The 69,038-nt window shown below is 55.8% G+C and overlaps 2 protein-coding genes across 15 annotated transcripts in view; both read left to right on the forward strand.

Moving 5' to 3' along the window:
• The first annotated feature begins 4,460 nt into the window (after positions 1-4,460).
• Positions 4,461-43,854, forward strand: NCS1 (neuronal calcium sensor 1). Of its 5 annotated transcripts, XR_006890673.1 has the most exons (10): positions 4,461-4,642; positions 16,639-16,663; positions 27,535-27,673; positions 28,936-29,014; positions 30,732-30,820; positions 31,193-31,270; positions 31,368-31,468; positions 31,685-32,318; positions 33,121-33,238; positions 39,550-39,569. XR_006890673.1 is itself a non-coding variant. In XM_046676279.1 (8 exons), the coding sequence occupies exons 1-7, from the start codon at positions 4,609-4,611 to the stop codon at positions 33,217-33,219; spliced, it is 543 nt and encodes a 180-aa protein (XP_046532235.1). In that variant the 5' UTR covers positions 4,535-4,608; the 3' UTR covers positions 33,220-33,238; positions 33,441-34,509. The 5 variants fall into 5 exon arrangements, 2 of the variants coding, with proteins under 2 accessions (XP_046532235.1, XP_046532229.1); XR_006890672.1 differs by lacking the exons at positions 31,685-32,318; positions 39,550-39,569 and adding an exon at positions 33,441-34,509 and having other exon boundaries at positions 4,463-4,642; XR_006890671.1 differs by lacking the exon at positions 31,685-32,318 and having other exon boundaries at positions 4,469-4,642; positions 39,550-43,854.
• A 25,133-nt stretch (positions 43,855-68,987) lies between these two features.
• The window catches only part of HMCN2 (hemicentin 2), a 155,427-nt gene continuing 155,376 nt past the window's right edge, over positions 68,988-69,038 (forward strand). For 9 of the 10 annotated variants that reach the window (XM_046674527.1, XM_046674536.1, XM_046674561.1 and 6 more), the window contains exon 1: positions 68,992-69,038. This exon is cut by the window's right edge and continues 282 nt beyond it. The gene's annotated coding sequence lies outside the window, so the exon portion shown is untranslated. The other variant, XM_046674598.1, reaches the window with a different exon arrangement.

Genomic DNA, 69,038 nt, shown 5'->3' on the forward strand with positions numbered 1-69,038 from the left:
TGCCAGATTTTAGGGTCCTGTACAGATGAGGCCTCGGAGGGCCATAGAGGCACCTGCCTGGGCTTCAGTCCAGAACATGGTGGCCTGGACAGTGACTTTGGTGTCACCAGTCCCCTCCGGGACTCAGGTTCCCTTTCTGTGCTGTGTTCAGACTGCCAGATGGTGAGACTTCCGTGGGGAGCCTGCCCCTGGGCCCAGGGAGGGAGCGTGCTTGGGCCCTGGTGTCTGACGACCTGGGCTCTTGGGCTCTCCGCCACAGACACAGTTCTTCGTCTCTCGATGCCTCGGTCTTCCCGTCTGCGAGTTGGGGACGATGGTGCGTCCATGGCACGGGGCTGTGTGGGCGAGGTCAGAAACAGTAGAGACACTGAGTCAGGCGCTCCCTCCAGCTCACCACTGGTGACGGAGAACCCGTGATCAACAACGCGCGGGGATCAGAGGCTGTGGCCGTGACGAGAGCCTGGCATCAGGCACGTTTGTGTGATCCGGGCCCGGCTCAGTACTCACACGTGCTCATCACCCTCTCCTCCCAGGAGCCCTGTGTGGTCCCTGTTTCACAGATGAGGAATCTGAGGCTCAGAGGGGACCCCAGCTGGCCCAAGGCCACACATCGGATGAGTGGCACAGCTGGAGTTTGACCCTGGGCCGTGGGGCGGGGCCCTGTGCCGGTGGGCAGTGGTGGTGTGTGGGTGAGCGCCAGTGAGTGTGGGTGTGCAGGTGGGGGGGCTGCTGCAGATCACGTGTGTGAGCCCTGGTTCGCGTGGGTGTGCTCCAGGTGTGAGTGACGGGGTCATGGCGTGTGTCAGGAGTGGGTGAGCCGGCACGTCTGTGCATGCGCGTGCGCACGTCGGTGTGTGTGAGGGCAGGTCTGTGCGGGTTGTAAGTGTAGATGTGCACGGGGGGCGGGGCATTTGGTGGGAGACACACGCAGGCCAGGAATCTGAGTCAGAAGCTGGTTGCTCAGGTGTCTGCTCTGGGACCAGACGACATGGCTGCCACTTCTCGGTCCGCTTCTGCCCTGGCTACGGTGGCGTCTGGGAACCCATCTGCCTTGGGCAGTGGGGGACTATCCTGGGGAGGAGTGACGGTAATGATAACTCCTGTTTGCCAAGTGGGTACTCGGTGCCAGGAGTCCTGAGTACAGGCTGTACCCCCTGCAGTCTCACCACAGCCCTGGGAGTGGGGACTATTATGCCCATTTTACACATGAAGGAACGGAAGCCCAGGCAGGTTCAGGGACATGCCCACGGCCTCCCAACCAGTCAGTGGCCAGGTGGGCTCAGGCTCAGATTTTTGTTTTGCCAAAGCCATGCCTTTCCCACCCTGTGCCTGCCTCCCATGATCTCCATGAGCCTTGTAGCCTTAGAGCTGCTGCAGAGGGTAGTGAGCACCCCATCCCTAGAGGCATTCAAGCCACTGCTGGAGCGTCAGACTCTGGCCAGGCGTCCTGGATTCCTGGGTTGGATCCTTCCAGCCACAGCTTCCAGCACACAGCCTTACTAGTTCCAGATGTCCTGATTCCTGCAAGGGGTTTGGGGCGGCCTCGGCTTGGCTCCCTCTGGGGAGGAGGCAGAACCAAGGCCCGTGGGAAGGCGGCAGGAAGGGTTGCGAGAAGTTTGGGGAGCGTTGTAGGAGGGGGCAGTGGGCAGCTGCCCTGTAACCAGGCTCTGGGTCTTTCTCGGCCTCCGCCCCATCCTGGCAGAGGCTCGGGTGCCCACCGTGTGCAGGCACTGTGCCGACCTCATGGCGTCCTCCCAGCCTTGAGCTCAGGAGCAGTATGGCCCGTCCTGCAGGGTTGGCACTGTCCCTGCCCTCGGGGAGCCCGCGACTGGGGCTGGAAAGCAGGGGCAGCCCGAAGCTGAGGCCACGGAGCCCGGGAGCTCCCTGGCCCTCCCGCCCTGCGCGTGTCTGACGAAGGAAGAGGCCGAGTCCTCACAGAGCAGCGTGGGGCTCAGGGGCACGGTGACGGAGGGGACCTCGGGCCCTGGGAGCAGCGCCCAGGATGACTCTAAGCTCCTTGAGGGTTAGAACACATGTGGTGGGTTTTGGTTTTGTGCAGTGCCCGGCCTGGAGCTGCGCACGGGGCAGGCCTGTGACGCCTCTGTGGAAGGTTCTGGGCTTTCCAAGGTCCTGTCCACGTGCTGCTTTGCTTTGCTCCTCTGCAGACCAACTCGGGACCCACCTGTGCCCCCGAGCCCCAATCTGATGGGGGCGGGTGATGGCAAGGGGTCTGAGGCTGGGTCCTGGTTCCAGCCCAACTTGCTGTGGCCTCTGATTGCCCCCCTCAGAGCCTTAGTTTCCTGTCTGTCCTGCTCTCCATGAGATGGGACGTCACCTTTTCTCAGCCCCAGGGAGCCCGGCAGTGCCTCCTGGGAGGTGGTGAGCCTGGTGGGGGGCCTGGCGCCCTGGTCTCACGAGGGAGCCCCAGGAAGCTGGCGGGGCGGCCAGGCCACCACTCCAGGCCACCGCGCTCCACTCGATTCCCGACTGGAGAAGGGGGAGGGCGGGAGGAATGTGGCTGTGAGCAATGTCGACCCGAGGCAGAAATAGCCAGCTGCTTTTTTTGCTCCAGGCTGGGGTTTTCAGCCGGGAGGTGGGCTCTGAGTGCCATCCTCTCTGTCTCTCCAGCTTCCCCCGGCTCCCCCACTGCTCTGGCCTTTTGGGGACAGAAAGTGGCCTTTTGTTTTTTGGGTTGGGAGGCAGATGGAGCTGGGTTCAAATCCCCCGTCCTCCGCTTCCCAGCCCTGTGACCACGTCCTGCCTGGAACCTCTGCTTTCTCTTCTGCGGAATTGGTGGCGGGGACATGGCTGAGACCGCTTGGCAGGTGGTGCAGTGTCAGAAGCTCCTGCTCAGGGACACGCCTGGCCAGGGCACAAACCCCAGCTCCTCTCGCTGGCTCTGGGCCAAGCCCTGTCCCATCTGGTCTCCTTACTCCATCTGTGAAATGGGCGGATGATGGGCATCCCGCCTGCCAGGGTTGTGGGTGGCGTGCCGTGAAGATGCTGGCACAGGGCCTGGCGCCTCCCAGGCTCTCCCGTCCTGGTGGCGTCACACAGAGAGTGGGAGACGCCCCCTGCGGGCTCGCTGCCGGCTTGAATGAAGATCCGTGCCCTGGGCAACGGGCAGCTTTTCCTCTGACCCTCCTACCTCGCGGCCGCACTCAGCTTGCGCCAGTGCCCGACGGCCCCTTCCACGGGAGGCGCCCAGGGCCCCTCCGGACGCTGGCCTCCCCGGGCCTGGGGGTGAGAACGTGTTTAATGCGCCCTCTTTCCATTCGGCTGTGAGCACCGTGGGGACGGGCCACACGCCGTGCAGTTCACCGTGGTGTCCCATCTCCTAGAAGGGAGCCTGGTGCACATTGGGTGGGATAAAAGAAGAAATAAATGCATAAATGAGCAAGTTGACGGATGAACGAGGCTTCTTCTCATCCATCTTGGGTCTGCGCTTTCTGTTCCTGCCGGGCCCCTTCCTACCCCCAGGCCGGCGATGGAGGGTTTCCCGGGTCTGCGGGTCCTGAGAAGTCAGGCCTGGGCCCCTCTTCCCCGGGGCTGGGGGACAGGAGGAGGCTGCCAGCCAGCACGCTCCAGGCCCCACCCGCTCCCGTCTCTTTGTAGGAACCGAAAGATCCCGTTGAAAGGCGGGAGATGGGGCTATTTTTGGCCCTGTCGGGGAAAGGCGAATGCTTCCCTTCTGTTCAGAAACGCGGCGTCTGTGCCGGGCCGCCCAGGAGCCACGCAGAGTGCAAAGCCGGTGCTGGCCAGGCTCGTGCCCCTCGGCCCGGGGCCCACCTCCCCCCAGGCTCATTGGCCCACCCGGCCTCACTGGGCCATCGTTTCTTGACTGCCTGCGAGGAGGCCCTTGCTGGGCCTGAGTGGAGCACGATTTTAATTAAAACTAACAGCAGCCATCGAGGTGGAGGAGGGGAGCCTGCCGGCTGCGGCTGGCCTGGCCGCCCTGGTCAGGCCCCCTGCGCTCTGGCTCTGGGAGGGAGCTGCGGCGGCCGGGGGAAGCGTTCTGGGCACATCCCGGGGAGGGAGGCCCAGCCAGCCGTCCGAGGACGGTGGGAGGCTTGGGTGCCCATGTGAGGCGAGTCTGGCCGAGGGCATCCCTGGGCTGCCTTGCCACCCTCACTCCCTGATGAGAAAGTGAGGAACAGCTGTCTGCTGCCAGGTGCTGTGGGCACGGGGCAGATTGGACCGATGGGTTTCCCTCTCTCCTGGCATTCACAGTTGGGTGGGGAAGGAGATATTAGGCTCGGATAAGCATCAAGACAGGGCATTGCATGATGCTATGGGAGTTCACTGGGTCTGGGGTGCATCTGGGATGACTTCCTGGAGGAGGCAATGTTTCTCTTGAGCCCCGAGGGTAGGATTGCCAGACATACTAAACAGTTATTCATTGCTTATCTGAAATTCAGATTTAACTGGGCATCCTGTATTTTTATTTGCTAAACTTGGCAGCCCTACCTGAGGGAGGAGTAGGAGTTGAGAAGGCACGAAGAGGTTTGGGGGATGGTTTATGGGGGATGTTGAGAGTGTTTCAGGCAGAAGGAACAGCATGTTCTGGATCTGGAGGCCTCAAGGGTGGCGTCTCCGAGGACCTGGAAGATGTGCGGTGGCCGGAGTGCAGAGGAGGTGCACGGTGAGCTGGGGGTGCCGCGGGTTAGCCGCTCGGGGGGGCGGGCGGGCCAGCAGGGCAGGGCCCCACCTGAGGGGCAGCACTGCGGGCGCCAGTCTCAGGGGACAGGTGAGCCACCTGAGGCCACAGGGCACACTAAGGGAGGTGGGGCCACCTTGGCAGAAGGAGGCCCCGCAGGCGTCGTGGTCAAGGTCACGGTCCGGGCTCCGTGGGATCTGGCCAGGCTGTGCCTGCCTGAGCCCTGTTACCGCTCGGAGTCCCAGCGCGGGTCCTCCCGCTGCCCAGGACCAGGACGAGGACCTGGGATGAGTCACGTCTGTTGGTGCCTCCCCACGCAGGGCAGGTCAGGGCCGGCCTCCGCCCTCAGCTCTTAAAGGGCCAGAGCCGGAGCCCGAGCCCGCAGTGCCGCTGGCCCAGGGCGCCTGGGACGCCAGCCCCCGCTCTGCCCTCCTGGGCCGGACGCCCCTGGATTCCCGCTGGGGTTCCTCCTCCCCGCTCAGCTGAGGTGTGGCCTCGCTATCTGGGGAGGGCATTCACCGCATGGGGGGGGCAGGGAGGGGAAGCTGGGATATTGGCGGGGAGCTGGGACTGGGTCCTGGTGACCGCGTGGCTGTGTGGTTCCCACTCCAGGTGCAGCCCCTGCTTCGTCCCTGTGTCCCTGTCAGTGTTGTCTCCGTCCCTCCTTGTGGGGGACTTTGCGCCCTCCCCCCGTCCCTCAGTGCCCCACCCCCGCTCCCATTGCCATTCTGAGGTTTCCTTGCTCCAGTGGTTGTGACGTTAGGGACTGTGACTGATCTGGCTCATGCCCGGGCTGTGACGGAGACCAGCCAGCGTGTCCCACCTGTCCCAGGGCTGGGGACCAAGCGGGGGTGTGGGGGCCATGGGGGAGGATGCAGATGCCGCATGCCCCAGGACAGGGTGGACAGGAGGGGGTGACCGTCCACGGCTTCTTGCAGCTCCCTCCCCTCCCGGGTGCCCAGGTCATGGGCCCTGGTCATCGCCTTGTTTTTGACTGCCGTGACACCTTTATTAATAATAGTAGCAACTGTTGACGTCGCGGGGCCCCCGTTGTGCTCCGTCTGCCTGGACCTCGCCGTGCTTCCTCTGGCTAATGCTCGGTTCCAGCGAGACGTGGCTTCTTGTGGTCCCTGGCCTACCAGGCTCTCTGTCTCGTCCTTTATACCCTTGATTCCTCAGCCTGAGCGCCCTTTCCAGGGAGCGGGCTCTGCCCCCTGACGGGCTTGGGCTCCCGTTTTACATTGTCCTCACCCCTGCACTCTCCCTTCCCGCCACCACAGATAATCAGACAGCTGTGTGGTGTGTGCTCTAGGTCCCTCCCCTGTCACATCAGGGACTCGGAGGACAAGGACCTGTGTCCGGGTCATTACTGGGTTCCCAGGGCCCAGCTCAGGGCCTGGCCTGTGTGAGTGTTCAGTGATTATTTGTGGGATGAATGAAGGGATGAAAAATCTCGTTTGTTCCTTCTGACCACCTTGTGAGGAAGGTGTTGTCACCACCACAATCCCCACTTTACAGATGAGGAAACTGAGGCTCAGGGGTTGAACTCAGTTTCCCCAGCTCACACCGGCCTGAAGAATGACTCAGTTCAGGGGCCGGCCCGGTGGCACAGGGGTTAAGTGTGCATGTTCCACTTCTCGGGGGCCCGGGGTTCACCAGTTCGGATCCCGGGTGCGGACATGGCACCACTTGGCAAAGCCATGCTGTGGTGGGGCATCCCACGTATAAAGTAGAGGAAGATGGGCACAGATGTTAGCTCAGGGCCAGTCTTCCTCAGCAAAAAGAGGAGGATTGGCAGCAGTTAGCTCAGGGCTAATCTTCCTCAAAAAAAAAAAAAAGAATGACTCAGTTCAGAGAAAGACCCTGTTGACCAGGTGCCTCAGGGCCTCCGACAGCCTCTGACCTTGGCAGGTCCTGGGAAAGTGTTCCTGGAATTGGGCTGAACCCTGAGCACGTAGCTTGGCGCGGCTCTGGAATGTTTGCGGGGTTCCCCACCAGAAGTCCTGAGAAGGCCCCGTGTGTCAGCCTTTCCCAAGGTCTCAAAGGACAGGCACCTCCCTCTGCAGCCGCTCTTCTGGAAGATTCGGAGTCTGGCAGGAGAGGGAGCTTGAACCAGGGAGTGGTTCTTGGGGTCTTACCTTGGGAGGTGTAAGTGTGTGTGTGTGCGCGTGCGTGTGTGACAGAGAGACAGCGAGAGAGCAGGCGCGTGTCACTGTGGGGGCAAATCTACCTGTTAGCCGGGAATAACTGAGTTTTAGAGACGTCTCTACTTTGCAACTCATTCACCTAAAACACACACCACACGCTCTGCGAGAACAAACGCACACTGAGCACCTGCTGTCTGCCAGAGGCTGCAACGTGGCTGCAACTTAGGCAGACACAGATCCTGCCCCACAGAGCCCCCAGCCATTGGGGAAGGACAGAATTGGAAAATACAGGCAGTCACAAAGACGAAAACAAAACCGGTCTCTGAGGTCACTGTTGTTAACATTTTTACCCAGTTCCTTCCAGTCTTTTTCACTATGTATGTAGCTAGTGAGTTTTATCATCCTCAGTTTTCTAATGAGGAAACTAAGGCTCAGAGAGGTTAACTGACTTGTCCAACGTCACACAGCTGGAACGTGGAATAGCCAGGATTTGAATTTATGTCACTGTGCCTCGGTCTGGGTCACTCAGTCAAAGCAAGTTGTTAATAGATCAGCAGATCTCGAGGCCCTTTATTAGGGAGTCAGAGAAGCCAAAGAGGGGACCAGATGACGTGGTTCAGGAGTCAAGCAGGACATAAAGAGGGTAACTCCCAGAATGCATTTGTGTGATGTTTTAAACCCTGCACTTCTCCAGCAAGTTCTGGAGTCACACAGACCCTGGTTCTGGTCCCAGCTCCAGTGCAGACTGACTTTGGTCCTTGGGCAAGTGGCTTCATCTCCCGGAGCCTCAGTTTCCTGATCCGTATAATGGGGATAATTGGAGTCCTTGCCTCCCAGCATCGTTCGGGGACTGAACGAGGTTGTGCTTGCAGAGCGCCTAGCCCAGGACGGGCACACAGTCAATGCCCATGGCATGGCATCTGGCTCTGCCTGGAGACCACCGGACAAGTATACCTTCCTGCAGCTTTACTGAGAAGTTTTTGGGAAAAGGTACTTATATAGAAATTAAAATCAGTATATTTTATAACTTTATTGTTAGAGCAAAATACCACTGCACCTGGTTTTCGGTGGTGGCCTGGGACTCTCCTCCTGCGCCCGCCCCGGGCCCCAGCCCTCTGCTGTCAGGGGCTCTGGGGAGGGCACCTTTGGGAGCCGGTCGCCTCCTCTCCGCATGGCCCTGCTCCAGGGACGGAGCACTGTCACCTCCCTGAGAGCTGCTGGAGTGAACATGCCTACCCCGTTTGTCAGATGGGAAGACTGAGGCTTGGAGTGAAAAGAATCACGAATCGAGCTTTCTTTGGTGAGTCTGAAAGTGAGAAGGGTCACAGCGTCCAGGAGAAAGCTGGAGCCCGGGCCTCTCCGGGGAGGCACTGCCAAGGGCGCTTTGATGGGCAGGAGCCGGCTGCTCCCTGGGGGACCAAGCACCCCAAGCCTCGTGCACCCCAGTCCCTGGCACTCAGCGGTGCTGGGCGAGTGCCTGCCATGGCCTGGGGGGCTCAGTGGGCGGCCCCTTCTTGGGGATGACCGTTTCTGGGCTAAAGCCTTCTTGACCTGGGCTCGCACCTCCACACCTCCATGTGACCTCCACGTGACCACCACTGACCACCTCCATGCCTCCTCTGACCACGTGGCCTCGGGCGAGTGCCTTTGTCTGTCTGTGAAGCCTCAGCGTCTTCATCAGTGAAGTGGGCTGTTGGGGACCCCCTCTCAGCACAGGGTCTGGCGGAGCAAAGGAGCTCAGCTGGGCGCCACCTGGGGCTCGGGAGGATGCTGAGGGGCCAAGAGGGATGCAGGGGAATTCGAACTGGGATTCGAGCGGCTCCGAGCATCCTCCCACACCTGCGTTCCCTCGATGGCTCGGCTCCTCTCTGCATCCCAGGGAGTTTCCCGTCTTAGCATCAGCCGTCCAGCCTGCCGGCCGCATCTCCTGCTGCCCCAATGGCAGTGAGACCTTGTCATCTTATTCTCAAACCATGACTGGCATCGTGATGGTCCACGTTTCCCTGTAGATAACTCATCACAGGCTGGCCTCAGAGCTTTCAAGCTCAGAGCTTTCGCCCTGCGTCCTTTTGTTGTCTCTGATGGCAGCTCCGTGATGGAGGAGGAAACCAAGGCTCAGAGAGGGGAGTACGTTGACTCAGGTCACACAGTGACCAGATTGGGGGTGGACCCGTCGGTGCAAAGGCCTGCAGTGGGAGAGAGCCCAGGTTCTTCGGGTCAGGTCAGCCAGGCCTGAGCTCAGGGGGGTGAAGAGCAGGTCCCAGGAGTCGGGCTCAGCTGGCCAAGCCCTGTCCCGGGCCTGCCCTCTGTGGTCAGGGAGCCACCATCCACTCCGAGTTCCTGAAGTCAGGCCTTGTGGGCCTGAACTCCTCCCGTGCCCCAAATGGGCTCTTGTGCAGCTGAAGTAGCCCCAGGGCGGCTCAGCCCTCCTGTAACCCCGTGCTCTGCCCCTCTTAGCCTGGAGGGGGCTGCTGTGAGGATGTAAGGGGAGGCGGGGGCCAGGAGCAGGGCCCAGGCAGCGGTCAGAGACTGGTCAGCTGGGTGACCGGGGGCGTGCCTCCCCCTGAACCCTGGTGCCTCCTTGTGACCTTGACCCCTGGAGCTTTGTGGGGTTCTCTGAAATCCTGTGTGTGAAGGACCGGTGCAGGGCCAGCAGTGGCAGTGGCTCACGGGTCTCGCGGGTACCTATCTGTGGCTGGCGCTCTGACGTCCTCGGTCCCAGCACACAGGATGGTGTGAGCCGAGTGGGCGGGGCCCTGCGGTTCTCCCGGGGACTGCGGTGGGCCCGGCTGGCCCGCAGCCCACGTGGGTGGACACAGGGAGCTCCAAGGAGGCTGGGCCGCCGCCCCCGTGCTGGGCAGGGTTCTGGAGCCCAGAGGGGAGGCTGAGGGCACGGCGGGGACCGGGGCTGCTCCGAGCCCAGCTCAGCCAGAGGGCCTGGGAATTCCGGACGGGAGGCCAGCTTTCTTCCTGATGAAACCCAGGCCGGCCCGGCTCCCGTCCAGCTGGGCATTTATGGAAAACGGGAGTGGGGCGGGCAGAGGGACCGCCTCTCCCTCCCACCCTGGCACAGGCATTGACTACGAATTGCAGTAGCAGCGACATTGAGACTCGCGGCTCCTGTGCGTGTCCTCACGTCGTATCTGACCTTCCAGCGGCAGCTCTACCCGATGAGCCTGCCATGCCCGCCCAAGGCCACCCGGTTCAGTAGTGCAGCTGGGACCCGGCCAGGTGTCCGGCCCGGGGCGTGTGCCCACCCTCCTGTTGCCATGCTGCCCCTCGTGTGTGTCCGTGGGCTGTCCCCGGAGAAGCGATTTGGGGCTGGGGAGCTTGTGGCACCTGGAGGGTTAGAGAGCGCAGGTGTCTGCGCACCCAGCCCTCGGGGGTGGCGGACGTGTGGGTGGGAAACCCCGCAGGCAGTTAACTCTCTTTCCTGTCCTCCGCCCCCTCCGGCGTGCAGCGCCTCACAGTTGGCACAGCCAGGTCATGTCTGCTGTGAGCAGGAGGAGGGACCACCAGCCTTTCACAGACAGGGAAACTGAGGCCCCGACAGGGGCAGTGACAGTTCATGCAGCAAGGGAGTGGCAGACCCCTGGAATCCAAGTCCCACAGGACCAGCATGCTTCGCCTCCTTCACCACAGGGAGCTGCCCCTCCCGGGGGGTGCGGGTCACTGTCCCTGGGGTGGAGGGGGGTCAGGCTTCCGTGGGGCAGGAGGGTGCCTCCTGGTGAGCAGAACCCACCAGCAAGTGCCCTCCCTTCTCTGAGGAAGCTTTGCTAAGAGGAGAGGGACATGACCAAATTAGGGATGTTGGCAGCTGCTGGGCGGGAAATCAATGGGAGGGAAGGGGGAGGCTGGGAAGCAGCTGGCACAGCACTGGGGTGGGGGTGGGGGTGGGGGGACTCTGGGCTGGCCCTGGACAGTGGGGCTGTTCTCGTGTTTTCCAGGTGGCCAGGGTGAGTGGGACTCCTGGTAGGGTAGGACAAGGGGTGTTCACAGTATGGGGACCCAGGAGGGGGAGGTCTGGTCTGGGGGCTGTCCCTTTGGGCCATGTGGAGTGTGAGGGGCCCCTGGGCCGTCCAAGAGGAGCTAGAAGGGGGCCCGACTGGCGAGGAGCCTGGGAGTGAGGCCTGCAAGGGCGCCCACGCCGCCCCCGGAGACCACGTGAGGAGGGTGCCGAGAAGGGGGCTCGGAGACCCCCGTAGTCGGAGCTGGAGCCAGGAGAGTCCTGGGCCCGGAGGAGAGCTGTCCAAGGGAAGCTGCCCTTCTGGAAGCCGAGGCAGTCAGTGGTCAGAGGTGTCTGCATTAATGGGAGCGAGCGTCGGATTCAGTGACGGGGGGTTGCTGGTGGCCAGGCCCCCAGTTTGTGCTGATCCCACGGGTGGCCCCTTGCTGACGGTTTCCCTTCAGCTGCGGTGGGGGTGGGGCAGCACAGGCGACATGCACGCAGCCTCCTCCCTGGAGATGGAAGCAGGCCTGGGTGAGCCACGGGACGGGACGCTCAAGAGGCCGGCGAGAGCTCACCGGCTGCCCTCGCTCCCTCCTGCTGCCCCCCACGCCTCCGTGGGGGCCGCCAGCCCCCACTTTCTGTTCCCGCCGTGTTGGAGCTGAGCCTTCATCGGCAGAGAGGCATTCTGCTTTAGGGAAATCAGATCAGACTCAGCATCCGTCCCGGGCTGCAGGGACCGGCAGACGAGAGCTGGTGGCAGGGAGCGGGAGCGGGGAGCGGCCTCGGAGCGCTGCAGGCACCCCCACCATCCCCGGGGGACCGGCCTGGTGCTAGGGAGCCAGCTGGGGCGAAGGCTGGGCAGCCGCAGGGCCTGGGCCCCTCCTCCCCCTGCCCTCCCCGGCTCTCAGGGGGGTCAGTGGGAGAGGAGTAGAGTGGACGCCCAGCCCCTCTCTCTCCTCGTGGCTCTGTGCACACTCTAAGCTGGGAATTTCCTACCCACCTCAAGAACCCCTCCTGATGACTCTGCCTGGTAGGAGTTTATACCCCATCCTTCAGATGAGGACTCTGAGGCTCAGAGAGGTTAAGTAACTTGTTGGAAGTAACCCAGTCTACAAGTGGCCAAGATAGGATGCTGACCCCGAGCCTCCCACCGTTTCGGCCCTGTGGTTTTAAACACTGGTCTCCTGACGAGCCTGGGCCCCCTGGCCTGGAGGCGGGAGTGTGCTGGGGGATGGAGCTCCTTTTTAAAATTGGCCAAAGCTGGTCATACCTGTGAAGGTAAAGGCGTTGTGAGAACCGTGTTTCAGGATGTGTTCCAAACGGAGCCAAGTGGCACTGTGACGATGGGGGCATCAACAAGGGTTAGTTCTCGGCTTCCTGTGCGCAGGACGCCGGGCCGGGCTCCGCGGGTGAGGCTAGGACAGGCCAGGAGATGTCCCTCGGCCTCTGGGGGCTGAGGGTCCAGCTGGGAAGATAAGACGAAAAAAATGCTCCTCCCACATGACCTTGAGTGCTTGCTGGGTACCAGACATCATCGGAGCTCTTTCACTGCATCCCCCTGCTGTACGACAGAGGCTGTTCGTCCCGTTCTGCCGATGAGCAGACCGAGGCTCGGAGGCATGGGGCTCTTTGCTCAAGGCCACGCAACCAGCGCCTCCGCCAGAGCCCTGGCTGGGCTGACCGCGGAGCCCTTTCTGCGGACCACTCTCCTTTGCCACCGCCCCCTCCCCGCCTGACCCTCCGTTGTGAAGCTGATGGAAAGATAGACTCCTTGTAGAGCGGTGATTCCCACGTGAGGGGGCTTCGGAGGGGGCTGTGGCAGGGTCAGGAGGGCTTCCGAGAAACGGGGCATCCCAGCTGGGATTGGAAAGGTGTGTAGGGGTCGCCAGGCTGAAAGGTGAGGGGGAGTGTTCTGGGTGGAGGGAATGGCAGGTACAAAGGCCTGGAGGCAGAACTGGTGAGAGGAGCTTAAGAGGGGGGGGTCACAAGGGGTGGGGGTGTTGGGGGTGGGCAGGGGCCTGGGGCTAGAGGCACTGAGCACCGCCTGCCTTCCTGCTGGGCTCTGAGCCCTGAGCCCTGAGCAGGGATCCGCCAAGTGCAAGGGCGGTGTGGGTGGACGCCTGTTAATTTCACGCTTGGATGGTGGCCCGGGAGAAGCGGGGATGGTGCTGAGCCTGGGAGCCTGAGCCTGGGACCGTCACTCTGAGGTCTGGGTGGAGGCAGAGGGACCCCAGAATTGTCCCCATCCCCCGCCTCCCTCCCATTGCGTGAGGGGGTTGGAGCTGCTGGGGGCAGGACCCCAGGCCCTTCTGGCGCTGTGCGGGGACAGCACACAGAATGGGCTGATGAGGACAGACGTGTCCTCCCCACTTTTCATTTTGAAAAATCGAGGGAAGCATTGAGATAAGAGCGCGGGAGCAGCTTTGTGGCCTCCCCCCAGATCCGCCCGCAGTCAGCATCTCCCACGTTTCCTTTCTCTCTTCCCAAGTATCTGTGCGTATTTCTGACCCTCACCCCTGATACAGCTCCAAGGAGAAAGGACCTTCTCCCACGTGACCTCTCAGTGTTAGCACTCCTAAGAAAATCAGCAGCGAGTCCATCAATGTCCCTTATCGCCGGTGTTTAACTCTGATCCAGGACCCAACCCAGGTGTCACGAATCGCATTGGGTGGCCTTGTCTCTTTAGTCTTTTTCCGGAACAATCCCTTCCTTGTTTTACCTTTCATGGCGTGGACTTATTGACATGTCCTGGCCACTTGTTTTGTAGAATGTCCCACCACTGGGTATGTCTGATTATGTCCCCGTGGTTAGACTCAGCGCAAAGGTTTTTGGCAGGAGAACTCCGCAGGTGCCGTGTCCTTCGGCCGCCTCACGTCACGGGACGCAGGAGGTCAGGGTGTCTCACGACTGGGGAGGCCAGGTTTGATCAAGGATGCTCATCTTTTAATAGTTATCTTTTTATTGTGTATTAGAAAAGATGCGACTGGCCCACGTCGCTGGTCATTGTGTGGGTATTACTGCTTAGACTGAAGTGAGATTAGGCAAGAAGGTGAAAAGAGTGAGCCGGTTTAGAGAAACACCCCGAGGGGTAATCGGCAGGTGGATGGGGAGAATTGCCAAGGTGGTGTGGGCATGGCTGAGCTTCTGGAAACCCAGGTGGAGCGGTGAGTCCGCAGGTCCCTGTGTCGAGCACAGGTCCTGCTGTTCCTCTTCCGGCTGTGGCCCCGGGCCCCTTCCTCAGGCCGCCTCCCCCGCTCAGCTTCCTCCCCTGCACAGAGGCTCACACCGGTCATGTCCAGGCTGGGGTGGTAGCACAGATCTGCCTGACCCTTGTCGAGGGGCTCGGGGCAGGTGGCCAGGCTCCCAGAGGGCTGCCTGCTGCCCACTCCCCCTCCAAGACCCTCCAAGGCTCCAGGCAGAGAAGCAGTGACAAGCCACTGGCCCTGGCAAGGTGCCTGGGGAAACCTGATGGCCTTGTCTGTTTCCTAAAGGTTAATTAGCTGCTTATGGGATCGGGCAGGGCTTCTCTCCCTCACCCCGGCTCACATCCCCTGGGGCTTGGCTGCCTAGCCTGCTGGCTGCCCAGTGTTCTGTGTTGGGGACCGTTCTAATGGGGGAGGGGACGGCCAACTATGTTCCCTCTGCCCAGCGCCCATGGCACCTGCATCCTGGGGGCTCGTCGGGGGTGGGGGGTGGTGAGGGTGTACCGGGGAGGCTGGAGGCTGAGAGCCTGGGGCAGGCTGGAGGCTGGGGCTGGGCCGGGGCCGGGGGAGGGTTGGGGCTTCTGAGCTGGGGGATTCTGGGGAGGCTCTCTGGCCCTGTGAGGCCATGCCTGAGGTCAGCAGTGGATGTGCCCATGAGCCCTTGCCACCCAGCTCCTGCAGTTTATGTCACGTGATGCCAAGGTCACACAAGGTCATGAAGCTCATTGGCTGACTCGAGGTGGGTAGAGGGTACCCAATGGGCTGTCCATCCTGGGCTCTGGAAACACAGTCCCAGAGCTGCCATATCCTGGCAGGGTGACCCCGGGTGCCTTCAGGCAAGTAAGCGGACCTGTCTGAACCTCGGTCTCTTCATTGGGAAAACGGGATCACACCTGACTATGGGATTCTTGTGCAGGTGGAGAGCACCAAGCCCTTTAATCTTCACAACAAGCACATTTTACAGATGAGGAAACTGAGGCTCAGAGAGGGGCAGTACTTTGCCCAAGGACACACAGCTAGGAAACTGTGGAGCTGGATTTGAGCCCAGCTGGTGCAGTCTGGCTCCAGAGTCCACACCCTGAGCTCCCGGCCCTGCACCGCCAGCCTGAGTGGCAGGTCCAGGGCTGCCCAGCCTGGGTTAGGCCTGCCTGACCCCTCTCTCACCCCCTACCCTGTACCAGAACTCTCTTGGAAAATTGCATTCTTTTCCCCTGGGTCTGGCTCTCCTGGGTCACCGGCACCTCTCTCCGCGGCCTCTCGTTGACACGTCCCTTCCTCAGGCCCTCGTTTGGGCTTGTGGGAGGAGAGCGCTGACGAGGAGGGCCAGGCGGCGGAAGCTTCCAGCCTGCTCCAGGAGTCTGACCACCGCGTTCCAGGCTGTGGGTCTCGTGGCTGAGTTCAGACCCTCGCCCTGCCACTTCATGTCCTGGCCCCTTCGTGCCTCAGTTTCCCCATTTGGAGCCAGGGCAGAGGAATGCTGTCTTCCCTCAGAGCTGCTGTCGGCGTAGCTGAGCCAGAGCGCAGAGGCCCGCCCTGGCTCAGACCCGCGGGGGGCTCGAGGGACTCCCGCGGGCTTTGAGCTGTGTTTGAGGGGTGGCCTCCCAGGTCTGATGAGGCACAGACAATGCAGGGCCTCCCTTCCCAGTTCCCTGGGAAGAGATTCCAGTTCTGCAACTCGGTGGCCCTCCGCCTAGCACCCGCCTTCCTGTCCATTCGTGCATTCGTTCATTCATTTGTTCGTTCATTCATTCATTCATTCCACAGCCTGTATTGAGCACGTTTGAGTGCCGGCTCCGAGCTGGGGTCAGGAGCTTCCGCACCTGTTACCATTGAGTCCCTGGCACGGCTCACGTGGCAGGTACTGTTACTATTATTCCCTCTTTACAAACGAGGAAACTGAGGCACGGGGAGCTGGAGGTGCTCTCCTGAGGCCCCCCACACCCCCCCGCCCCCTGCAGAGAGCGAATGTGCCCTTGGCGGTGCTGTGATGTTCCCGTTCAGTGATTTTGGAGAGAACATTGTTTGATTCGACTTGAACTGATTCAGTACTTTTCAGAAAAAACATTTTTTGTTTCACGGTTCAGTAAAGAGTGGCTATTTGGGCTCGGCGGGAGGTTCAGCTGCTTTACACGGCTCGTTCCAGCCTTTGGTCCTCCGCCCCGCTCTCGTCTCGCCTGTGAAAGACCCAGGACTGTTCCCTGCGAGGGGCTGGAGGGACGGGCCCGGGAGGGGGCTCAGCCTGTCTGCTGGCCCCACGTGCCCGCAGGCGGCTGCGGGCCTGGCACCAGTGCCTCCCCGGCCCACTCTCCCCGGGGCTGAGCGATGGGGAGAGGGTGTCTGAAAGCTGGGCTGGGCGGGACCGTCCTGCCTGCCCACCCCAGGACAGGGGAGAGGTCCACCCCTGCGCCTGACAGGCTGTTCTTTTGGTCCCCCGGCAGCACGGGGGGTTTGGGAGGGGATGGGCCAGGGCTGTCCCCTGCTGGGGTGGCCCGACACACAGCTCCTGACTGGGGCTGTTCACCTGGGGGCTGTGGTCTTGTTCAGAGCCGGCCAGTGTCCCACTGTGGGCAGGCAGGCCGTGGGCCGGGTGGGGAGGGTGGGAGGATGTCCCCCAGTGTCCATGCCCCCACCCCCAGGACACCTCCCGGAGCTAAAAGGCTGCTTTTCTGTTTTCTCTTGCAGTTACCGAGAAGGAGGTCCAGCAGTGGTGAGTAGCTGCTTTTTCCTAAACTGTGGGTGGGGGTTGGGGTGGGGGGGTGTTGGCTTCATGCTGAGGGGACAGCAGTCCGGCTGCCCGGGACAGGGGCACGTGGAGGGGCCTCTGAGAGCAGCTCATCCGCAAACCAGGCCAGGCCGCCTTGCTCTGATTCCCTTGTTCACGAGGGAGTGACGAAGATCCGACCGAACCGGGGTGGGATGGGCGGGGTCTGGCAACGCCTTGCCTCATGTGGCGTCTCTAAGGACCACCAGCCCTGAAGTGTTCACTCCAGGTCCTGCTCACCCGAGGGAGGGGTTTGGACCAGAAAAGAGTCAGGAGACTGGGTCCCAGGCCCAGCTTCGTCACTAAAGCATCTTCTCTCTGGGGTTCAGCTGCCCCTTCTACAACGTGATGGATTAGACTGGATCAGGGATGGAAAATAAGCTCCCTCATGGGTGCAGCTCTGATCAATCCTTAGTGGCTGCCTGGAGTACCGTGTTAAGAAGGATTCTGAGGCTGTATGTCAGGGAACAAATGGAAAGTATAGCAGTGAGGGATTAATGAGGTCTGTAATGGATTAGTGATGTCTGCCCTGAGCTGGGGAGAGGAGAGCAGCATATTGTCTGTCGCTGCCCATGGGATGTGGAGCAGACAGGAGGGGCCCTCATTTTAAGACGAACCCGAGTTGGGTTGGGGGAGTGCGGAGGGGAGCTTGGAGACCTCACTGAGGTTTGGTGGTTTAGAAATGGGCTTTACAGTCCTGGCCATCTGTCCTATACGAGTGACCTCAAGTGGTCCAACCCCTCTGAGCCTCAGTTTCCCCACGTGTGTGACAGGAGTGATGACGCACTGGGGACACATCCCCCGTAAAGGTCGGGGCGTAGTGCCCAAGAGACGACGGCTGTTGCCAGTGGTCTTCCGTCCGCCCGCTGCTCAGCTGGGGTGCTGAGGCCTAGCAACATGCCCTCTGTCACACAGCCAGGCTGCGGTGGGCGGGGCCCGGCTCCTCTGGGGGCCACTCCCTGTGCCTCCGTGTCCCTGGGCCAGGCTGCGAGGGCGCCCTGCCCGGCTCTGCTGACCCCTGGCTGGACACCCGGCCAGCTGGGCAGAACCGGCTGACGGGCTGGCTGCGCCGGGCGGAGGGGAACGCACGTGGAGGGAGCAGCCACTGCCCCCTGCCTCCCCCACATCCTGGGACCCAGCTGTGGGCCTGACCTGCCTCCAACCTCATTTCCACTTCTCCACGTCCCCGGGCGAGCGTTCCAGAAACATCCCTGCTTCTAGGTCTTTATCCCCGAGCCTCTCCCTCCTGGAACGCCCCACCCTTCCTTCCTGGGCTGTCTGAGTTCTACTCTCCCAAAGCTCACCTGAGTCACCTCCTCCGTGAAGCCTTCCTGGATTCCCCATCTGTACAGAATCTCCCTCCTTCCTACACACCAGCCAGAGGAATCTTTGTCGAACATAAACCTGGTGATGCCAGGCTTCTGCCTAAACCCTCCCCGGACCTCAGGTGAAGTCCACGCCCTGTCGTGGTTTCGTGGTTCTGAGACCCCACTCGGCCCGGCCCTGCTGACCCCTCCAGCCTGACTGCTGTCTCCCTCTGCCCGCCGTTCCGGACTCACCTTGCTCTCGGGGGCTTCCTGACCTTGGCCCGGGCTGGTCCCCCTGCTGGGAATGCCCCTCCTCCACTCTGCTTGGCCGCCCCCTCCTCACCCTTGGCCTCCTCCCCTGAGCCCCCAACCTCAGGCCCCCAGGTTGGGTGAGGGCCCCGTCACTGTCACAGCCTGGGACTCACCGGGCAGCAGTTACACGTCTCCATCCCTCCCTGCCTGCACCCCTGGCCCTGAGGCCAGCACTGCCCTGTCCACCACTGCATCCCCAGGGCCCAGCCAGAGCGGGCCTCAGCACCCAGAGGGCCCGGCCCAGGTGCCTCACACGCGCTGCCGTCACCTGGGAGCCGTCCTGGCATCGTCGGGGGTCTCAGCTCCAGGCTGATGAGGCTCGGAGAGGGCAGGCAGAGGGGGGGTCTGTCCTGGAGAGATGGAGACGCTTCTGGCCGCTGTGGGCCAGGCCACTCAGACGGGGCCTCATTCATTCCATCCTCACAGTCACCCGGAGGAGGGTCCCCTTTCCTGGACGAGGCCCCTGGGCCTTCTCCTGGAGAGGCGGGAGGCAAGGTGACCGGGGGGCTCTGGAGCCGGGTGCTGGGCTCGCATCCCCACTTTCCACATCCTGGTTGAGCAACCTGGGACAACTTACTGGACTTCTCGGTGCCTCTGTTTCCCCATCTGGAAAGTGAGGGTAAAAATAGTCAAATTATAGGAATATTGTGAAGAATAAATGAGCTAATTCATACAAAACGTTTGGAGCAGAGCCTGGGAATCCTCTCTCTGATGGTGTTATTAACAATAGTAATAATACTGATCTCTTCATCAGCACAACCCAGGGAGCGATCCTGAGATTGAGGGTGCCCTCCTCGTTACATAGATGGGGAAACTGAGGCGCAGACAGGTGGAGTGGCTTTGATTCATTGATCAAGCTGACATTTGAGCTACGATCTGGACAACAAGGACTCAGCCTGGAGGAGAGTGTTCCAGGCACAGGGAACAGCAAGGACAGAGGCTCAGTGGTAGGAATAGACTTGGCGTGTTTGAGAAACAGCAGGGAGGCCAGAGAAGCTGGCCCACAGAGAGCAGTTGCCGAGGCTCCCATGAGAAAACCGGGCCCCCGGGCTGTGGGACGCCCAGTCCTTGCTGTAGGAAAACTCTCTAAAGAGCTTATGAAAAAAAGAAATGGTCTTTTCTCTGTCAGGAAGTTCTGTAGACAAGTAAATGTCCTTTGGTGCATTTTGGTGTGCCTTCAAGGTTGGAAATAGTTGACCCAATGCCTTTCTCTGGCCCTCCTGGGTCAGCTCACCACCCACCTCACTGTTGCATTCTAGAATGGCTATGTTCCACATCCCTACCTCACACGGGTCAAAGCTAGATGAGGGATGATTAAACAGTGACACTCACACCACCACTGTCCCTGCCTGTGCCCACAGCAGACATTGGTAGTGGATCACAGATTATGGCGCTTTGGATCAGTCTCCTCCAGTGCTCTGGGCAGCCGGTGCAGTTGTTTCTAATACACAGAGTGAACCCGTTTGTCATCCCTTGATTGGCCTGAACCTCACTGGTTCACTGGGATGGTATGAGGCCCACCGTGCCCCTGGTCCTTTGCACAGGAGACGGATAGGATGAGCACCTGTGTCCCAAATGCCCAGGCCCATTTTCAGAGGCCCTTTCTCACCACAGCCTCCAGCCTGTGCCTCTTCATGTTCTAAACAGCTCTCAGGCGCCCAGGAGCTGGGGATGCACCGGTGCCTGCCCTCCCCTGGAACACTCAGGGCTCCTGAGCCCAGCAGCTCAGGGCGAAAACGTCTGGGGAGGGAGTGGGGAGACAGGAGGACAGGGCACAGGGGACAGCTCTCCTCTCCTGCCTGCGAGCACCTGGGGAGATGCAGCCAGGGGCGGGGCAGGGTGCACCTGCAGCTTCCTCCTGCGGCTTCCCACGGAGGCGCTAAAATGAAACCTGAAGCCCTTGCCTGGCCCTCAGGGATCCCCGCATCCCCAACCTCACCCTCTCCCGCTCACTGGGCACCAGCCGCACTGGTGGCCCCTTACCCCTCCCAAGCTCATTCCTTCCTCAGAGCCTCCGTCCTTACTGTTCCCTCTGCTCCCAGATCTTGGCGTCTCTGCTGCAGCGTCACCTCCTGGGAGAGGTCTGCACTGACCGCGGGCCCCGGTTTCTCTGGGTCCGTACAGGATCGTCTTGTTTTGTGCTGACGTTTAGTGGCTGCTCCAGAGAGGGGAACCAAGGCCCTGGGCTGTTAAGAGATTCTGCAATTTTCCCAGGCTGCCTAGTGGGCCTAGAACTCAGGCCTCCGTGCTGGTGGGGTCCCAGGTCCTCCAGGAGAACCCAGACCCCAGGTGGTCAGGAGCATAGGTCAGGTCACAGCCATGCAATGCCTGTGCCAGCGCCACCTGGGTGCCCCGCGGCGTCCTCCCGGCTGCTCCCAGCTCAGGGTGGCTGGCGCAGCTGCCTGCGTTTGGCAGCAGGACGAGGCTGGAAGCTTAGGGAGGTGAGGCCCGTGCCGGGGTCTGCAGCCAGCCTGGCACCCCCGCCCGTCTCAGTTCCCCCTTTGAGCTGACTCGTCACAGTGGAAGGTCAGGAACCCTACGGGGGGCTGATAAGGGAGTGGCAGCCCCTGAAAGATGAGTGAAAACTGTGGTCACCTGGAGAACGAAGAGGCCACGACCCTGGGTGGAAGCAGCACGTCACAAGTGGGACCCCCAACACGGTTCCACGGTGAGGAACATGCAGAGGGAAAGACGGGAGGCCAGCCGGGGGCTGGCGGTGGGTGCGCTGGGGAGGCAGCGTCAGGGGTATGGGTCCTTTTTTCCTCTTATGTTTTCTGGAGAAACTGAGGCTCGGGGTGGGTGGCAGAGACCCTTGCCCAATTTGCACAGCTCTGTGTGTGTTGGGGGTGGGTGGGTGGGTGGGTGTGTCTGGGTCCAGCTCACTGCACCCCCTGGCCCAGGCTCTCGGGCTCAGGGCTGCTGGCTCCTGCTCCGGGAACCCACAGAGCTGAGGGCGGCGGGCTGGGAGGACGAGCAGGGAGAGGTAGGGGCGTCATCCTCAGGGATGTTTGGGACCCTCCTCCGGGACCGTGTGAAGTCAGGTGTCCAGGGAGCCCCGGGAGGGCGGTGCCAGGAAGGGGTCTGTTGGAGAAGACGCTGGGCACGCGGTTGGCGAGGCCGCTCGGCTGCCTGCAGCTGGGGTTACACCTTGTTCCTCATTCGTCTCTCTCTGTGTCCTGCGTTCACACTGCAGACAGGGGCCCTTGGCGGGGAGGGAGATGGGCATGCAGGGCGATGCGGGCCTGGCTGCCAGCTGCGTCCCAGAGGGCGAAGTTCCATGGGAACTGGGAGCAGTGGATTCCAGAAACTTCTAGCAGGCTGGGGCCTTTGGGGAACCAAGGCCTTGGCAGCGCTGGGGCTTGCTCTGGGCCCCCGGAAAACGAGAAGCTCGGCTGGAATTGGACTCGTGTGTCGTGCGTGGCGAGCGTGCCCTCGCTCATTCACTCATTGGTTGGTTGGTTGGTTCAGTAAATCTTCCCCAGGCACCTACTATGTGCCAGGCCAGTGCTGGGGGCTGGGGACGGCAGGGACTGAAGGAGACAGGTGCCTGGAGTCTCCTGGGAGCAGGGGCTGGTGCAGCCGAGGGGGTGGTGGGAGGAGGGCTCAGAGGGAGCCCAGCGTGTCTTGTAAGTGGCGTTCAGCCTTCAGTGTTTTTATGACATGACAGCTTTCTTTTTTCCTTTTCCCTTTTAAAGAAGGGTAAGAGTGCAGTTGTCAAATGCAGGCTTTTCTCTTCTCATCTCCAGTGTGTCTCAAAGAGGCAGCTCCCAAACACAGTCAACAAACACAGGTTTCTCAAAAACTTGTGTGTGCCCTGCTCTGCTTTGGCGGCCCGGGTTCGGTTCCTGGGCAGGGACCTGTACCACTCGTCTGTCTGTCAGTGCTGTGGTGGCGGCTCACGGACAAAAAGAGGAAGATTGGCACAGATGTTAGCTCAGGGACAATCCTTCTCACCAAAAAAAAAAAAAAAAAATTCAACTCCTTTTTCATATTGCAGAATTCCTGCATGCTCAGTGCAGCCAGTGAAACAATAAGCACGGGGATTAATAATAATAATAATAACAAAGAGCTCTCTCCCCCACTCCTTTCTGCTGCGCTCTTGAAGTGCTGTCTGAAGTGGGTGCCCCCCGGGGGATGCGTCACGGTGGGGTCTGCGTGGTGGACCCCAGGGCCGTCCGTCCATCCCCTGTGGTGGCTGGAGACTCTGGGCCCGGGCCCCAAGAGCCTGTCCTGACCAGACGGGTCCCCCCAAGTTGCCAGTTTTCGGTGAGAACTGTGGTAACAGGATGCCTTCTTGTGTCTCTCCGCCTCTCCCCGGCCCGCCCGGTGCCTGCGACGATGCTAGGACCACTGTCGCGTCCGCTCTGGGTCCGGAATGAAGCGGAAGGGGCTGGGGAGAGCAGGCCCACCAAGGGCTTCGGGCCTCGGCTGCGACTCTGAGATGGGCAGGATGCCGGAGCCCGGCCGTCACCCCGTCCGACAAGAGCACAGAGGCGGCGGCACAGGGCCCCCGTTCTGGCCACCCCATCTGCTGGCCGCGGGACTCTGTTTGACATTCCCCAAGCACCGACTGTGTACCAGGCTCAGTGGTGGACCCTGCAGATTCGGGGGAACTGGAAGACATGGTCCTGCCTTGGTGGACCGTGTGGTGCACGCGCTGGTCCGTCATCTCGCGGTTGCACAGCTCATTTGCCTTGTGCACAGCTGCGTGAGGCAGCACGAGGCCCAGCCGGGGACAGGGTGCTGTGGGTGTCTGCACTGGAGCATCACTCAGTCTGGGGTGGCCAGAGGGGGCTTCTAGAAGGGAGGTGCCCGGAACAAAGTGGTGAGCAGGAGTCAGGCGAGTAAGGAGGAGGGAAAGAGTGAGCCGAGCAGAAGTAGCAGCCAGGTGAAGGCCCTGAGCCAGGAGAGGACTTACCTTCCCCAGCCTCAGTTTCCCCGTCTGTGAAATGGGCATAACAGTCCTCGCCTCCTGGGCTTGTTGGGTTGATTCGGTGAAATCGGGCCTGGAAAGTGAGCAGCCCAGCGCCCGGCGATCAGGAGGTCCCTGATGGCAACTGTGGTTCAGAAGCAGAGACCCCTGGAAAGACAGACGCTGTGGTAGACCCCTCCCAAGCTTGTGGGGGTCCTCAGAGGCCATCTCATCCAGTGGCTCTCACCTGGAGTGGTTCTGTCCCCATCTGGAGATGCCTTCGGGTGGCATCACTTGGGGGAGGGGTGCCACTGGCGTCCAGTGGGTGGAGACCAGGGATGCTGCTCAGCCCCCTGCAGAGCACGGGACAGCCCCTGTCACCAAGGATTGTCCAGCCCCAAGAGTCGGTGGTACCGGGGTGGAGAAACCCCGTCTAGTCTGAGCCACTTCTTTTCCGGGCAGGGAAACTGAGGGGCGTTGCAGGAAAAGGTCAGCTTGGGGTCCCTCTCACAGCGAGACAGGACGGGGCCAGGGCATGCAGGCACGGGTGCAGGTTTCCAGGCGGCAGCCTGTCGGAGGAGAGCGGGAGGACGGCGGGGGGAGAGGGAGGGGCCGGCCTGCTGGGACCTGAGGCCTGAGGCCTGGGCCCCGGTGGGGGAGGAGTCACGGCTCAGTCATTCTGGGGACAGAATTCATAGGCAGGAGCTTCACTGAGAGGCAGCAGCGCCTTGGGGTGTGTGCCTGGTGCAGGGGTGGGGGACGGACCGTGGCGTGGAGTCCTGGCCTTGGAGCTGTGATGACTTGCAGGGCGAATTCGGGGCCCGGGCGCAACTTGAGTGTGTGGTGCAGCTCAGACGTCCCCTTCTCTCTGCTCTAGCCAGGCAGGGTGCCCCCCATCTGACGATGAACAATGGGGTTATGTAATGTTTGGGTAGCAGGCGCCTTACCGTGCGTTTACACGGGGGTGGTGCCGCCTGGCTTGCTGGAAGGGCGGGCGAGGCAGGAACGTGGGAGGCAGGAACTCTGGGTCTGAGCCCTGTTTCTGCTGCTAACTTGATGTGTGACCTTGGGCCAGTCTCTCTCCCTCTCTGGGCTGCCAGTTCCCCAACAATCCACAGAGGAGTGAGAGCACGTCAGTGGCTCTCTAACCATCCCCAGGGAGCTCTCGGGTTCTGGTCCCCGGGGCTCAGGAGAAAGACACCAGACACCTGGGCTCTCACTCTGTCCCTGCCTGGCAGTTCTGTGTGTTCATTCATTCATTTAGCTCACTCACTGAGCTCACTGGACATTTACTGAGGCCCCATCTGTGTGCCAGGCCCTGGGCTGGGCATCGGGATGCCATGGTGTCAGGGAGCTAACAGTCGGGTGGGGGGCACAGCCTGGAGGCAAATGCGACACAGCGTGGTGCATGCTGTGCTCGGGACCTGCAAGGGGTTTGGGGGCAGAGGAGCAGGGCAGCCTCTGGGGACCTGGCGGACTTCTTGGAGGAAGTGATGCCTAGACGGGGAGCTGGTAAATGAGTGGATTAGCCAGATAAAGAGGAGGAGGATGCGCTTGGCAGGCAGAGGGACCTGCAGGTACACAGGCCTGGAGGCTGGAGATGCAGGACAAGCTCTAGAACGTGTGGCTGGGTGTGGAATGCGGGTGGGGGAGGGTGGCAAGGGGAGGCTGGGCCATCGGGCTGGGGCCACCCTTAATCGGTTGGGTGTTGCCCCCTGGGGGAGCTTCTTGGGGCCCTGCTAACGGCCCCAAAGGGGGCTGCAGCCCCCCAGTGACCTGACAGCCTCTGCAGGGGTAATGGGATAGGCCCCCAAAGGTTCCCCACTGAGGCTGCCTCCCTGTACCTGCCTGCCCCCCATTAACGCCAAGGGGCCCCCCTGCCAGCCCCCCCGTGGCTTGCTGCTGTTCCACGGGGCCAATGCTGTCCCCTCGGGGAGCCGGCCCCCTGTGAGCCACCACAGGAGCAGGAGCCCGTCCCTGAGAGGCCCTTGGGCGCCATTTGTTTCCCCTTTATTGTTTTTTATAACCTTTTAGAATCACTCAAGTGACACAAATCCATTGTGGAGAACTGGGAATTTCGGGGGGAGACCGATGGGAAGTCATGGCCCCTTTCCCAGCCTCCAGAGCCGGCTGGTGACAGTGGGAGGCCCCCCCAACGTGGATCGTCAAGTCCTGGTGCAGGCCCACCCCCTTCTCCTGCCCGGGTACCGTCCTGGCCGGGGGCCTGGGATCACAGCCCAGGTCTCGTCTCCGAAGCGCCCCTTCCCCGTGTCTCTGCCTCCTGGCCCGGGCGTGGAGAGTTGGGCCCGAGCGCCCGCTCAGAGGGAGGCCTTAAGAGGAGGAGCTGGAGGGCCGAGTCCCTGCCTGGTCCCTGCTGTGGGAGGGGTGCCCGAGCTCGGTGCCTCAGTGCCTCCCTCTGTGAAATGGGCGTCCCTGAATCCACTGTGAAGGGTGAGGGGGCGGCTGCGTGAGGTCCCATCCACAAAGGCCGAGCTCAGTGCCAGCAGGGGGCTGTTGCAAAGATCCAGGTGGAGGGTGGGACCCCCCTGGGTCCACCTCGAGTTCCCCCAGGGGGAGGGGGCAAGGGGCGCGGAGGCCTGGCCTCTTTTGCGACCTCACGCTTGCTGTGGGCCCTGTAGGGACGGTGGTGCCCGCTCCAGCCCGACCCCAGGAGGGACGTCCCACACCCCACTCCATCTTCTCTGCTCTCCTCCCAGCCTCCCCCTCACCCCTAAGGAGCATCTGATGTGTTAGCCAGAGTCCTGTCTTGTTATCTCTTTGACATCTGACCTCGGTCGTTCAGGGTGCAGAATTCCCAAGGTTCCCTCTTTCGGGGGCCCTGCATGTCCCTTCAGGTCCCTGTGCATCCGGCACCCCCTCCCGGCCCTAGATTGTTCTCTCATGGGTGGGGGACAGTGGCTTCTCCACGTGCTCCCTCTGTGTATGGACCCCAGCTGTAGCGCCACCAGTGACCTCAAGTGCGGTTCTCTCAGAATCCTCTCCTTGACCGCAGAAGGAGAGTGGGCTCTTCACGTGGGTCTCGGTTAGAGCAGAGCACAGCGGGGCACCTGAGCCCTTCAGCGGTGACCCCGGTTCCCCACCTCAGGTCCAGTCTGGGCTGGGCTGCAAGGACTTGCAAGTCTTGCCCTCTCTGAGCCTCCGGTTCCCGTCCTTAGAGCGGGCTTCATCACAGTGCCGTACTCATGGCGCTGTTATGGGCAGTCCAGGAGCCTGGGGTTTGCTGAGTTCCCAGCAGAGAGGGGCCCAGCGGAGGTCTCAGCTGGAGCGGATGACAGCCGATCGCTCCCCCTAGCTTCCCTCTGTGCTGGGAATCCTCCGTGGAAATGTACGTCCCCGTTGGAGTTGCTAAACTACCCGTAGGGGCCAACGCGTAAATTGGTTTAAAACAGCACATTTGAGTCCATAATACTAAAGATGATGCTACTGATTATTTTTTATGTCCAGCCCTGTGCCAAGTATGCTACACCATCATCTCCTCCAATCTTGCCAAGATGGGCAATAACCGTCCCCTTTTATAAATCAGGAGACTGAGGCTCAGAGAGGTGAAGGCACTTGTCTGAGGTTGCACAGCTAGCAAATGGTAGAAGCGGGATTTGGATCGCAAAGCTGTGCTGCCGTCAGCTGGCCGGGTATCTGGAGGGTCCTGTGCTGGGCACTGGGGATACAGGGTGGTCAAGTCTGCTTGGAACAAAGCAGGGCGCCCTCCAAGCTTGCTGCGCTGCTCCTGCGTCTGTTTACACAGTACCCTGGGAACAGAGCTGGGGCGGGGCGTTGTGCATAATGGGGGGTGCAGGCGTGTGGGAGGAGCCAGCTGCTGGCCCCATATGGTGGCTCTGCCCACCAGCACTGCCAGCATCACCAGCCTTCCTGGCTCTGTGGTGCCAGGAGGGGCTCAGTGGAGAAGGTGGGGGAGGCGGGAGTGCCACGTGCAAGAGCGTGGCTTCAGCCGGGTTGTTGGTGTGAGTTTTGTTTTAGCCCCATTGTGGGGAGCGCGGGGCTCAGTGGCCGAGGGCTCTATGCACGGTGTCTGGGTTGATCTCATGGCAACTCTTATCCCCCTTGTACAGATGAGGCTCAGAGAGGTACAGTCACCTGTCCCAGGTCACACAGCTAGTGAGAGGCAGAGGGGGATGAGCCCACAACCCCTGTGTGGCCCTGTCTCTTTGCACAGGGAGTCACAGCCTCCGGGGCGCCGGGCCGGAGCTCCCGGCAGGTGGGCGATATTGGCATCTCTTTCACTCTCTCGCCTGGTCTGCCACCTCCAGGTACAAGGGCTTCATCAAGGACTGCCCCAGCGGGCAGCTGGATGCGGCGGGCTTCCAGAAGATCTATAAGCAGTTCTTCCCGTTTGGAGACCCCACCAAGTTCGCCACGTTTGTTTTCAACGTTTTTGATGAAAACAAGGTGAGCCTGGGACCGCTGGGGAGTCCTGTGCTGCCTGGACCCCCCTCCCTCCTGCAGCATGCTCAGCTCCCGCGGGCGCCCGCAGCGTCTGCACACCCCCCGTCTCCTGCTGACGTTCCCTTCTCGAGAAGGAACACACACGTGTGCACTCTCGCATGCACACCAATGCGTACACATGTACACATGCATGACCCCACAATGCATATACACATGTACACACATGCATGCACACACGTGAACACACATGCACTCTTGGTGCACACAAGTGCACGCACATACACAAACCCACACATGCACCACAGAGATGTGTGCGCACACATATAGCATGCACACAGGTACATACATACACGCATGCACACCTATGTAAACCTTGACCTTTTTCTTACAAGCACAAAAATGGAAATGCCTCCAGAGGTCATAGGATTTATAGTCATCACCAACATTTACTGACCATTTACTGTGTGCTGAGCTCTTTCCGTGGATGCCTTTTAGTGAAGCTTGACAAACAGCCACCTGTGGGGTATGTCCTTTTAATATCCCCCATTTTGCAGACGAGGAAACTGAGGCTCTGAGCCTCGTGCACTATGGGATCTTTTGTTCTGGCTTCTTTCACTGAGCATCATGTTCCCGAGGCTCATCCGTGTTGTGGCGCGTGTCCCCTCCTGGCGATGGCCATGCTGACGGTTGACGTAGCCACCGTCCTCCAGACTGACCCAAGCACGCGTTTTTCCTGGCTCCCCCGTGTTCACCGTGGATTTACTGTGACTGGTTCCCACGCCCCGTGCTCTTGGCCCCTCGGGTGGTTTCTGTTCCCTCCTGCCCTGGCTCCCTCCCCGGGGTCCCCAGGCTGACAGTCACACTGCCTGGCCCTGGGAAGAGCTCTGCCGTCTCCCAGCCTCAGTTTCCTTGTTTGCAAACAAATAGGTGGAACAGGCTGCAGCCCTGCCCTCTCCCCGGGCCGCTGAGCCTGCGGTTCTGGGCGGGGGAAGGGCATTTGCGCAGAGAGGGGGGTGTGTGTTGGCGGTGCCTTCTGGCTCCTTCTCCCATCAGACCTGGAGTCAGCTCTCCCTTTAGCCCGACCCCTGCTTCCTGTCGTGTTTCTAATCCTGCTCCCTCCCCCTCCGTCCTCCTCCTCCTGCCCCTCGTCCACTTGGGTGGCCTTTGGCCATGGGTACCTGGCGCCTGCTGTTGTCCGTCACCACCCGCCCAAGGTCCAGCCTGACGCTGACCGAGGCCACCCCCACCCTTCTCTCTCCTGTCAGGACGGGCGGATTGAGTTCTCTGAGTTCATCCAGGCGCTGTCGGTGACCTCGAGGGGGACCCTGGACGAGAAGCTGCGGTGTAAGTCCTGCCCGGATGGTCCCAGGCTGGAGGGAGGCCAGACCGGGGCCAGGCCGACTGTCCGGGGCTGAGAGAGTGGCACGGCCGTCCTGCCTTTCCATGTCGGAGGAGGTGTCCTGGAGGTGGCTGGGCAGGAGGAGCGTGGCTTAATCAGGCGGGGTGGACAGGTGGGGCAGGAACAATGGGGGCGTTCCAGCAGGCGCAGAGCTGGGACCACGGGCAGTGCAGAGGGCACTTCAAAGACTGGTTCGGGGCCACCCCGAGGCCGAGTGGTTAAGTTCCCATGCTCTGCTTCGGCGGACCAGGGTTTCGCTGGTTTGGATCCTGTGCACAGACATGGCACCGCTCATCAGGCCACGCTGAGGCGGCGTCCCACACACCACAACTAGAAGGACCCACAGCTAGAATATACAGCTGTGTACCGGGGGGCTTTGGGGAGAAGAAGAAGAAAAAGAAGATTGGCAACATTAGCTCAGGTGCCAATCTTTAAAAAAAAAGACTGGTTCCCGTGCTGCATCTGCCACTTAGGTGGCCGCTGTTTTGATGACTGACATCCCTTCATTCATTCACGCATCCCCCCCAACAGATATTGACCGAACACGGCCACTCGTCGGTGCTGTGCGGGAGGCTGGGAATCCAGGGCTGAATCAGACAGACAGGCACCTGCTCTCATGGCCGTCAGTCTAGCATGGGGACATTATTTTTAAAAATCCCGTAAAACTGCAGCGGAGGCAGGCGGAGGGAGGTGTGAGCTGCCAGGAGAGGAGCTGACCCTCTTATGAGTCAGGAGTGCACGGGGCAGGGTGAGAGCTGGGGAGGAGGTGGGGAGAGAGTTCCAGGCAGGGGAACGGCAGGTGCGAGGCCCTGGGCGGGGGGTGAGAGGAGGATACAGAGGGGAGAGTGTGCAGCCCCGCTGGAACCTGGGCTGCGAGAAGGGGACTCTGAGAGAAGATGCAGACCCTCAGCTCACTAAGACATTCACACGGCATCGCGCCGGCAACACGAAAACCCGACAGCGCATTTTTCTTTTCTTTCTTTCTTTTTATTTTTCGGAATAAGAGAGAGAATTTTATTTATGCAAAAACTCCCCGTCCCCCCGAGGTGCATTGTCTTATCTTCTGTGTTGACTGTAGCGAGTCCGGCATGACTGGGGACAGGGAGCAGGCGCGGCCGGAATCCTCCATCCCTCAGCGCCAGCCTCCGAGGCCTCAGCTCTCGCAGACGCACTGCCCGCTCCCGTTTACCTTTCATCTCTTTATTTTATTTTATTTTATTTTTTTGAGAAAGATTAGCCCTGAGCTAACTGCTACCAATTCTCCTCTTTTTGCTGAGGAAGACTGGCCCTGAGCTAACATCTGTGCCCATCTTCCTCTACTTTATACATGGGACACCTGCCACAGCATGGCATGCCAAGCAGTGCCATGTCCCCACCCAGGATCCGAACCAGCAAACCCCAGGCTGCCGAAGCGGAACATGCGCACTTAACCGCTGCACCCCTGGCCCGGCCCCTTGTTTCTTTTCTTTAAACCCTAGTTGAAATGGTGCACATATTCGTGTCACGTTTGTGTCGGTCCACGTCTAGCCCTACGTGAACATTCATGGGCCGGAGGAGCATGGGGCCGTGGGTGCCGACTGTGTGCAGAGGTGCAGAGGGAGGAGGGGCGTGGCAGAGCCCCCTGCGCTGGGCGGGGGTGACAGCCCTGCTGCTTGGTTGCAGGGGCCTTCAAGCTCTACGACTTGGATAACGACGGCTACATTACCAGGAACGAGATGCTGGATATCGTGGACGCCATTTATCAGATGGTGGTGAGCGGCCCGGGGCCTGGGGAGTAGGGGGTGGCAGGAGAGGCATCCAATTTGGTGACAGGTCCTGGCCTGGGGGAACCACCCCGGTGCGGCCGCTCTTCTGCCTGGGGAAGAGGTGGCCAGGTGGGGTCACTGCCTGCGGTCACTCTGCACATCTGCACCTCGGGAGGGAGGCGGGTGGGGGCTGGGGTGATGTTGGGGCTGGGGTGGGTGGCATGTTCCAGAGCAGAACAGCAGAGATGGTGGGGGCGTGGCGGGGAGTAGGCAGTCTGCATCTGGAACCAGCTCCCATCTGGGGGGCAAAGTTTTGGGCAAAGGATCCAAAGCCTGGAGCGCCAGGAGCCCAGCTCCCACCTTGTCTGTCCGTGGCAGGGGAACACCGTGGAGCTCCCCGAGGAGGAGAACACCCCCGAGAAGAGGGTGGACCGGATTTTTGCCATGATGGACAAGGTGAGACCAGGGTGAGGCTGGACCTTGACCAGGGAGGTAAGGCGTGGGGGCCTGGCCTCGGGCCCCAGTGGGCAGGGAGTGGACACCCCTTCCACAGGTGCCACTGACCACCTGTGGGCCTGGATCAAGGCAGGCGGCACTGCCTGGTGTGATGTCCGCTGGTCCGCAGCCACCCCCATCAAGCATCTGGAGTTTTAAGTAAGTTTGCCCAACGCTTTTTCTTTTATCAGCTGAGATTCTTAGCCTTTTTAACTTTCTGCCACGGAGCCCTTTGGCTTTCTGGAGAAGTCGTCTGTGGACTTCTCAGAATAGCGGCTTTAAGTGCCTCCAATAACATCCACAGGATCAAAAAGGAAGCTGATTATTTTGGAATACAGCTTTCAAAATCTTTTTTGAAAAGAATTTGTGATGCAGGCTTACGTGAGCGGCTGCATGAGCGCGTGACATAAAGCATCGGACACCGGGCGGGTCCGGCTGCAGCAGCCGCGATGTTACCAGCACGCCCGCGGTCCCCGCAGCTGACAGAGTCACACTTACTGCGGGTTCTGTCGGGAGTCGTCACCTAGATTCACCAAGGAAGGAAAAGTTAAATTCCAGTTGGGAGTTATCGGAAAGAAAGACCTCGTTTTCCCCGTCTACATTTGCAGACCTGCTGAATTCTCTCCATAGACCCCAGGATAAGAATCCCTTCCAGTCAAACTTTTTTTTTTAAACCTGAAATAACTCTGTTTTAAATGGGAGTTTGATAGCAGGATGGTAAGGAAACCCAGTTTTACTTGCCTTCGATAAAGGAATATAAACTTGCGACCTCGGGCCAGACCCCGGTGTGTGCCCGGGAAGTGTGGAGCCGGAGGCCGGTCCTCCCTAATGGGGAAAGGGTGCTTAGCACCTGTCGGACACGTGACGGTCGAGAGCCGTGCTGAGCGGGGGCGACTAGCTTACTCCCGGGTGGTCCGTTGCTGTTTAATGCCAAGGCCAGGCACTCCTTCATCCCCCAATTCACACCTCCCTAATTTTGGGGAACAAACACCCTGGAGTCAGATTGGCTGTAAGTTCTGGCTCCCCCAGGTACCGACTGTGGGCCCCTGCGAAGGTGACAAGCCTCAGTTTCCCCCCCCGAGCAGTGCCTCTTCTCCGGGCGGCCTTGAGCGTCCCAGGAGATGAAGCGCGTGTGCTGGGTGCCCCGCGGGTGGTCCTTGAGGCCGGCCTCTGTGCTTGTGGCACCCTCGTCGCGCTTTCCCTCTCTGGGTGCGGGAGGTGGGGTGGTGGGCTCCAGGGCCTTTTTCTTTTGCTCTCACAGGTTTCCTTGAGAGACGCTTCAGGGAAGGGATTCTGGCCAAACCATCCCCTCCCCCAAGAGACCCACTGAAGTCCCTTTAGCTCCACCCGGGGTCCTCCGGGGGTCCGGTGTAGACTGCTCCGGGAATGGTTTAAATGCCCTTCTGAGAGTGACCCCAGGGAAATGCGTTAGGCTCGCAGCCCATGGGATTAGCCACCATTTGTGGCAATTAATAGCGGTGATCATGGTAACTAGACTTAGGGGCGCTTCCAGGTTGCCTAGCACTTTCGGCAGCTTGAGCTCACAGAGCACTCACCCCAGTGCCCTCAGGGAGCCAAGCAATTACCTCCCGTCCCCGGGTGAGGAAACAGGCCCAGAGATGTGGGTCACGTGCCCCAGGTCACCCAGCCAGGAAGTGCCCGGCTCTGTCTCATGCCCGACTTCCCCTCCTCCTGAGCTGTCTGTGGACCCGCCCCGCTTCCAGGGGAGGGGTGTCCAGGGGCTGGGTCAGAGGCCTCTGTCCTAGGAGGCTGGTTGTCCCTCCACCTTCGGCCGCCTCTCTCTGTTCCAGAACGCCGACGGGAAGCTGACGCTGCAGGAGTTCCAGGAGGGCTCCAAGGCAGACCCCTCCATCGTGCAGGCACTGTCCCTCTACGACGGGCTGGTATAGTCCAGGGCCCAGAGCTGGGGTGAGTGGAGGCGGACTTGGGGCCTGGCGTGGGGGAGGGGGAAAACCCAGCCACAGGACAGTAGGGTTGGCAGGTGAGCACCTGGGTTTCCTGGGGGTGCTTGGGGTTGCCCAGTGCGGGCATACCTGGTAGGGGGAGGCCCAGGAGGCAGGGCCTTCAGATCAGCCAGAGCCCTCTGTTTTCGTCATTTTTATATACCCAGACTCAGCCTGAGAGTTTGCTTGAACACTGGATTGAAACACTGAGGACACTTAGTTCTGACCCTCGTCTCTGTTCCGTCCTCCATGTTGGCTGGGAGGAAGAGTGAATGACCCCCACGGCCTGTCCAGCCATGAACACTCCTGTGCGTGGCAGATGATGCCTTCTGTCCATATTTATCTAAGAGTAGACTTGCCGCGACGTGGGATCTGGGTGTGCTCAGCTTTAGTAGCTACCACCGGACAGTCTGCCCACGTGGGTGTCCCATTTCATACGCCCACCAGGAGTGAGGAGAGTTCTGGTTGCTCCACATTCTTGCCGACATTGGACGTTCTCTGTTTTTAATTTTAGCTGTTTGGGTGGGAGGGTAGTGATCGCTTGTTGTAATTTTAATTTACATTTCTCTGCGGAGCACTGAAGTTGGCATCTCCTCACATGTGTACCATCCATTTTAGCATCTCCTTTCGTGAAGTACTGTGTAGTTATCTGTTGCCGCATCCTAGTTACTACGAGACAGCAGCTGAGAAGATCAAACGTCAGGAACTTGGGCACAGCTTAGCCGGGTGCCTTTGGCTCAAGATCTCTGTTGAGGATGCCGTCAGGTTATCGGTAGGGTGACCAGCCAGCCCAGTCTGCCTAGGATGGTCCCAGATTTAGTACTGGAAGTCCCATGTCCTGGGAAACCCCTCAGTCTCAGGTAAACTGGGATAGTCAGCAGCTGTTGGCCAGGGCTGCAGTCTCATCTGAAGGCTTGCCCAGGGCTGGTCCGCTTCCAAGCTCACTCATTTGGTTTGGTGGCCTCCATCCCTCGCCACATGGACCCACGTACACAGGGCTGCTTACCAACTTGGCTTCCTGCAGAGTGAGCTTTCCAGGAGGGAGGGAGCGAAACTTGAGATGAAAACCGCAGTCTTTTTATGACCTCATCTTGGAAGTGGCATCCTGTGTCTTGTTTTTCAAGAATGCCTTGGCTGCTTTAGACTATTGGCATTTCCCTATAAATTTTAGAATCAACTTATAAATGTCTACACACACACACACACACACACTGGGGTTTTGATTGAGATCGAGTTGAATTTTTTTTTTTTTTTTTTTTTTAAAGATTTTATTTTTTCCTTTTTCTCCCCAAAGCCCCCCGGTACATAGTTGTGTATTCTTCGTTGTGGTTCCTTCTAGTTGTGGCATGTGGGACGCTGCCTCAGCGTGGTCTGATGAGCAGTGCCATGTCCGCGCCCAGGATTCGAACTAACGAAACACTGGGCCGCGTGCAGCGGAGCGCGCGAACTTAACCACTCGGCCACGGGGCCAGCCCCAGAGATCGAGTTGAATTTACGGTTCAATTTGGGGGAGAATTGGTATCTTTATATAAATGTTGAGTGTTCCAATCTCTAAAAATGGTGTATCTCTATTTATTTAGGTCTTTTAAATTTTTTCTCTGTAATGTTTTATTGTTTCCAGCTGAAAGGGCTTTCACATCTTTTGATAGATTTATTCCTAGAAATTTGATGTTTTTGATGGTATTATAAATAGTAATTTTTAAATTGTAGTTTCCATTTATTTCTGGCTTGTTGAAATTCAATTGGTTTGTGTTTATTGATCACATTTCCATGATCCTGCTAGATTCCTTTATTAAATCTAAGAGTGTGCCTGAGATTCTTTTCAGTTGTCTACATTTTATTCCTTCCTTTTCTATCCTTCTGCCATTTGTGTCTTTCTCCTGCTTCCTGGCCCTGGCCGGGCCCTCCAGGCCAATGTCACATAGGAGTAGTGAAGGCAAGCATTCTTGTCTCTCTCTCCGTCTTGGGAGAAAGCTTTCAATAATTCACCATTAGTGAGGATGTTTGTTGTAAATGTTTTATGGATAGATTTTATCAGATTTAGGAGTTTCCTTTTTTTCTACTCTGCTAGGAGTTACTTGTTTACAAACAGCCGTGAATGGCGTTCATTTTATTAAGTTGTTTTTCTGCATCTATGAAGACACTCACATGACTTTTCTCCCTTTGTTGTTGTTAATATGATGAGTTACGCTGATGGGTTTTTGAACACTACGCCACCCTTGCCTTCTTAGAATAAATTCCACCTAGCCATCATGTGTTACTCTTTTTTTATGGATCATCAGAGTTGATTTGGTGATATTTTGTTTAGGAGGCCCACGCTGTTCTGAAGCTTGTTTTATTATTATTGTTTTACACAAGAAATCCTTTTTCCTTGAAAAGACATTAGAATATGTTTTCAAAGAAAACCTCAATGAAAAGCTTATTTTTAAAAAACCTTCATATATAACCCAGATATAACCACTGTGAACATTTTGTGCCCAGAGTGATTCGAAAAGAATTGAACACTTACAAAGACTTAATACTCAGTAACTAGGTCACATAGAAACGTATAATCAAACCAATTTATAAAGGAACCATCACGCTTATTTCTATAATCTTAGAACACTCGGGCTACAGCTCGGGGTCCCATGGCGCGTACTGATCCACTGTCGAATTCTTCAGAGTCTGCTTTTGTGAATTACCACCAGTGGCCTCCGTGGCAACTGTCACATGACCTGATGTATCTCCCCAAGAAAAAGTCATACAATGTAATTAATTTCTTTACAGTGTGCGATTATTTTTGAATCACTCTATTTGTTTTTGTCTCACAGTTTTCTCTGAGTACATATGTTTATATATTTCCTCGGCAACAATGCGTTCATAACCATATGCTGCTGGCTGTTGTCTTTGTTTTTTGTGTTTTTTTTGCTGAAGAAGATTAGCCTGAGCTAACATCCGTTGCGGCTCTTCCCCTTTTTGTATTTGAGCTGCCTTCACAGCGCGGCCACTGACAGACGAGTACTGTAAGTCCACACCCGGGAACCAAACCTGGGCCGCCAAAGCAGAGCACGCCGAACTTAACCACTAGGCTGCCGGGGCTGGACCTGTTTTTTTTTTTTAATGAACAACTTATAGGAAACATTTTTTTCTTTTGGAGACTCAACACTAAGAAAAGATTTTTAACGTGTTTTACCTAACTTGGCTTAAAGTTCATGTCCTGCATTGTCCACACAGGCTTTCCTTAACACAATTGTGTAGACATGTATCTTACCCTCACCAGCGATATGTCAGCCGAGAAGATGTGACTTCATTTCTGCGACAAGCTTTTCAGAGTGACGAGATCCACCTTTCTATAGCTCTTCCTGAAAACTGCCCTCCTCGTTTTCTCAGGCTTCTTCTAGAGCCTACTTGATATTAATTACATGCAACTTGTGTGCTGTCATTTCTGTGATTTATTTGCCTTCTCAGATTCCTGCAGTGTCGTGAGTCTTAGGGGAATTGCTGTCACAGAATCGCTGCCTTATTCAGGAGCTGAGGTCACGCGTGTTTCCTGTGTCGCTCAGTGTTGTCTCGGACCATCATTTTTAACAGCTGCGTAGTATTCCATTCTACAGCTGGGTCATAATTTAACCAGTCTCACGGTGAGGGACACTTAGATTGTTGGAAATTTGGGGGCAGATTAAAAAAAAAAAGTTTGCTATTCACAGGCAACGGTAGAGAGAATAGTGTAAGTCCATGCACCCATCACCCAGCTTCACAACCACCAGTTCACAGCCGGTCTTGAACCATCTAGACGGTCTCCTCACCACCCCAACCTGGGTTATTTTGAAGCAAGTTCAAGACACCATATCATCTCACACATAAACATTTCAAAATGTATTTCTAAAAGAGAACAATTCTTTAAATAATCCATAATGCCAAAAAATCAACAATAATTCCTCAATAGCCTCCAGTCTGCAGGTGGTCTTCCGGTTTCCTTTTTCTCACAATTTTTTGTTTATTGGAACCAGCATCTGAACAAAGGCCACATATTGGAATTGGTTGATAGGTCTCTCTCTCTCTCTCTTTTTTTTTTTTTTGGATAAATCTCTTAAGTTTCCTTTAATCTGTAAGTTTTCCCCCTTCCCTTTTTTTTTCTTGCTATTTGTCGAGCAAGACATTCTGTGGTTCCGCGCAGCCCGGGGTTTACTGCTTGCACCCTGTGGTGCTGTGACGTGCTCTGTTCCCTGCTCTTCCTAGAAGGGGCTGTTGCGTCTACAGGCGTGTTTGGCGTTCTGTATGATCCACTTTTGCAAGGACGCGTCGTGGTGGGGTTTGTGTGTCCACCAGGTGGCACATGACGTCTGGTGATGTCAGCAGCCGTTGATGGTCACCTCTTCAATCCATTCATTCATTCATTCATTCACTCGGTGGTGCAAAATGGTGTGTTCTCGAGCTGCCTTTCCTTCTTCGTCGTCGGCAGGGCGACTTCTACAAAGGCAAACTTCCCCTCGTCAGCTGCTTGGTACCCCGAGGCTCAGTGTTTAATAGGAAAAGCGCGATGGGTACTTAATTCTTTCTCTTTATTTATCAGTTTTCAAAATGAATGGGATTCCTAACACCCTTTAGAGGTCACCAATGAAGTTTTTAATGTATTCATATAATTATGCGTTGATGGATTCAAATGCATTTGATGAGTTTCATTGTGTTTGCGGTTTTAACCAGCAGATACAATACTGCAAATCATGAGAGTTTGCAGATCACCACAGAAGGTGATGGATGTGATTGAAACCCAGCCCAGCCTTGCGGTGTTGGCATGGGCACTGGGAGGCCGGGAGGACACAGGCCTCTCCCCTGGGGCGCTCTGGCCTGCCTCTGGGCGACTGCTCCAGTCCTCTCTCTCCCTTCATGCCTGCACTGCAACGGCCACCCCAGCTCTGGTCCTGCAGGGCCTTCCTATTCCTCCAGGGCCACCTCCACATTGCTTCTGATTGGCCCAGATAATGTTTTCAAATCACCTCACACAAATCAGGGAAATGGTCCCCTTGGATCAGACACCTACACCTGTCCAGTGAGGGGAGCAGGGACATGTGATTTAAACACAGGCATGGAGCAGGTTACAGAAGGGATCTGTAGATGGTGCAGACGGTAACAGACATGACTGTCCCCCATGCTGCTGCTTTTAAAAAAAAATTTATTGAGGTGAAATTCACATAACATAAAATTAACCACTTGAAAGTGAGCAATTCAGTGGCATTTGGTACTTTCATAATGTTGTGCAACCACCACATCTATCTAGTTTTAAAACATTTGCATCAGTCTAAAACCAAACTCCATGCCCATTAAGCAGTTTATCCACACACCACCACCCCCACACCGCGACGCCAAGCCCCAGGCAACCACAATCTTCTTTCTGTCTATGAGTTTGTCTATTCTGGATGTTTCACATAAATGGAATCATAAATATGTGAACTTTTGTGTCTGGCTTATTTCACTCAGCATGATGTTTTCAAGGTTCATCCGTGTTGTAGCAGGTGTCAGTACTTCATACTTTTTTACGGCTGCATAGTACTCCATTGTATGGATGTACCACATCTTGTCTATCCATTCATCCATCAACAGACACTTGGGTAGTTTCCACCTTTTGGTTATTGTAAATAATGATGCTGTGAACATGGTGTTCCTGGATTTTGTTGGGCACCTGTTTTCGATTCCTCTGGGTACGTACCTGGGAGTACGTACCTTGTTAATTCTGTGTTTAACTTTTTGAGGAACCACCAAACTGTTTGCACAGCAGCTGCACCATTTGACATTCCCGCCAGTGACGAATGAGGGCTCCAATTTCTGCACACGCTCGCCAACACTTGTTATGTTCCATTTTTTTGATGATAGCCATGCTAGTGGGTGTGAAGTGGTATCTCGTTGTGGTTTTGATTTGCGTTTCTCTGATGACTAATTCTGTTAAGCATCTTCTAGTGTGCTTATTGGCCGTTTCCTGCATTGTTCTTAATGGGTGCAAACCATTTTATCCTATGGCTGTGTCCTCATTTATCCGACCAGTCCCTGAGAGTGGACGCTGGGCTTGCTCCCTCCCTCTTAATTTTGCTGTTACTAATGATACTGTAGGAAACATCGTATTTGTTTCTTAAGGGTAAATACTCAGCACCAAATGGGAGGGTCAGAGGCTGTGCACATTTTAGGATTTCTGACATACAACGCTGCTTTGTCCTCTGGTTGGACCCCCTCCCCCGCCAGCTCTGTGTGCATGTGTCCTCGGCAGCCAGCGCCAAACCTGCCTCACCTCCTTGTGTCTTCCAGACGCCTGGGAACCACTCACCTCCTCCCGTGCCATGAGGCCACCTCAGCCCCGACACCACCCTCCCGTGTCCACCCAGCCCTTCTCTGCAGCCACGCCCAGCCGGGCTGCCCTGGAACCGTGAGGCCCGGCTCTCCCCTCCAGCCCTGCACCACCCCGGCCCCACCACTGCCTGAAGCCAGTGGCTCCAATTGCCAACCACCTCTGCTTGTCCGGAAAACAGCAGCACGGAACGGAGAAGGCTGCAGCCCCCTGCAACAGCCAGGACACGGCTGCCTCACCGCAGCCCCCGGTTCCTCCCGCTCTCCTGTGTGTGTGCGTTTATTTTTTATTTCAAACAGACATTGAAAAAGAAAAAAAAAACTACCTTCTGTCCTAGAAGATACGGACTGACAGATGTGGAGGAGGCCTCGGGGACTCAGGGAATCCGCTCCGTCCTCGGGCAGCCAGAGAGGCCGCGGAGGTCCCGGCCTGGCCATGGGTGGGCTCGGGATGCTGGGGGGCTGCCTGGTTCGCGTCCTTGGTCCCCCGTCCTCCAGCAGCAGCACCGCCTGCGTGGCCAGGATGAGTAATGATGATGATGATGATTTTTTGTGATAACAGTATTGTGCTTTTTGTGGGGAAAGTGAGGTTTTTTTTGATACATATAGAATTGATATCTTTTATTTATTGGTGTTAACTGTTGCTGCTGCCTCGTGTGTCCGAAGCCCCCAGGGATGCGGGGCCCCCCGTTTACATGTGCACGCCCTCGCCCACCTGCCCAGCGCTTGGGAGGATGGTGGCCTCTGCAGCGGCCGAGAAGCCAAAAAACCTTTGTTTGTTTTTTTTTTCTTTTTGGATACTGTGCTCCATGTTTGGAGAGGGGGAAGGTGGGTTTCTTAAATGGCTAATGCACTGTTCCCTCCTGCCCGAATGCCTCCTCCTTGAACCTTTTCTCTGCTCCCTGTGCACCTTCCTCCCTGTCCTGTGTCCTCCCCTGGGTCCATCACATCTTTTCCGAGGACCACAGGGGGCATCTTTCGGTTTCTCCACTCTTGCTTTGGTGTTTGCAGTAGCCTGAGAATGGAGAGGCTCGTCCTGAGACGGGAGCCTGGAAGGGAGGATGGGTACATAAGGAAGGAGGGAAGAGGGGGTCTTTGCAAGCAAGTGAGCAGAAGTGAAGGCCCTTTCTCCATCCTTGGTGGCTTTTGAAAATCTCTCGGTTTTCTCCCACTCTGCTTTCCTGCCTGCCTGTCTGCCTTGTCCAGTAGACCACACAGCATCCTTCTTCCGTTCCCTCTCTCAGCTCCTGCTGGGAGAGAGGGGAGGAGCGAAGGGCTGCAGCCAGTGCCGTCCAGGTAGTGGCCGTCTCTTGGGGCTGTGGCCCACATGTGTTCACAGGGAGCTTCTAGCTCTGCCTGCCACTGAGATGGGGCAGCCCCAGACCCACCACCAAGAAAGTCAGACAACCTTGGACCAGGGGCCAGGCCCCCGAGGCTGGCCTTGCTCTGTGATTGTGGGCAACCCTCCGCCCTCTCGGGGCCCAGCTCCCCCAGCTGCAGAGCCAGACGCCTGGGCTGGTGGACGTGAAGGCGCTTCCGTGCCGACACCGTATATTCTGAGCCTGGTCTCCTGCAGTTTGCGGTTCTGCGGTCTGTGGCTGCATTTGCTGGACCTCAACAGATGCGGGGACCATCTGAGTCACTGTTTTGTCTCTTGGCACAAGTCCTCTTGGACACAGCAGCCACTGGGCCTGGTCTGTGGGTCAGACGACACACCTTGGCCCTCCCTGCAGGGCTTCCTGGTCCCTTCTGGACTTAGGAGTCATCTTTTGGCCCAGAACTAGTCCTCACCCGGGGAAGGCTTCTGGGGTGAGAAGCAGCCCCCCAGACTGTTTAGGGCCAGGCCTGAGTCCAGAATTCCTGCTGCTTCCTTGCACAGCCAGCAGCCTGTGATCCCCCTGCTCAGCCTGCCCAGGAGCGGAGGAGCCGGCCCTTGGTTCCCGCTGAGAATCGTCCTCCGTCTCCACTCGGCACTTTCCCAGGAGGCCTGAGCGGCTCCTGCCCGTTCCCCTCTGCCAGCAGACCCTCTGCCAGAGAGTGGCTTGCATGGCCATTCTTGTTGGCTGTACCTCAGCCGGCCCAGCCCTCTCTCCCTGCCTTTAGCAGGCCCTTTGGCTGCGCTCTGGCTCCACTGTGAGCCCCCCAGGTCCTGTGGGGACGGGGAGCAGTGGTTCCATTTTCACAGGCACCTTTGAAGGCTGGGATCCTTGAGGCCACCCTCCTGCTCAGGCCACTGGCCCACGAGGCCCAGGACTCACCGTCAAATCCTGCAGCTCCTCAGCCGGCTCTGCCCTAGGTTCCTAGGGCACGAGATGAACTTGGACATGGGGTTGGAGGGGAGGAGAGTGAGGCCTGTCCTGGGTCAGGCTGCTTCTCCGGGCTCAGCCTGAGCCTCAGTTTGTCTCTCTGGTCCCGTGGGGAGGAGCTGTTGTGCAGCCCGTCCTGGAAGCATCACGGGAAAGGGCCTGTGACTGAGTCCCCCGGGGCTGAGCAGGCAGACCCCTCCAGGGTGGAGATCTCTGAGTGTCTGTGGGAGGCCTTCCTCCCACCTCTGTGCCCTTTGGCTTTTGGTTTGGAGCCATGGTTGTGGCTTTTGGCCTTAGCCAGGATCCCGTGGACCCACGCCTCAGGCACACCTTGTGTCCATGCCCCCAGACAGCCCAGAGCTGCCAGAAGGGCCACCCTTCTTCCTGGAAGGGTGCTGGACACTGGCCATTAGCGCCCAAGCTTGCCAGACAGGGACAGTGCTGTCCCCTCCTCTCACTGGGCCCCTAGCTGCCGCACCCTCGGAACCCGGAGCAGCCCATGGGCCTCTCTCCCCAGCCCCATCAGATGCTGCTGTCTGGGGATCCCAGACCAGGTGGAAGCTGGGCTCTGCCCCTCTGCCATCCTGGCTCCCTGGGCCCAGGAGCAGGGTCCAGCCTCGGGCAGCCAGTCCTCAGCGGCCCTGGCTTCTTGCTCACGGCGCCTGCTCCCCGCTCTGTGTCGATGGTACTTAGGAGAATGTCCCGAGTTTGCAGTGTTTAACCAGGCGACGGTCAGAGTACGTGTCCCCCTGTTCCCCTGAAATGCTTTTCAGCTTGCCACCCACCTCCTAGACGACAGGTGCACCTGGGCTTTTGGGGACATTGTCTGTTCTCTGTGTGTGTGTGTAGGGGAGAGGTTGGGGTGTCGGGGTGCCCCCAGGGAGAGGCAGCCTCCCCCTGGAGAAAACCCCACTGCCCGCCGAGCTTGGAAAGCTCCCCGGTTGCCAGCTCAGCTTCAGCTTCCGAGGGAACGTGGCAGCGCCCCCTGGCGGCGATGAGCTGCAAAGGCCTTTGGGGCCCCCACCTGCCAAACAGATGATTCCAGAAGGAGGCTGCAGGTGGGGAGGCGAGGAGGGGCTCTGACTCCCCAGGCCAGGGCCTCCAGCCCCACGTTATTGACAGCGTGTCTCCCAGACGCCCCTCTTCAAGGTCTTCCCCAGGGGTAGCAAGTTAATTAGCAGAAGGGCACTGTGATGGGAAGCCTTGACCCCCTTTTTTTAATATCTGCGGAATAAACCCAATGGTTGATTTTTGAATGAATAAAAGGCTTTTGCTGAATAAACAGCTGGTCCCATCTTCTGTCTTGGCATCTAGGCTCAGGCTCTGTGTGCTCCCCAGGACTGGGACAAATGCAGAACCCTCACCTCGCTCCCCCAAGGCTGTACGTTTCCTTTTTCCCGTGTCTTTGCAGGGGCCTGTGGTCCCGGGGAGGGCCACGCGCTCCCAGTCTGCCTCTGACCAGCTTTCTCCAGGACTCTGGGCAAGTCACTTCTGCTCATTGGGACTCAGTTTCTCCCTCCCTCAGATGGGAGCGAGAGCCCCCGCTCAGCCCACCTCACAGGGCGTTAGGGGAGCGGACAGAAACGTTGTCATCAAAGCCCCTGGCAGAGGTGAAAGGCCAGTGCAGGGGCTGCAATCTCTGGCGCCTCCACCCGCAGCCTGCAACTTTGGAAAGAAATTTGGGCAACTCTTACAAAAAAAAAAAAAGGCGATGCTTCTTGGCCGTGGTCGTTTTCTTTCTGTTTGCCTTCCCAGCCCCCTCAGAGCCTCTTTTTGGGGGTGCTGTCCTGTCTGAATCTGCTGGTGTGTGTCTCTGGGGGAGGGGCAGGCCCTGGCCCCGGTGGTGCAGGCGGGGGCAGGGCCCCGGGGTGGACAGGCCCCGTGGCATGCCCACGCCTCCTCTTGTGCTCCTCTTGTATGTCGTCCATGTCACGCCAATTAAACACGCTTCCTGACTTGTTTTTGTCTCCCTTGTGTGGACCTGTTGCTTTGTCTGTTTCTGTTCTTTTTTTGTTTCATTTTAGGTTTCTTCTTCCTCCCGTGACACCCTTTCTCTTGCTTTGGGTGTCGTCTGCCCGGTTTCCCCAAGAGAAAGAATGTGCAGAGTGAGAGCCGCAGACATAAGGATTAAACCGGAACATTTCCAGGAGTGTTTCTGGGAGACCAAGAGTTCCGTAGAGTGAGCCCCCCACCCTGTGTATCACTCCCGGCATCTCCATTGCTGCCCATTTCATCTACAGGGGTCTCGAAAGGGTTTCTCTAAAGGTTTAAAAATGTCTGAAAACAATCGGCCTAGCCCAGTGGTTCTCAGATCAGTGTATGTCCGAGTCACCTGGAGGCGTGTGGACATCCAGTTGCTGGCCTCACTCCAGAGTTTCTGATTAGCTGGGTTTGGGTGGAGCATAAGAATTTGCATTATTGACAAGTTCCCAGGCCAGGCTGATGCTGCTGGGCTGGGGACCACCCATTGAGAACCCTGGGGAGCTGTTTGCCCTGCAGGACCTCCAGATGGCTCCTAAGGAGTGCTCCTGCCTCCATTGGCCTGGGGTTCAGGCTAATCACTCGCCAGGATGTGACTCTTGCCCCCGTGATGCGGCGGGCATTGATGACCCAGAGAGCGGTCGCTCATTCCGTGGAGGGGTGCGTCAGGAGGGGAGGCGGTCTGTGAGTAGCTCCCGTGGGAGCTCCGGGTGACGGTGATATCACATCAAGAGCACAACTGCCCTTGGAAATATATTATTGCTCTTGGCCAAAGGCTCTTGAAAGACACGTGACTGTGTAAGTTGATGAGGTCAAGCAGCCAACATTAGAATGAGCCACCACCCGCAAAAATAGGTTGTGTTTCACAGTTGGTTTTGTGAAAGGAACTGTCAGACCAACACCACCTGCGAGACAAAGCTGGCAGCCGGACAGCATCCACGGGGGGCTTAAGCAGCCACTGAAGAAAGGGATGCAAAGACGGCGCCCTCCATGGCCACGCCGGGCACCCAGCATTGTTACTCGCTCTGGCAGGGTCTGGAGCGAACATGCCAGAACTCCTCCAGCCACACAGGAGCGAATCAAAGGCAACGTGGGAAGGCAGTGTGGGACAGTGGTTAGGGGCGGCACAGGTTCCAGAATCAGACTTGGTTCCCAGCCAGGTTCCACCACTTGACATGGGACATGTGTTCTAACTGACAGGATTTTCTAGTAAAGATGTGGACGCCCAATTAGAGGCAGGTGATGGCTCTACCCCCCTCCCCAAGAACCTTGCCACCCGATGGAATGTTAACAACAAAAGCAAGTCTTATCCTGCCAAATGTCCAAATATTTACTAGCATGCAGGTACAAAAGCTGTCATACACCGTACCGGCCTTCCGTCCAAGGAGTGAGGGGACCCAGGACCCAAGGACAATGTCCCACAGCACTGAAGGCCTCAGGCCGATGAGCTCTCTCCCTTGTTGGTGCAAAGACCTGAGCTCCGGGCAATCTTTCTACCCAACCATTTATCTGGATCACCTCACACTTCAAATGAAAAGTGACTTCTAACATCCTTCTGTTAATGAACAAACTCTGTGGTGTAGATTTTTAATAACACGCATATTTAAATTGCTAATGTGATGCCTTCTTGAGAGCGGGTTCCTGACTGGGGTATTTCAATACTAAAGGACCGTCCCTGAGGTGGAGGCTCAGGTAATTTACATGCACGTTCACACTCCATTCCACCAAAGCGGTGAAGGGAAAGGAGGGCACAGATCCTCTCTGGGAAGACCTGGGTCTGGCTCCAGGGCCCCGTGCGAGGGTGGCGGGGGCAATGTTTCCAGCATATGGTGAGCTCGCAGTGGGTGTTAGCTGTTTCTGGAGGTGACTCCAGTCTTTTCCAGGCAGCCCTGGGAGGCTCTACAGGGACAAGGGTCAGAGCCCCTGCTGCTGTGGGCACAGGATGGGTCATAGTCCCTTGCTCTGGGTCAGGCTGAGGTCTACCCTGGGCAGCCTCCTGTGGGGTGAGGCCCAGTGGAGGCACAGATCTGGCCTCTTCCTCACCATCTGGGCCACATGCTTTGCCAGAATGGCTCAGACTGGCTGCCGTTCCTTGGGGACGATAGCATGGGTGAACCCCCCAGGATGACCCATTCTCGCCACTAAGAGCCTTCCCCTGCCCTCCCAAACCCCAAACTCACATCTGCATGTTAGAAAGTATCTCCCTAAATTTTACTCCCCCGAGCTGCCTCAGGGCATCACGAGGCATAGAGAGGAGAAGAGAAAGAGAAGAGTGGGCGGTGGGGCTGGACGTGGGGAATGCCACGCGGACCCCTGCCCTACTGTGGTCGCCTCTTCCCTGAAACTTTCCTGGGGTGGGCCCCTGCAGCCTGTCCCTCGGGCACGTCCCACCGTGACAGTGTCCAGCTCACATCCAGGGACAGAAACTTTATATCCTCCAGGTTCCCTGGTCTGGAGAAGCCGGGTCAGGGTAGTGGCGGGGAAAGGGGCTTTGAAGGCCGCCTGAGTTTAGGAGAAGCGAGCTCACATAGCTCCGGGAGAGCGTTCCACTTGTTCCCGTATCTCCTGACCCCTCTTTAGCGGCGCACGGGTCAGCGCGGAATAAAGGACTACATTTCCCAGCCTCCCCTGCAGCCGCACGTTGCCACGTGACTCAGTTCTGACCAATGGGATGAGAGCGATGAGAGCAGCTTCCCGCTCTCTCCACCCTCGGGCAGGACGTAGGACGCCAAACGAGCTTTCCTGGAACCCGCGTGCCTTGCCGCGTGGAGCCGCCGCAGCAGCCGTGGACCATCTACTCTGGACTCTTAGGAGGGGGAGAAGCACACCTCCATCTTGATTAAGCCGTCCTGGGTCTCTGTGTCAACAGCCAAATTTATATTCTACCTGAGGTACTGAGTGATCCGCTGGTCGTTTTCAGTGATCGGATGCCACCTACAAGTGTTTGTATCGAAACTCTCACTGTTTCCCAAGTGATTCAGTAAAAACCTGTACAGTGCGATGCGCTCCCCGCGTGGCCGCTTCTCGCCCACGCCTTCCTATCCCCTCTTCCTTGCCCACGTGTCCCCCTCCACCGGCTCGGGACCAAGCGTCCCAGTGGGAAGGCCTCCTGGGGAGGGCTTTCTTTTGCTGAAGGACTAGGGACATAGTGGGGGCGGGGGGCAGAGAGGAGGCCCCATAAGCAGGAGGCCCCGGAAGATTCGGCCAGCTGAGTTTTCCCTGGGAAGCCACAGTGAGGGGACTGGGTGGGCTGGCCGCACGTTGGGCTCAGGAAGGACCTTGCCAGGGGCCTCGAGACAGGAGGCCCAGAACTCCTCACGGTCTCTTCAAACTCCCAGCTCAGGAACTGTGCCCTTCCCCCAGAGACCTGAAATAAAGCCATCGCATAAGCAGATCTTAGAAGTAACAAATGTGATGAAGCGTAAAACAGCGTTGTTCAGAGAGCAGGATGAAGGGCAGGGAGATGTCATCTGGCTGAGGTGGGTCTTGTTTTAATCACTGGACCGTTCATTGCCCCAGTGGCGAGGGGAAGTCTTCGTGATATTGTAGAGGGCTCACTTTAATTTTGGAGGATTCTGAAGACCCAATTAATATGTTACATGTCAAAAGGCCTTCTCGCTTTTAGAAGGAGCAGATTTGTGCAACATCAGAGGCCAGAGCTGGGACCTGGGGGTGAAGGTGGAATGGGCTGGCCTGGGAGGAGAAGGGAGTGAGCTCCCTGTCACTAGAAGGGAATCATCATCATCGTCAGGGAAAGTCTGCAGCCCACTCTGAGGTTCAGATTCTATACCGACGCTCATGCGTCAAATCAACTGACCCAATGCTGGATGTTTTCTAAGTGATTTCTAGGCAGCAGCCTAAACGTCCCTGGAGTCCTTCACCAGCTTCCACAGAGATGAACGGGAGTCTGGCACGTACGCTGGGCGGTCACAGTGTCAGGCTTGGGCTAGAGCCTTTGGTGAGCGTGCTGGTGGCTCAAGAAAGAGGACACACCCCTAGCAGGTCAGGACCACCAGCCACAGGTGGGCACTGGCGACCGAGTGACCAAGTATGCAGCAGGGTTGAGCTGTTCTCACCACTTGCAGTCCCCAGGGGGCCTGCTGGATGAGGAGGGACCCGGGCTGCCCTTAAAGAATGATAGGATCTAGATGGGTAAGGAGGAGAGGGAAGGGCATCCAGGCAGGGAACAGCAGGTGCAAAGGTGCAGAGGTAGGATTATAGGAGATAGCCAAACGGGGAAGAGAGGAATGCAAATGGAGCTCATGGCAGGTGCCTCCACGCCAGTGAAACATCACATTTTTCTGGGATATGAATCCACACAGAAGGAAGAGACACAGGCCACCTTCCAGGGGTCGACCCCAGCACAGGCCTGGACAGTCTGAGTTTGTTGCCCTGAGGCCCTCTTTACGTGCTGACCTGACAGCGCTTCTCTGCATCTTGCCCATTTTAACCATGAGCAAAGGGATCCTAACAATGTTGAGCCCGGTGATGATAACGGCTTGCGCTGAATGCTGACTGTGTGCCAGGTTCGCACGCATCATCTCGTTTAATCCTTATGGCCGCGCCCCCTTGAGGCCGGTCCCAGGATTACACCCCACATTTTACAGATGAGGCTGCTGAAGCGCAGAGAAGAGCCTGTCCAGTCTCCCAGTCTCTAAGGGGCTTCCAGGCTCCCATCAAACTGTCTTCGGCCAGAGGCAGGGGGTCGGGGGAGGCAGCTTCTGTTAAGTCCAGATCTGGGCAGTGGCCACTGGTCTCCCAGATGCCCGGTGCCCCGGAAGGTGAGGTCTGTGGGGGGAAGAGGCCTACCCAGCTGGGGCCAGGCGGTGGCCGGCCCTGAGTCTGGAGGGAGCAGCAGCTCAGAGGCAGGTGGGCGGAGCCAAGGGGATGGGGGCGGGAGGCAGAGGTGATCGGGGAGGGGGTTGCCAAGAGAGGAGACCCCAGGGTGCAGGAATGGCCTGGGCAGGCCTGGAGCTGTAGAATGGAGTTGATCATGGACTCGCCTTGCAGAGCATGGTCCTTAGCGTCACGTGACAGAACAGGGAGCACTTGCCCGGTGCTCGGCTCTCAGGAAGCGCCCACGGACAGCCGCTGCTGTTGTGATGATTGCTAGTCTCAGGCTGGCTCTCAGCCCCTCCTCGCCCATGGCTCTGCCACCTCTGCACCTGTGTGCTGTCCTCTCGCTCCCAGTGAGGTAGCTACGGTCCTTATCCCCATCTTCAGAGGAGGAAACCGAGTCCCAGAGAGGTTCAGTGACTTGCCTGGAGTCACACAGCTAATAAATGGGAGAGTGGGGATTTGAGGCCAGGCCTGCTGGACACAAAGCCATAACCACCGTTGTGATCCATCACTTAGTGTCCTCTCTCTCAGGTCACCTAGAACTGGTACTTCCCATGGTCTAGAACTTTCCTCCAGGAAATGTCACCTTCTTGGTGCAAAGATAAGTCAGACCCTTGGCTCCCTGGAACCACTGGCCCCCAGCTGGGTGTCCTTGGCTGGCTTCTGGCCTCTCTCTACCCTGGACTATCCGGGAAATAAAGGAGGCAGTGAGCCAGCCGCTCCCGTGACCCCAGTCCTCACCCTCCTGGCCAGTCTTGGGACAGGGCAGAAGCGGTTTCTCCCTCCAGGAGGGATCTGATCAGCTACCGCATGGCCTGGGGAGGCCTGGAATTCCAGGGCAGGGTGGGGCCTGGGAAAGCCGGCTCCATCCTGCGTTTTTGGCCGGTTTCTAGACATCTCCAAGCCAGTCCACTTGCCATACCATCTGGTTGCAAATTAACTAATGCGGGGGAGGGGGGCGGAAGTCCCTCCTCCCCCAAAGTTCCCGTCTCACCAGCACAGCATAGTTAGCTTCGTCCCCTGGGTTCCAGTCCTGGCTGCACCTCTGCCAGCGGTGGGATCTGGGGTGATACTGAGCATGACCCTTTTCGAGCCTCGGTTTCCTCATCTGTAAAGTGGGGATAATAGGAGCCCATTCCTCATGGAGCTGTCGGTGAGAATCGATGAAATGGTGTGTCTGAAGGCCTTCCGTCAATGGAAGCAGTTAGCATTGCTGTTGCTATCCATCCTCCCCACCCCACAGTGGCTGCCTCTTCCTTTGGTCCAGTTTGGCTTCGGCGATGTGGCTTTCAGCTGGTATTTTTCACGGCTTCAGCCGCTGGCGAGACTGCACGGGAGACGCTGGTGCAAGTCCAAGTTTCTGGAGAGGAGAACTCCTCGAGTCAGGACCCCTCAGCGGCCGAGGGGGCGCCTCTGTGGTCATAGGGCTTCCTCCCTGCCTCCAGGCCCCTCCACACCCGCCGTGGAGCCATCTCTGGAGCACCCCAGACCCCTAAAATCCTCAAGGTGCACAAAGGACACTTTGTGCAAATGACGGGGGAAGCGCCTGCCTCCTGCTGGGCGTGGCCAGGTGCTCATGGTCTTTGCCCTCAAGGCAAAGTTTAAGTGCATCTAAGGAGGGGTTTAGACTTGACCTGTCCTTGCTGCCTCCCTCCCACCCCTTTCTGGAACCACGAGGACTCACAGGGTAAGATGAGCGGGGCAGCTGGGCCCCCAGGGCCTGTGTTGAGTTTGCACCCACTCCAGCGCTGCTGTGGGCAGTCTCTGTTACAGGATCGATACTTGGAAGTTCCACGGATCAATACCCAGCACACAGTGGGCTGAGGTTTGCTCGGTGCCGGAGGAAGAGCAAGAGCTTAGAAAGACCCAAGGGACCAAGAAGGGTGATAAAATGATGTTTCCCATAAAGGGAAATGAAAGGATTGGAAATCTGTCTTTATTTCCTTGCAAGTGGAAGGAGCTTCTCCAGGGAGCACCCGCCGGGAGGACACGCAGCCACTTCAGGAGTCCCCGTCCCCGCCATCCATCATACGTCACCATACCCACGCCCTGGCCTCAGGTCAACCAGCCCAGCTTCAAATCCGGCGGAAGCAGCGGCTGGCAACTCTGAGCTGCTTCTGTTCCCTAATCTTTGTGTGTGTGTGTTGGTGTGTCTCACAATTGAAAAAAGAATACATTTAACACCTTAGTGCCAAAAATGAAAGACCAAACTCAATTGTATCAATGGGATAGGCTTCAAATATTTAAGAGACCTGTACCAAAAACACAGGAAAAAAGATCTTATTCCCATGAAGCTTGCACTGCTCTCCCGTGGTTTAGGTTACTGACGACACAGCGAGTAGTCATTTTCTGAGAATGTAAACTCTGGTAAGTTGATCAAACAATAGGCAACAAAGTTGTTGCTCTCATGATTCATTTTTTTATTGAGGTAAAATTCAGGTAACAAAATTGACCATTAACCATTTTAACGTGTACCGTTCAGTGGCGTTTAGCATCTTCACCATGTTGCACAATCACCGCCTCTGTCTGGTTCCCAGACGTTTTCATCACCCTGAAAAGAAGCTCTGTTCCCATTAAGCAGTCACTCCCATCCTCCCTGGGCCACCGCCAGTCTGCTGTCTGTCTCTGTGGATTAGCCTATTCTGGATATTGCACATAAATGGAATCCTACAATATTTGTCCCTTTGTGTCTGGCTTCTTTTGCTTCGCATGATGTTTTGGAGGTTCATCGTGTTGTGGCCTGTGTCAGGACTCCTTTTTATGTGCTCCCTAATCTTTAAGTTGGGGGTGACCACGCCCATATGGGCCCGTGGGAGGGAATCGAGCACCTCTCTACAGCAGGCTTGACTAAAGACAGACTCTCCGAGTGGCTCCCATCCACGCCCAGAGGGCCAGGCAGGTGCAGACAAGACTGTGGTTTCTGTTGAAACACCGCACCGTGCACTCATGGTGGGGGTAAACCATCGCGCACAGAAGCTTCGTATCGGCACGGACAGCACACTCTCTGTCTACTCGTCTGCAGAGTGGGGGTCACAGCAGGATCCGCCTCTGGATCAGCATGAGACTCACACGGGATGATGACCAGGAACTTCACACACAGAAAACACTCAGCAAATGACATGATCCTCACTGCCATTCCTCCCCCTCGGGCAGACCTTCACCGGAAGCCCCACTGTGGTCAGAAGGGCCTTTGACGTGACAAACTCAGGGCCAGGGGCTGAAGTCCGTCCTAAGGATGTTGCCTGCGGGACCCAGGAACCCTCCAGGTCTAAGGGCAGAAGTTTGCTCTCTCTGGACTGTGCTGGGTGGTCACTGCCCATGTGTGCTTCAGTCCCCTGTCTTAATTTCAGGTCCTCTAGAAATGGTCCTGGGTCAGGGATTCGAGGGCAAGGGTTTGTTTGGGAGGTGATCCCAGGGGACGGATTGCAACAACCTTGGAGGTGGGTATTATATCTCCATTTTACAGATGAGGAAATGGAGGCTCAGAGAGGCTGGGTAAATGGATATTAACATTACGCTTGGACTCTTAATAGATTTTTTAATTGTGTTTTTTAAAAAGCCCTGTTTTCATGGCCAGTAAGCACATGGAACATGTTTAACTTCATTAACAAAACAAGAAGTACGTATGAAAAGTAAATATAACACATTTTCATCCACCATATTGGCACAGATTTTAAAAATAACATTCAATATTGGGAAGAATGTAGGGGAATAAAGATGTCCACCCGCTGCAGGTGGAAGGATATGTTGGGACAGACTTTTTTTTTACCCCCCCCCCCACCAAAGTCCCCAGTACATCATTGTGTATAGTTGTAAGGTCTTCCGGTTCTTCTCTGTGAGCCGCCGCCACCACAGCGTGGCTACTGACAGAGGCGTGGTGTGGTTCTGTGCCCGGGAACTGAACCTGGGCCACCGAAGTGGAGCGCGCCGAACTTTAACCACCAGGCCCTCAGGTGGCTCGTGGTACAGACTCTTTGAGGGCAATTTACAATGTACATCAAAAGCCATAAATGTGTGCACCCTTCAGCTCAGAAATCTGCTTAGAGAAAATTTTCCCTCGAAAATAATTAGGGATGTGTCCAGAAATTCAACTACAAGGTGTTCACCAAGTGTGAGTAAAAGTAATAGCAGTAATTATCATGGCCTTGTTTCTGTTTAGGAAAACAACTCAAAAAGTGGAAATCATGGGCCAGCCCGGTGGTATAGCGGTTAAGTTCTCAGGCTCTGCTTCACTGGCCCATGATTCACTGGTTCGGATCCTGGGTGCAGACCTACACACTGCTCATCAAGCCATGCTGTGGCGGCATCCTACCTAGAAGAACTAGAGTGACCTACAACTAGGATATACAACTATGTACTGGGGCTTTGGGGAGAAGAAGAAGAGGAAGATTGGCAACAGATGTTAGCTCAGGGCCAATCTTCCTCACCAAAAACAGAAAAAAAAAGTCGTCCTGGCTCCATTTTTTTTTTAAGTGGAAATAAAGCAAAAAGAGGCCTGGGCATCCTTTAAATGTCATGCCAGGGCATTTTCTAACAAATCCACCTGGGGTTCAGCTCATTCTCTCAGCAGTTGTATCTTCTTTTGACTCTAATCGCCATCAATTAAGGATCAGATATTTTATAGTTCTGTGAAGTTAGAGGCTAATTTGTAGACAACTGCTAAGGTGTGAAGATTTTCTTTTCTGCCAGGTAGAAAATAACCCCAAAGCAATCCCAGCGTTGTGTCTACTTCAGCAATCGATGTCAGCATTCCTTCTTTCCCCAACTGTAGACAAGCCCCGTCTTTTTCATATTCTCCTTGAACCGACTTTGTCATTCTGCCAATTCCCTCACTGATGCACTCAGCCATGCAGCACCATTTATTTGTATGAGAATGATGTTTTTATCATTTTGAAAATTTTGCTTTCACGTATGTAATGTTAAAGATGGGACACAACATAAATGTCTGATTAGAGAGCATTGGCCAAATAGATTATGGTAGACCCATTGGTACGATGGATTACAAAGCAGCCACTAACGACCAAGTTGTAGAGGACTCCTTAATGACATTGTAAGTGAAAAAGCAGATTCCAAAACTATAGGCACAGGATGAGGTCATTCTTGTTAAAAATAAGGTGCTGTGGACTGAATGTCTGTGTCCCCCCCAGTTCGCATGTTGGAGTCCTAACCGCCAAGGTGATGGTATTGGGAGGTGGGGCTCTGGGAGGTGGTTAGGTTAGATGAGGTCATGAGGGTGGAGTCCTCATGAATGGGATTAGTGTCCTCATAGAAGAGGACCAGAGAGCTCCTTCGCCTCTTTGTGAGGACGCAGCAAGAAGACTCCATGTGGGAACCAGAAAGCAAGTCCTTTCCGGACACCGAATCTGCCAGCAACGTGATCCTGGGCTTCCCAGCCTCCAGAACTGTGAGAAACAAATTTTTGTTGTTTATAAGCCATCCAATTTATGGTGTTTTTGTTATAGCAGCCCAAACAGACTAAGAGAAGGCAGAGACTGGTCTGAAGCTGTAGTCACCAGGATTATGACAGTGGTTATCCCTGGTGTGGAATTAATAAAAGAAACCTTAACTAAACTGGAGACGGGAAGGCCTGTAGGGGGAGCTCTCATACCCCATCACACGTCATCAATTACACCAAATGAAAGAGAGAGACTTGCATCTTGGACGGGAAGTAAAACTACTTTACTACTGAAGGAAGACTTCTCTCTCCACCTGGCAACAGCCCAGCCAATGAGAAACACTGCACGTAGCTCAGCCCATGAGAGATGTCACAGCCCAGCCAATGAGAAACACCACAGCCCAGCCAATGAGAAACGCCACAGCTCAGCCAATGAGAAATGCCACAGCTCAGCCAATGAGAAATGCTGCAGCCCGGCCAATGAGAAACGCCACAGCTCAGCCAATGAGAAATGCTGCAGCCCAGCCAATGAGAAACGCCACAGCTCAGCCAATGAGAAATGCCGCAGCCTGGCCCATGAGAAACGCCACAGCTCAGCCAATGAGAAATGCTGCAGCTCAGCCCATGAGAGACGCCACAGCTCAGCCAATGAGAAGCTGCCCTGAACTGTTACTTTGCCCCAATGGAGTTCCCTTTAGGACAGCCCCTCCCTACTCCCATTTTCCTCTGTAAAAACAGCTCCCCTGCTTTGTCTGTTGTATTTGCCTGCCATTGGCCATAGCATGCACATCCTGAGTTGCAACTCTTTTGACTGTTGCCGAATAAACTCGTTTTGAGGTTTTTCAACTGGGAAACTGGTTTAAGGAATGTTTTAAATTTTCATCATGTCATTGGTTTTTCTAATTTCCTGTAATGGTCATGTGTTGTTTTTATGATGAGAAGAATGTTTTATTTAAGAACTCATATATAGTAGGCTCTTTTCAGAACTATGTATTGATAGCTCTTACTATTCTACACTAATCTTTCTAGGCCTCTGTATTCTTAATTTTATATTTGGAATTAAAATACAGTAAAACTGGCTTTATTTTTTGGCGTGAAGTTCTGTGAATTTTAACACGAGTAAATTTGTGTAACCACTGTCACCATCAGGATCCAGAACAGTTCTATCACCTCAAAAAAATTCCTTTACGCTCTTTGTGGTCACACCCTCCCCTCACTCCTAACCCGCAGCCAGCGCTGGTCTGTTCTCGTCACTATCTCGCTATAGTTTTGTCTTTGTGAGAATGTCATATAAATGGAAGCACACAGTGTTGCAAGAAGTCATTGAGAGGACGTGACCACCAGGTGACCCTCATGCTGGACCTGGGCGACTGGGGGCTCCTCTCCTCCTCCGCTGTCCTTGGAATGTACGCTTGGCCCAGCGTTCCCACAGTGGGAGCCATTTTCAGGACACAGCCTTGCAAGGGTAAGGTGTTGCTGAGACAGTCTGGATGGTGAGGGCTTTATATAAACTTTAAGATTCTGGCAGGGGGATGGGGAGATCTGCTTGTCTTGTGGGCGTCCAAGACAAGCCTTGGAAGTAAGTTCCCTTGCTTATTAAAACTACCGCCCACCAGTCTGGAGTGGGCTGCTTCTGCGTTTGGTCTCTCCTTGCCCTCCTTGTAAGTGATCGGTTTCGGATTTCACCTGGGAAGCTCCCAAGGGTGCAAAGCAACATGCAATGTGTAACCTTTTGAGGCTGGCTCCTTTCTCTCAGCGGAATGCCTTTAAGATCCGTGCAAGTTGGCGCTTGCATCCAGAGTTCACTCCTCTTTGTTAGAGAGTAGGCTGGATGAACTGTGGTTTGTTTATCCATCCACCTGTTGAAAAACATCTGGGTCGTTTCCAGTTTGGGGGGATTCTGGATGAAGCTGCTGTGAACATTCGTGTATAAGTTTTTGTATGATCATGAGTTTTCATTTCTCTAGGGTAAATCCCTAGCAGTGGGTCGGCTGGGTCATATGGCAAGTGTATGTTTAACTCTAGAAGAAACTGCTGAACTGTTTTCTGGAGTGGCTGTACCATTTTGCATTTCCACCCGCAATGAATTCCTCCACATCCTGATTAGCACTTAGTATTGTCAGCCTTTTTTTTTTTTTCCATCTTGCTGTTCTACTGGGAATGTGGGGCATTTCACAACGGCATTGATGTGCGTTTCCTTGGTGGCTAACGATATTGAACATACGGAACATTTACCTCCCATATGTCCTCTTGGGATGGTTTGTTTTCTGACTGTTGAGTTCTCAGAGTTCTTTATACATTCTGGATGCAAGTCCTTCGTTGGATGTGTGACTCAAACCAATATTTTCTCGCAGTCTGTTAAGAGTCCTTCTCTTAACCGTGTCTTTTGCAGAATAAACATTTTTAATTTTGATGCAGTCCAACTCATCAGTTTTTTCTTTTACAGATTGTGCTTTTGGTGGCGTGTCTAAGGACTCACTGCCTATCCCCAGGTCGTGAACATCATCTCCCATATTTTTTTCTAAAAGCTTTGTAGTTTTACGTTTTGTATATTTAAATCTATGATCCATTTTGAGTTGATTTTTGTATAAGGTGGGAAGTTTAGGTCAAGGTTCTCTTTTTATTGTTGTTGGTTTTTGCATACAGATATCCAGTTGTTCCAAGACCGTGAGTTGAAAAGATTGTCCTTTCCCCATCGAATTGCCTTTGTACCCTTGTCAGAAATCAACTGGCCATAATCATGTGCGTCTCTATCTGGACTTTCATTCCGTTCCATTTGTCCCTGTGGCTCTCCCTTCACCAGGACCCACTATTTTGACCGAGAACTGTTGCCGTATAGAAAGTCTTAAAATTAAGTGGCCTGATTCCTCCCACTGTAATCTTTTCCAAAATTGTTTTGGCTATTCTAGTTTCTTTGCCTTTCGGCATAAATTTTAGAATGGGTGTGTTTGTATCGTAAAGCCTGCTGGGATTTGTATTGGAATTGCGTTAAATCCACAGATCAATTTGGGGACAATTGACGTTTTTACTGTGTTGAGTCTTCCGAGCCGTGAACACAGCGTGTCTTTATTTCTTTGGGTTTTCTTCGCTTGCTTTCATCAGCACTTTGTAGTTTTCAGCACATGGACCTTACAGATGTTTTGTTAGATTTATACCCGAGTCTCTCATTTTGGGGAGCTATTGTAAAATGGTATTGTTTTTCAAACTTTTTATTTCCAATTGTTCAATGCTGGTGTATAGAAATAAAGTGGATTTTTGTGTGTTGATCTTGCTCCTGCCACCTGGGTAAACTCACTTATTAGTTCTGGGATTTTTTTAGGGTAAATCCCTTGGAATTTTCTGTTCTGACAAACATGTCATATGAAGAGGGACGGTTTTATTTCTTCCTTTTCAATCTGTATGCCTCCTTTTTTTCTTCCCTTATTGTGCTTACTGGGACCTCCAGTATGATGTTGAAACGGAGCGGGGGAGTGGACATCTTTTCCTTGTTCCCACTCTCAGGGGCAAAGAGTTCAGTCTCTCGCCATTAAGTACACTGTTAGCTGTAACGTTGTAGATACCACTTATCAGGCTGAGTAAATTCCCTTCCATTGCTATTTGCTGAGAGTTTTTTCATGAAAGGATATTGAGTTTTGTCAAATTCTTTCTCTGAATCAATTGATAGGATCGTGTGGGGTTTTTCCTTTAGGCTGTTCATATGGTGGATTTCACTGCTTCTGAATGTCAACGTGGTCTTTTATTCATGGGATGAACGCCACTTGGTCGTGGTGTTCTTCTTTTTATGTATTTCTGAATTTGGTTTGCTAATATTTTGTTGAGGATTTTTGCATCTATGTTCATAAGAAATATTGGTCTGTAGGTTTTTTTTTTAATTGTATGTCTTTATCAGGTTATGGGATCAGGGTAACGCTGATCTCATAGAATGAGTTGCAAAGTGTTCCCTTCTCTTTCATCGGGTAGAATTTGTTCCTCCTTTAGATATTTGGTATAATTGACCAGTAAGTTATCTGGGCAAGGAGTCTTCTTTTCGGGAAGGTTTTGAAACTGCAAATTCAATTTCTTTATTTGTTATAGCATGAATCAGGTTATTGATTTTATCTTGGGTGAGTTTTGGTACTTTGCAGTTTTGAGGAATTTGTCCATTTCATCTAACTTAATGGGCTCTCGTGGATAGAATTGGCCTGATTGTTGCCTTATTATCCCCTTAAAGTCTGTGTGGCCTGTAGCGACAGCCCTTCTTTCATTCCTGATGTTGGTCATTTTTCTCTTTTTTTCTTTGTTGGTCTCACTGGAAGTTTATTAATTTTATTGATCTTTTCAAAGAACTAGCTTTTGGTTTTACTGATTTTCTCTATAATTTTCTGATTTCAACTTCATTCATTGCAGCCCTAATATTTGTTTCCTTCCTTATGCTTTGGATTTATTTTGAGCTTTTTCTAGTTTCTTGAAGTAGAAGCCCAGATTATTGACTCGACACCTTTCTTCTTTTCTAATATGAGCACTTAATGCTATAAACTTTCCCCTAAGCACTGCTTTACCTGCATCCCAAATATTTTGATACATTGTCCTTTCATTTTCCTTATTGATTTTTTGTTTAATTCCACTATGGTCAGAGCACATATTTTGTATATTTTAATTCTTTTAAATTTGTTAAGGTTTGTTATGACCCAGGATATGGTCTATCTCAGTCACTGTCCCAGTGGCAATTGAAAAGACTGCGTGTTCTGATCTTGTTGGGTGGAGTGTCCCACATCAGTTAGACACAGGTGGCTGCTAGTGGTATTCACTTATTCTGTATCCTTGCTGATTTTCTGTCTACCGGTTCCATCAATTCCTGAGAGAAACTGAATCCCCACACGTAGGAGTTGGTCACGTACGGGACAAAATGCCACTTGTGCAGGATGAGATGGCTTGGTCACCAAGAGGCTGAGTCCTTGCAGCTGCATTGGTGTTGTTCACTGCACCGTCAGGAGAGACGGACATTTGTGGGTTTAAATCTTACCAGTCTCCTTGCTCCCTAAGGGGGAGTTCATGGTTAACGGTTGAGTTTCAGACATGACCTACAGGCATCCAAACACACATGTGCCTAGAACTTATTTATCATTGTGGTCTTCTTAGGACTTTTGTATGTGTGTGTGAGGAAGATTGGCCCTGAGCTAACATCTGTGCCAATATTCCTCTTTTTGCTTGGGGAAGATTGGCCCTGAGGTAACATCCATGCCCATCTCCCTCTGTTTTGTATGTGGGACGCTGCCACAGCATGGCTGATGAGCAGTGTGTAGGTCCGCACCTGGGATCTGAACCCTCGAACCCCTGGCTGCCAAAGCAGAGTGCGTGAACTTAACCACTGCGCCACTGCGCCACCGCGCCAGCCCCTTCTCATGAAGGTTGACGGAACCTAGATCTTCACTGCCTTTCCCTCTTCCTGACCTCCTCATGAAGATTTTGTTGTTTTCCTTGAAATTTTGTGGACTGAGGAGGGGTGATGATTGGAGAAGTGGGGCAGAGTCTAAAGGGACTAGATTAATTTGCATTTAAAAAGGACTCAATGCTATTGGAAGGGGAGAGTAAAGGATGTGGAAGGGAGGGGAGAGCTGGAGTGAGGGAGAGGAGGAGAGAAACTTAGAGGGGCCACTATGGGGAGGAGAGGACTGTGGGGCAGGTGTGTTAAAGGGGGGCTTTCGGGAGGCTGAGTGGGGTGTTGTCAGCTGAATTGCCCCCTTTCCCAACGCTCCAGAGTCTCCAGTAAAGACCGACTTCACTGCTCGATGCCTGTGAGTCACCCTGTGCTTCTCTGGGCTGGGACGTCTGGCCGAGCTGGGCCTGGAGGTCAGGCTGGGGCCAGGCTGCCATGTTCAAGGCACTAATTTGGGGGACACCCTCCAGCAGCTCGGAGGAGTAGGTTTTCTTTCTTTCCAGGCCGAGGAGGCACAGAGCTGTGCTCCCCACACCAGGAGGGAAGACTTGGCGAGAAGGTTACGAGCTGGAATTCAGGGAACACCTTCATTAGGAAAGTTCTCTATTGAAAGTGGATCGCTGCCTCCAAGAGCAGGTCATCAACTCCCTCAGTGAGAACAATTTCCTGGTTACATCAAAAAATATATTTTTTCCTTTTTCAAGTTCACAGAGCTAGGAGGAACCACTTGGGGTGGGGCCTTAACCAGAAATGTTTGGAAAAAAGAGAGAAACAACCCATTCCAGGTCCTGAACTTGCCCCCACCCATCTCTCCTCTCCCACTCAACCCCCTGGGCTACGAATGGGAAGGAGATCTCAGGACCAATGATAATAATAGCTTGTTGTGCCCAGCAGTTATTGAGTGCTTGCTGGATGCCAGATCATTTCCCATACAGGCTCAGGGAACTTGCTCCTGTTCACTGTCAGTCAGCTGCCATCTCAAGAGAAAGACAAGCCCACGAGGCCATCTCCTGAACAAAGCAACATTTCTGCACCTCCAATATTTATGACTTTTGCTATAAAAGGAAGAAACCCAACCCAAGTGAGCCTAAGCAAGAAAAGGAACTTCATTCATGTAATCACACCACGGAAAGTATGGGGGGAGCAGGGACTCAAAGGGTATCAGGCTTCTCTCTCGTCCTCTCTCTGCTTCTGGTCTCTGCTGGCTTCCTGCTCTCTTACTGTGGACGGTTTCCTCCCTGTGGCTGGGAACATGGCTGCTGGTGTCCCCCATTCCTAGCCGTTGGGTCCCATCACCCCAGAAGCGGGAGAGACTCTTTCCCAGTAGAAACATCCCAGGGGAGGATGCGGATTGGCTCCACTTGGGTCACATGCCCATCTCTAGACCAACCACTGTAGCTGGAGGGATGGGACAAGAGGATGAGTTCAGCCTGGGTCACGTGACCACTCTGGTTGTGGGAAGTCTGTTGGAATCCATCACCAGAAGGAACGGGGCGGCCTTCTTAGCTGTGGCGACAGAAGCCAACTTTGGCTGCTTTCAGCAGCACTGTTGGGTGCTCATCTGTGAGCTAGAGAATTGTTCTTGGTGCCAACCAGGTGGAAACAAGCCCCCCAAGCCATCACAACCTTAATCTGATGACTAGGAGTGTGGATCGCACCACTGCCCCTCACGCCTGGACCTCGATCTTGCTGACACTGCCACCAAGGGGCCACCGGCTTCTTCGTGTCTGGCTGTGGACTCATAGGCAGGCGTGAGTGTATTTGGAGGATGGAACCCATGACATACCCATGCCTCAGCTGCAAGGGGGTGTAGGAAGTCGAGTAATGGCCCTTGAGCATTTTGGGTGGCCAGAACTCACAACAGTGAACGCCACGGGGTCTATATTGTGTGTTTGTGCAACAGTCAGTAACTGCTTTGCTCCTGAGGCTTTTGTTCCTGTGTGTAGCACTGTTTCTCCTAAATGTCAGATGAGAGGTAATCAGGTCTCCTTTTGTAACAGAGCCCACCCCATAAATCTTGGCACTTGACAGGCAGCTCCTCTTCCTGCTAAGAAGGTCACAACTTGATGTCTGGGCTGGGGAGCATCATTTCTCTCCTTCACATTTTCCAAATGGGGTTTCTCAGGAACCAGCTTCAGGCACCATTAATTTAAACGTCTTTAATCTGATTCCCTTTGCAATTCTCTGCTTTAATCAAAGGTCACCTGTCACAGCTTGTCAGGATCTGTCTGTTTCCTTGATTGACAGCATCTCAGTGACACTGCGGCTCCTTTGGTGGAGAGTTCCCTGGGGTAAATTCATTGGCAGGAAGTTAAAGGAGACTAGGGGGCGGGGGGGGGGGGGGCGGGGGGGGGGGAGAATCCATCGCCCCCCTGCAGGGCTGGCTCGGCTCCACTCAGAGGCAGAGAGGCCCCAGCTGGCTGTCCCACATCCCCGGTCACTGAGAATGCCTTTCTCTGGTTTCCCACCTGCCCTCCCCAGACAGCCACGCCCTGCCTTTTGTGTGTGTGTGTAGTGAAATACACCTAACATAAAATTTACTATTTAAATTATTTTAAAGTGTACAATTTAGTACATTCACAATCTTGTGCAACGATCACCACTATCTAGTTCCAGAACATTTTCAGCACCCCAAAAGGAAAACCTGTACCCACTAAGAAGTCACTCCTCATTCCCCGCTAGCCCCAGCCCTAGGCAGCCACGGATCTGCTTTCTGTCTATGGATTTGCCTGTTTCATTGTTCTGGATCCTTCCAGATTCCATTTATGTGATTCCATATAAATGGAATCATATACCTGGCCTTTTGTGTCTCGCTCCTTCCACTTAGCATAGTGTTCTCAAGGTTCACCCATGTTGTAGGATAGATCAATACTCCATCCCTCTTCATTGCTGAATGGTCAGCCACGTATGGATCGACCACATTTTCTTCAACCATTCGTTGGTGATAGACACTTGGGTTGTTTCCATTTTGGCTCTTGTGAATGTGCAGCTATGAACACTGGTGTACAAGTCTTTGTTTGGACACCTGTTTTCAATTCTTTGTGTCTATCCCTAGGCGTGGCATTGCTAGACCATAGAGTAAGTCTATGTTTAATTTTTTGAGAAACTGCCAAGCGGTTTTCACAGCGGCTTCCCCATGATTATCCCCACTGCCGCGCTCTCCCTGACCTGGCATCTTTAAATGCTCTGCAGTGGTTTTTCTTGGCGGTCACACTTCCCCTTCATTACCTCGGAGACAGGCTCTCAGAATCCTCTGGCTGGAAAGAGCCTGTCTGCTGAGCAGTCCCAGCTAAGGTGGTGGTGGGAGAGGGCCGAGGGCGTCTTGTTGGAGCCAAGTGCTGTGTCACAGGAGCTTCTGGAGCGAATCCTTCATCTTTGCCATTTAACACAGAGGACGTGGCACTAGTGGTGGACAGGAGGGGTCCTGATTCGGGGGCAGGTGGGGCCTTCTAGAATCGCTGGCTTTAATGACCCTGTCCCCACCACAAAGACTGTCCAATTCTGTGTTTTTCAAACACGTGGGGGAAATTATTCAAGTAATGGGAGAGTGTAAATGAAGGGCAATTACTGAAGGAACTGGGTTCTTCCTTAGGGTATTTTCATTGCACTGACTAAGCTTGTGCATTTATAGAACAACGGATGAAAGGCCTTGGGCTCTTGTTCTGTCCATCCTTTCACACAACACTTCCTCACTTAGCTCTGCTGTGCGGCAGGTACGTGCTAGGTCTCGGGGTTATGAATGAGGCTGAGTCAAATGTGGCCTCTGTCCCTTGGGGGCACTTTCTCATGGGTCACTTTGTGCCGTGGCCATCCCAGCTCTCTCCTTGGGGTACCTCAGCACCTGCCCAAGGGTGGGATTCCAAAGTCAACACATAAGAAGAAATCCAGGTCTAGAGAAAGTTGTTCGATAATCCCTTAAAGTACTCATCAAAATCAGTGTACTTGGTGTTTTGTGTGCTGCAACTATGAAGGAAAACGCACTCTCGCACACGACGAGAAAGCCATCTGTAGGGCTGCCCCAAAGGGCCCTTCTCGTTCATCTCCTCTCATCAGCCCGGCTTCATTGTGCTTTCAGGCTGCAAAGGTCCAGAGGTCCTATGCAGACATGGCAACAAGTGGAAGAAGAGGGGCTCATTCTTCCTTGCGCTTCTTTTTCTAGAAACCTTATAGTTTAGCTTTTCCATTTAGGTCTATGAATCACTCCAAACTAGTTTTTGTGTATGGTGTGAGGTAGGGATCCAGGTTCATTGCTCTTCCTCACAGACGTGTGGTTGTTCCAACACCGTTAGCTGAAGAAGACTTCCCTTTTCCCCACTGACGCTTGTGTCAGGAAGCAACTGCCTGTGTAAGTGTGGATCTATTCTAACTCTCTTCTCTGTTCCACTGGCCTGTCCGTCTTTCTTTTGGCCTATACCACACCATCTTAATTCCTGTTGCTCTGGGAGAAGACTTCAAATCAGGTGGTGTGAGTCCTCCGGCTTTGTCTTTTGTGTCTCTCCTGGAGACACGCTAGCACACATTCTTTCACGGCTCAGTGGCCAGAACTGCATCAAAGGCCATCCCCAGCCCAGTCCAGTCACGGGCAGGGAGAGTGGGACACAAGGGTGACCCGGTCCATCAGGATTCCCCTTGGAGAGGGGAAAGGGGCACATTTCCTCAAGTCACATGGAAGAAAAGTAGACGACACCTGAACCAAAGACAGGGGGAAAGCCAGGCTTTCCAGGAAGAAGGGGGAAGAACTTGAGGTTAAGAAGCCAACCGAGTCTGCCAAAATGGACAAACTAGTTCAATGGAATTTTAGTTATGAGAGATGAGAGAGAGAGAGAGAGAGGACAAAAGAATAAAAGGGATGGATAGTAAGCCTCAACTCATTCTGGATATTGTTGCCAACCACCAATGACAACAATAAAGGCGACATCATGGCCACAAATGACAACAAGGCTTAGTAAACAGCACAGTGAGCAATGACCCCTGCCAGGGAAGTGGGCCCCTTCTCCGCTGACGACAGCCTCAGGGGCTCAGCGACACACGAGCTCCACCCGGGGGACAATGGGCCAGGTCTGAGTGGCGGGTAGTGAGTCTTAGAGCTCTTTGCTCTGATTTAGCTCTTTTGATTGATTGTTCTTGAAAACGTGGGGATGGGCAACAGTTCCTGTGTCCCTTGAGCTGCTCAGATATTTCCTGGGACGCTCTTAAACTATTCTTTATGGTCCATGTGATTCGGAGGCTGGGTCCACAGAGCGGTTGCGTTCAGCGGTAAATCACTCCCGCGCCTGCCTGCTGGGTATGCTCCGCTCAGTTCTGCAGATTCTGCTTCCAGCCTCTGCCTTCTCCTCAGCAGCTCCATCTTCGCAAGTTGTCTGCCGGTTCCTTCCCCTCCCTGCTGGTCCTGTCTTCCAGGGCCCTCACTTAATTCTTTGATTCCTTCCTAGAGGGGAGAAATGAGGCTTTGAGACTGTTTCTACTTCTCCGGCCCTGGGCGTGTGTCCACAGAACAACGGCCAGAGTCACCTGCCTACCTACACGGTCGTTTCTCTCTCTCCTCTCATTTTGCCCAGGCAGTTTGGTTAAACAGGGGTCGGACGTGACTTTTCAGCACTTACAGGTGCTAAATGTCTGAAACTTGAGTCCGAGTCCAGCCTAAGGTGCTGCTCACCGAGCTCCACGTGGTTCTGGAAGTTCTGCCTGCTGGGAATCCTGTACAGACCACCCCGCACGTTTCTGAGGCAGCGTGGAGTGGTAGGGTGGATCACAGGCTCGGGAGAAAGGCAGATGGGGATGCAAAGTCTGGCCTGCACACGGCATTTCGCCTCTCGGAGCCTCAGTTTCCTCATCCGTCACGTGAAGAGGAAATATTGACCTTGGCGGTTGTTAGAGGGCAGCCAATGAGGAGGCGTCCTGTGGTGTCTGGCACTTGATGAGGGAAATGCTCTCCACCATTAGCGTTTTCACGCTTTCCGAGGACGAGGACGGAGCAGACGCCCTCAGGAAGAGGGCTGCGGGGGGATGAGGCGAGAGCGGGTCTTAGAATCACAGAGGATCTAACGTGAGCGGGACTGGCATGTGTATAGGGAGTGGGGTGTACGGAAGGACCACTGGCAGGGAGGGGCCACTTTTCTTTGACCAGCCAAGTGTCCACAACCCTGGGTTCTGATCCAGCCCCTCAGCTGGTCTTGGATCCCCAGTGTAGACACTGCAGACAGGACTGGATTTCCACGCCAAGGCTGAGAGCGGTGGGGTGAGCAATAACAGTGCATGCTTCCTTTAAGTGGAGGGGCCGGGCCCACGGGGCTCTCCATAGCAAACATGTGGTGTGTTGGGAAACAAATAACTCCACTGAGACCGCTCCTTCTGGAAATAAGGGAAGAATGTGGATTATCTCGAGTTCAAAAATGTGAGCTCCCAGGCGGCCTGGAAGTCAAGGTGGTGGGATGGAAATTGATTGATGAGGTTCAGTTGTGTTTTCTCTGGGCCTTCTGCGCTCATGCACGGTCCTCTGGGCCCCCGCTCCCTTGGATGAGCATGGCTACATTCTTGGGAAGCCCTAAGCAGGGTGAGAGGGCCATGTTGGGGGCCGCACCCCTGGCCGCCCTGCACGGGATGATGGGTGCCTGCCCAAGGCTCCCTTCTGTGGCAGTTGGGAGATGCTTTGCCACAACAAAGCATCTTTCCTGTGTGTCCAAGAGACCCCAGAGGTAGGTCTAGAGTGTGGGACGGCAAGAGGTCATCTTGTCAGCCCCCCTCCATCTCAAATAATTCTATAAATGGGGAAACCGAGGGCCAGAGAGGGGGAGGGCCTTGCTCAAGGTCACGAGGCTGTTTCAGGACTCAAATCCACGATCCCACTTGCCCTTGGGATCCGCTGAGGAGAAGCATCTTGCTTTCTTCATGGCCAGCTCTGCTCTTATGTCCTGGGGGGCAGATTTATGGGTTCTTGGCGTCCACAAGATCTACCCTGTGAACTTCTGTCGCGGTGACCTTTCTGAAGTGCACATAGGATCAGGTCGCTCCCCTGCCTCACGTTCTTCCACTGCTCCCCAGTGCCTTTGGAGAAATCTGACACCCTTCGCAAGACATTGAAGGCCCTTCAAGATCCAGCCTTTGTCCTTTCCTCTGCCATTGCCCTTCAGTCACACGGGGCCAGCAGCAGCTCTCTGGTGTCTCCTGCCTCTGCACATACTGTTCCTGCTCCTCCAATGCCCTTCCCTCTTGTTCTCGAAGGCTCCTCAGGCTCAGTCTGTGACCTCCTCTGACCCCTGAGGCTCAGCCACTCCTTCCTCTGAGCTCCCAGGGTGCTCAGTGAGTCCTTTATTAGCACTTATGTCATTGACTTAGAATTATGTGTTTACATGTCTCTTCTCCCGAGGGCAGAAGCTTGTCTATGCATCTGTGTTCCCCCCTCCCCCAACAGTGCCTAGCAGAGTGCCTGACACTCAGCTTAGGCTCAGCCACTGTTTGTGGAGTGAATGAAGGAAGGAATTGTTTGTCCCCAAATGTCCCCTGCACTGTGCCTGAAAAGTCACTGTCTGCGAGCCCTGCCTGGTTCCTGGCTCCTGTTTGCCTTTGCCTTCCCACAGCTGGGGCCTCTCTGCTCCCTCCAGCAGCTGGCCCAACCCTGCCCAGGCACTGGGGCCAATCAGGGCCTCAGTCCAGGGAGATTTAAAGAGCCAGTGTTCAGAAGTGCAGGTGACAACCTCCCGCGAGCTTGGCTGTGAGCTCCTCTCTCCCCTGGGCCTGGGCGCTCAGCTCCCACCATCTCCCATGAGACAGGCAGCTCCATGGAGACCATGTCCCCCGGACCCCAGCCCTTCTTACAAGAGGGCCTTGCCCTGGTCAGAACTGAGTCCCTGAGGCCGTGTGCCACCTCCTCGCCATGGCCAATGCCCAGCTACCAGGCCTCTCTGATACCTACTGCCCCATTCAGGTGGCAGACCTTCCTTGGGCACCTACCCTGTGCCAGGCACCTGGTGTCTGCTGCCACAGAGCTCCCAGTTGGATGGGAGGGGCAGACCTACAGAGATGACACTGGTGATAATGTGGTCAGTGCTAGGATGAGGGGCAAACAAGAGGGTGGGGGGCTACAGGGCAAGGGTGTCCAAGCGACCTCAGAGGTGAAAGTGAGCTGGAGGAGGTATGGTGTGGGGGACCAGCCTCCTGCTTGAGGGCTCTGGAGGGGTAGGGCCTGCAGAAATCCACCCCCCCGCCGCCCCCAGACCCATCACAGTCCCAGAGCCCTCCACCATGTCTGCGGGGCTGCTGTCCCTGTCCTGGGAGCACGGTCTTCTCAGAGGAGGGACTGAGGGATGAGGGGGCAAGCTGTCCTCTCTCATGTGGCTCTCAGAACGAGGCCCACAAACGCCGTCTCTTCTTTATTTATTCCGGCAGCATTTACTGAGCCCCCGCCACCTGCCAGGGACCAGGCTGGGAACTGTGGGCTGATGGAGGAACCAAGACACAGCTCTGCCCTCAAGGGGCTCATAGGCCAGTGGGGAAACCCACATAGAAATAAGCCCTGAGAGCACAGCCTGAGCTGAGCCGTGGTGGCAGAAGGGGACACTCAGGGAGGGAACAGCTAAGGGGAGCCCCGGGCAGCACCAGCAGCACCTCCATGTGTCCCAGAACCTGGCAATCCATGGGATCCAGCGAGGTAGGTGGCCAGGGGCATCTGCCATCCTCTGGCAGCAGCAGATGACCTGTGACAATGTCTCACAACACTTAGGGGAGGCCGCAGAGGCCAGGAGCTTCGGAATCTTTCTAGATCTGGCTTCCATTCCTGCCTCAACCGCTCGAGACCTGAGTGACTTCGGCCAAATGACTTCCCCTGGGTTTGCAAATGACTGAGCCTCAGTTTGCTCGTCTGTAAAATGGGTTTAGCGTTAGCGGCTCCCTCTCAGGTTGCAGCGAGCCTTTGAGGAAATAACTATGTGAAAACAATTAGCACACAGTAGGTGCTCCACGTATGGGGCTTGATTATAACAACAGTAATAATTGCAGTAACTGGGAAGCGCAGATCCCTGCAGAAAGAAAAGGCATTGCACAGTTTGTGTGTGTGTGTGTGTGTGTAGGGGGCAGCTCTTAGGAGGCAGGGTGGAGGGAGAAACAAAAGCCAGGGCCCGCTGGGGCCAGGCTGGGGGACAAGGGCTGTCTGTACCCCGCCCGCTCCCGCCCCGTAGCCGGGCGCGCGTCGGCGGAGGCGCAGGTGTCCGCTGCGGCCCGTGCGTCCCCATCCCTCGCTGCCTTGGCCGCGGCCCCAGCTCCCTTCTGCCGTCCGCCCCGCGTCCTCCTCTAACCTCGGGTCTGGACTGGCGAGCAGCGGGGCCGGGAAAGTTTGAGTCACGGTGGGGGGAGCGGGGGAGGCGGGCCCGTGACCCTGAACGGGGTGGGCTCTAGGACCCGCCTCGGACTCCCAGCAGGGGGACCCCGCCGCGAGCCCCTGTCCCGCGCGCACCGGCCGCTGCGCGCATCGGGCGGCCGCTGGGTGCCCCTGACGGTCGCGCTCGCAGCGCCTCCCCCG

The sequence above is a fragment of the Equus quagga genome, chromosome 1, assembly GCF_021613505.1.
Source record: "Equus quagga isolate Etosha38 chromosome 1, UCLA_HA_Equagga_1.0, whole genome shotgun sequence".
Taxonomy (NCBI): Eukaryota; Metazoa; Chordata; class Mammalia; order Perissodactyla; family Equidae; genus Equus; species Equus quagga.

What these genes read in the sequence shown, in the direction of transcription:
- NCS1 (XM_046676279.1), top strand. Translation starts at nt 4,609, where the DNA reads ATGTGCGGTGGCCGGAGTGCAGAGGAGGTGCACG. An exon ending in GAGTGCAGAGGAGGTGCACG is followed by an intron (nt 4,643 to 16,638) that starts GTGAGCTGGGGG and finishes TTTCTCTTGCAG; the next exon opens with TTACCGAGAAGGAGGTCCAG. An exon ending in ACGCCATTTATCAGATGGTG is followed by an intron (nt 30,821 to 31,192) that starts GTGAGCGGCCCG and finishes TGTCCGTGGCAG; the next exon opens with GGGAACACCGTGGAGCTCCC.